Source organism: Miscanthus floridulus, chromosome 11 (assembly GCF_019320115.1).
Source record: "Miscanthus floridulus cultivar M001 chromosome 11, ASM1932011v1, whole genome shotgun sequence".
NCBI lineage: Eukaryota > Viridiplantae > Streptophyta > Magnoliopsida > Poales > Poaceae > Miscanthus > Miscanthus floridulus.
In genome coordinates, this window is record NC_089590.1 from 90,388,339 (window position 1) to 90,460,427 (window position 72,089).

The 72,089-nt window shown below is 43.5% G+C and overlaps 3 protein-coding genes across 3 annotated transcripts; all 3 read right to left on the reverse strand.

The window, feature by feature from the left end:
* Nucleotides 1-14,145: 14,145 nt before the first annotated feature.
* LOC136493853 (ubiquitin C-terminal hydrolase 22-like) lies at nt 14,146-17,589 on the reverse strand. Its single transcript, XM_066489984.1, has 3 exons — nt 16,691-17,589; nt 15,700-15,824; nt 14,146-15,199 (listed from the first exon to the last, which is right to left on the reverse strand). The coding sequence occupies exons 1-3, from the start codon at nt 17,488-17,490 to the stop codon at nt 14,436-14,438; spliced, it is 1,689 nt and encodes a 562-aa protein (XP_066346081.1). The 5' UTR covers nt 17,491-17,589; the 3' UTR covers nt 14,146-14,435.
* An 815-nt stretch (nt 17,590-18,404) lies between these two features.
* Nucleotides 18,405-19,007, reverse strand: LOC136492432 (UPF0481 protein At3g47200-like). The gene has a single exon (XM_066488448.1). It carries the CDS (start codon nt 19,005-19,007, stop codon nt 18,405-18,407), a length of 603 nt encoding a protein of 200 aa, XP_066344545.1.
* An 11,930-nt stretch (nt 19,008-30,937) lies between these two features.
* On the reverse strand, nt 30,938-35,255 carry LOC136493855 (glycerol kinase-like). Its single transcript, XM_066489986.1, has 4 exons — nt 34,826-35,255; nt 33,712-33,933; nt 32,664-33,630; nt 30,938-31,348 (listed from the first exon to the last, which is right to left on the reverse strand). Exons 1-4 carry the CDS (start codon nt 34,963-34,965, stop codon nt 31,106-31,108), a joined length of 1,572 nt encoding a protein of 523 aa, XP_066346083.1. The 5' UTR covers nt 34,966-35,255; the 3' UTR covers nt 30,938-31,105.
* Nucleotides 35,256-72,089: the final 36,834 nt, after the last annotated feature.

The window sequence follows — 72,089 nt, forward strand, 5'->3', positions numbered from 1 at the left end:
AAAATGGTCCTCATTTCACATGGTTTCACCCCAACCTATCGAAAATTTGAGCTCACCTTTTGTGCTAATTGTTGACAAAGGGGGAGAGAAACAAAGATATGAGTGATAGGGGAGAAATAGTGGGGAGAGAAAATATATGACAAAGGAAAGGGATTAATTAAAATTTTGAGTATACAAATAGGGGGAGCAAGCTCATAAACTTGTATGGTGCATTTGAATGAGCATTACATATGTTTGTTTGCATGGCATAAGTTTTTAATTTCAAATATCCATGCTTGTGTGGTGTATGCTAGTTGTAGGTTTGAATGTTGAAAGGAAAAACTAGCATGCATAGGCTAAGTAACTAGACTTATGTTCTTTCTATAGAAACTAGACCCTTGCATGTAATGTTGATCTCATGGGGTATTCTAGTTTTTGTATATGTCTAGTTACTAATGGTGCTAAGGATGGTATATTGGTGCACTCCGATTGGTATCACGCTTCAAAGGTCCATCTCTTATACCTTAGCATCATTTGGTAGAAATTGACTCCTATATTTCCTATCTAAGCATATGTGCAAACTACAATCCAAACTCTTAGCACATATGTAGGGGGAGCAATTGCTATCATATGGAGTTCATGAAACTTGTCCATATCCTTTACACATGGTAAATATGCTTGGACAAGCAACATGGATTCAAATAAACTTTAATTCATATCTTTGTATAAGGGTTGTCATCAATTACCAAAAAGGGGGAGATTGAAAGCTCTAGTTTGGTTTTGGTTAATTAATGAAACCCTAAGTGCTAACCTAGTTTATCAAGATGATTATGAGATAGGTAGCACTACTCCAAGTGATGAAGCAATGGCGAAGATCATGACAATGGTGATGGTCAAATGCTTAAACTTGGAAAAGAAGAAAGAGAAAAACAAAAGGCTCAAGGCAAAGGTATAAAATATAGGAGCCATTTTTTTAGTGATCAAGACACTTAGTGAGTGTGATCACATTTAGGATAGATAGCCATACTATTAAGAGGAGTGAAACTCGTATCGAAATGCGGTTATCAAAGTGCCACTAGATGCTCTAACTCATTGCATATGTATTTAGGATCTAGTGGAGTGCTAACACCCTTAAAAATATTTGTGAAAATATGCTAACACTTGTGCACAAGGTGATACACTTGGTGGTGTTGGCACATCTACAAAGGAGGTGATGTTTGCAGGGTTGAGATGGGTTCGGCGCTTTCGGAAAAATGAAATGCCTATTTTCTATTGCGCCGGATGCAAATTCTTGTGGTTGGCACATTGGATCAAGGGTGAAGAAGTTAGAAGTGAAAACGAGTTGATCGCGAAGATGCTGGCGTCGGTCAACTGACCGGACGTTGGGTCTAAAAGCACCGGAAGCTGGTTTCTGCGTACGGTCAAACTGACGGGTCTGCACAGCACTGAGGGTATTGCACCGGACGCTGGTCTATGTCCGGTCAAGGTGGACCGAACGCGTCCGGTCGAAAAAATATGCCTCGGGGAGCTTACTGGAAACGACCGGACACTGGGGCTTCAGCGTCCAGTCAGTTTTACCGGAGCGTCCGGTCAGCTTCGTAGCCGTTGAAATCTGACGAACAGCGTTTGAAGCTGGTGACGCGTGGCGTCCATCGGGCGACCGGACGCTGAGGGCCAGCGTCCGGTCAGTATGACCGGAGCGTCCGGTCAGAGCGCGTTTTACCCAGTGAAGAGGTATAACGGCTCTATTTGATTGGGCCTCTATTTATAGCCCCATGGCTGGCTCAAGGGTGAACTCTTGCACATTTTCATTGACATAGCAACCTTGTGAGCTTAGCCAAAGTCCTCTCACTCATCTTCATCATTGATCCACCATCTTTGTGAGATTGAGAGAGAATCCAAGTGCATTGCTTGAGTGATTGCATCTAGTGGCACTTGGTATTCGTGTTGTGCTGCGGATTTCGCTTGTTTCTCTTGGTGGTTGCCACCACCTAGATGGTTGGAGCAGCGGTGGAGGATCGGCACAAGTTGGTGATTGTTCGTGGCCGTCTCCGGTGACTGTGAGGGGAGTTGTACCTTCTCCGGTGGAGCGCCGAAAGGTAACTCCAGTAAATTGCTCGTGTCATTGAGTTACCTCACTTGTGGGTCGGTTCTTGCGGTGTCCAATCGTGTGGACGAGGTTTGTGAAACACCTCTTAGCCGTCGAACCACCAAGTGTTGGTCGACACAACGGGGACGTAGCGTGTTGGCAAGCACGTGAACCTCGGGAGAAAATCAATTGTCTCTTGTCTTTGGCATTCTCCCGGTGATTGGCTATATATTCATTTTGTGGTTGGTTCATCCCCTACAAGTCGGTATAATCACCCTTCTCACTTATTTACATTCTTGCAAACTAGTTGACACAAGCTCTTTAGTGTAATTAGAATTGAGAGCTTGCTTTATTATTTACATTCATCTAGTTGAGCTCTTTAGAGTAGCAAAGTTGAGAGCTCTTAGTGAGTAATTACATAGCAAGTTTGTGTGCCTAAGTAATCATTGCAACTAGAATTGTTGGATAGGTGGCTTGCAACCCTTATAGAGCTAGAGCAAGTTTGCATTAAGCTATTTGTCATACTAATCAAATTGCTCTAGTTGATTTGTAGATTTTTAAATAGGCTATTCACCCCCCTTTAGCCATATTAGGACCTTTCAGGGGGCTCCCTCATCCTATTTAACAGGGCTATTACACATTCCCAGTTTTGCCCCTGGATACAAATGAGTTGAACCGCTAAGCCTAAGGACGTTGTTGTCCAACCCGGTGTAATCTTGATCCGACGACCACCGCACCTTCTCACCGGTAGCTTTGCTTCGACGCGAACTCCCCGATGCCGCCACGTACCGTCCGTCCCTCCTCGGAACCTCCGCCCAGGTTTTGAGGCCCAAACCCGTAAACCGTCCATCCGATGGTTTTGAGACCCAAACCATCAAACCGTCCGCGGGTAGCGTACTCCATACGCGTCCCCCGCCATCCGACACGTGTCACCGCCGTCCTCGACCGGCCGGCCCGCCAAGTCCTCCTGAGCCTCACTCGACTCGCGTGTCCGCCGTCTTGACCCGGTCAACACCGTCACTCCATGTCTTCTTGCACTTGTCGATGTCCCAAGTGTCAGCCACCGCGGCTAGTCACCTGTCCTCTGGGTCCCTCGGTCCAAGCCTCACGTCCGTCCTTCACCGCTCCTGGTCTGTCGGCACGGCACGTCCTCCTTGACCTTCACCTCGCCGTCAACCACCGCATCCGAGCTCCACACCTGCACAACACAAGCCAAAAAACATATCGCACACATAGCTTTCGCCATGGTAGGGTTAGTCACCACTCAACCCACTTCATGGATCACATTGACAATCACTCATCACAAAACGAACACACAAGGGTACTTGTCAATCTTGTGTTCGCACATTCAACATGTTTGTTTGTTTGTTTTAGCCAGGATTTATTAGCCAGTCAACAATGTTTTTCTCTCGCAACAAATCAGTACCAATCGGGTTTATTAGCTCAGAAACCAACCAGCGAACAGGCCGACCGGTTGTTCTTTTTACAAATTTAGTACTAGCTCGAGAGACTTTAGAGTAACAGAGACAGAATTATATCTATCCACTCACGGATGATACTTTTCGTTCGCAGCTAGAAACAGAATTAGGAGGACAACGGTTGCCGAGGTTTCGTCGCCTGTCTTGTAATTGTACCCAAAGTTGGCTCATGTATAGCTGCTGCAAAACCAGCAGATGGCCATATGGCCCTACCATTGTTTTTCTGACAAACTGGCAAATAAACAAGGCACACACGTACAGGTACAAGTGGCGCATATTGCAGGCAGATAAAAAGTGTGCCGTCGTTAATCGTATGAACCATGACGCGTCCCCACAATAACTAGACTGTTTCCTAACTGCTTTTTACTGCACCAGGGCATGCTTATATCCATGATGCAGTTGACAGGAACAAGATCTCCAAACGGGAAACCCAACTCCCGCGCAACTCGTGCGTCCGGCCTAACTGAAGAAAGATTCAGGTACGACGGATGTAACAGAACCGACCAATTATATAAAATTAAGTAAGAAAATCATCTGTTAGGGCAGACGATTTAGCAAACTTAAGCCCGTATAACCCGGTAGTCCGTGAAATCACGAGGGATTTCAAACCAACTTCCATTCCAGCCAAGATCGTAATGAGTTTAGCGGTCACCATCACATATTACATAAAAATTCACAATCTCAGATACATCAGAGTTTCAACATAGTTATTACAAACCAGTTCGAATAAAAGTAGCGGAAGTCATTTGTTCAAACCACGCACACACTCACGTGGAGTTTAAATATAGTGTCAGCGAATGATCATCTCCAACAAAAGCATCAGATGAGACGTAAGGAATGACCATGCCCATGGTCCTAAGCATCACCCATCGCAGGATACAGGCAGTTGATACAGTAGCCGTAATACATCTGCCCATCTGCAACAAGTGGGAATAAAACCCTGAGTACGAGAAGGTACTCAGCTAGACTTACCCGACATAACCGAAAATAAATGACACCAAGGATTATGAAGGGCTTTATAGTAGGGTAGCTGACTCATTTGCAAAAAGAAGCATTTTTAGCATTTCAAGAACTTTTCGAAAAGCATTATTGCCAAGTTAATTATTATTAACCTGTCGACTAGATTTGCACCTATATTAGAGTAAACATGTGATTAAGCAGATAATGATAACTAATGATCATTAAACAACTTCCATACTGTCATATTCATTATAACTGTCCAAGTGTTCCATAACATTTACTACGATGAAGTAACTCAAGTCAAGTGCTCACTATCCAGGAGCGATGGCGATTCGAATCGATTCCTAACCAGCTGGTGATTTATTCCTTACACAAACCTCACTCACCCGCTAAAGTGAGATATTGATCACCGAGTCAATTTTCCAGGAATCTCGAGTTTGCCAGGAACCACATGTACCCGGGGGCCGACCGACTGCACTTTGGTCTTATCATCCCGCCCCCGTGTCCTACCACACCTGCTCCGGCACAGTGCGTTGCGGGCAATCTACTCGGCCCGAAAAATCTCCCAGCTTCGCGGTCGGAAGGTACTTTATCCGGCCAGCTAAATGTAAGGCATGCGTTCAACATGACTCGAGGCCCAACAACGGTCGGTCATTAATCGACACAGACGGAAAGCACTACAGTCCAAAACTCTACAAGTCTTCGTCCGGTCTCAACTTCATTTAACACTTAGTTATACCATGACTTCATAGTCATCCAAGCAGATCTAGGTAACCATCTATAGCTCGCAGGTGACAGGAAATCACCCGACTTCTACCGGTCTAAGCCAGCTAAGCATTGACTCGACTGCGGATACCCGGGTAACAAGGATATAGTATAACAAAGGTAAACAAGGTATAATGCAGCAACGGTTGCAAACAACTCCTGAACGTAATGCATCAATTAAAGTAAAGCATTTAATTAAATATTGTAAACCGGGAGATAATGCTCCGGGGCTTGCCTCTCTCGAAGGAGCTCGGACGGTGATCGGGGCACTCCGGAAGTTCCTCAACGTCCTCCTCGTCGGCTTCTGGTACTTCCTGCGGCTGCACCTCGAACTACTCCTCGGGTATGACGACTGGGTTCTCGGTTTGCGATCCTGTATGATGCAATGCGCGTAAGTGATTATGCAAACGGTGCATCGAAGGAGATGAATGCAATGGATATGTTTAAATGCAAGGTAGTCAACATCATCCAAGAAATTATACTACAAGCATATGTCATCTACTGCATTCTCTTCTACTACTAATATGTTTAAGTCAACACACCTTATCAAATGCTTCAAAGATACACCAAAGCTATTATTATTAACTAACCTTGTATTAAAGAGGATTATTTTATTTCCTTTTTAATTAGGGCTACAACAGCAATCTATATTTCTGGTGCTTATAAAAATCTAAGAAAATTACAGTAGCATGGTACTACTCTAAGTAGACTACCATCAAATTTTCATGTCATTTAGATAAGTACAATAGCTTACACAAAAATGACAAGCTATGGCACAAATATGAGCATGAAAATACTTTGCACTATGAAAAGTGTCAAACAACAGGTTTAGTATTTTTCCTATGATCTTCATGGCATACAATCACTGTACAAAAATTATCACATGCCTGTTTTATGCAACTTTGGCTCTTTAGCAAAAATAACAAAAGTCAGCCATTAAAGGCACTTGAACTACACCTCCTAATTTTTCTACAAGACATGCATGGAATATATTTTTCACATAAAGTAAATCACTCAAGGAAACTAACAAAACTGGAACCATATTTTTCTGAGGTATATTTTATTTACTAGACATTTTCTCAGAAATCAGCACTTATTTACTTTAAATAGAGCTACACAGAAAAGTATCACAAACTTGACATGCAGTATTTTTAACAGATAGATATAGTCACAAGAAGCATAACAAAATTTGTTTCATACATTTTGGAGCAACACAACTTGAGATATACATTTACTAAGCATTTGAATCAATTCTTGAAACTATTTCTAAAAACCCTTTTCCTTAAAACGAAAAACCAGCGAATGCAAACGTTGGGTGCACCCGGGGCTGTGCACCCGGGGTTTTCCCTCGGTCGCTGCAGCTGGGCCCCGCATGCCAGACGGGCCCGCGTGACAGCGACACAAAACAGGGGAGGCGGCTCTGCGCTACGCGGCTCGGCGCTATCTCGCCGGCGACGAGTATTCCGGCGAGGCCGAGGTCACCGGCGTGCCCTACTCAACAATGCACACCGATTGGGGTAGGTGATGGGAGGGTGGTGCCATCGGAGGTAGCTCGCCGACGCCCATGGCGGCACGGTGGAGGAGCCCGGTGGCGCGCCGGCCATCTCCGGTCATGGCGGTGCGAACTGAGGTTGGCGTGAGCATCTAGGGTACGCAGGGAAACTGATGGAAGGGAGAGAAAGGAGTGAGCAGGATCCGGTGGTGCTTGGCCATGGCGAGCACGCACTCCGGCGAGGCGTCAGCCATGGCGGAGCTCGCAGAATCAGCAAAAGGGATCCTCACCTGGGCTCGATTGACGCAGAAGCTGGCGCAGCAGGTGCGGCTAAGAAAAGCGGAGCTCGTGGCTCCCTGGAGGCGGCAACGACGCGGAGGCGAGCGAGCTGAGCAGCGGCGACTCACCCTACGGCAATGGCGGAGGCGTGAGCTCGGCTCTGAGCGAACTGGTGAAGCGAGGGGACGCGGGCGAAACAAATAAGCGATCCCTCGGGCGCGTGGCGTCTTCGTGTCGGCAATGGCCTGACCGATGGGGGCAGCGCCGGCGTACAGCTTCCACTTGGCGCGCTCAGCCAGACGGCGGTCGGCCACGACGGTCTAAACCCGAAACCCTGTAGCGCGATTCAGTCAAGTCCTCAACGTCTGACAGCAAGTTTTCAACGATCAAAAACTCTTAAACGGTGATGATCCAGCTCTAGGTTAAGTTAACAAAGTTGGAGATTGAAGTGAGAGCTACAACATTTCTAATTAGCACTCGAACTGATTTGGTCAGGTTAGGGAGATACAAGGCTCCAAACAATGGTAAAAGAACTGAAATGCAACATCCAAACTTAGAAAATTCTAAGTGTTGAGTCAGCACCACAAATCCGACTTGTGGGCCCAAATTGAACATGTTGTGCTCATTTTTATGAGTTGGTCACAAAACAACTTTTGTTCCTTATAAAATTTGCTACAACTTCGTTTTAGGTTGCTCAGACATGCAAACATTCTAAGTGGTACTTTTTGAACAGTCAAACCAAAAAGTCCTAGGGTCAAAACAAATCAAACCATTATTTGAAAACTTAATTAGGCAAAATGGTCAACATGAACATTGTTCATAATGACTTTCTAAGCATAGCTAAGATGTTTAACAATATATTTAGCCATCCCATATATTGGTCACACAAGAATCAAGCATAGAATGCACCGAAACGATGAAAAACAATTGAAATGTTACATTTGTTTCATGGTCATGTTTCACATGTTTCATGATCTTGTTGTATCGTACTAACTAGCTAGGTTCCACTAAAGTAAGTTGCACATGTTGCACTTGAGTGTTGCACACTAATCATTTCATAAACAAAAACAACACTCATGAAATATACAATATGTTGCAATGTTTCGATAACATGTTTCATATAAAATAAGCTCATGAATGGATGAATGATGTTCATGTTCATGGAATGCAAGTGCAATCATGCAAGCCTAACACCAGGGGTGTTACAACGGACTTGTCAGTATGTTACAAGCAACGTGCCCCGTGTGCTGTATCCAATCGGCCCTGTTTGCTTGAACTTACCTGTTGAACCATTTCAGCAAAATAATATTATTTTTTTTACAATAAATCAGCATCAGTCGTTTTTTCAGCCAACCGAACTGGGCCATGAGATATGGACACGAACAGATGCCAGAGGTCGTTTTCGGACTATTGATGCATACTCTCTCCGTCCTTAACTATCTGTCGTTTTCGCTTTCAGAAAAACAACTTTAACAAAATACATATTAAAAATATTAATATTTATGATACATAATTGATATTATTGGAAAGATCTTTGAATCTAGTTTTTAATAAATTTATGTGGAGATACAAATGTTGCACATATTTTCTATAAATCGAGTTAAATTTACGACACGAAAATCAAAAGCGACGAATAATTTGAGACAGTGGGAGTATATAACAACTCAACCGCTTAATCCACTGGAATTCCAGTATTCCACTGCTCTCAGAGAAATCATATCTTTGTGCGTGTGCTGTGACGAGCAGACGCCGTTGCTTTCACTGATGCTAGCTACTGACCTACCGTGCAAATAACAGAAAATTTGTTGCGCCGCTCAGCCGCTCCAGATTGATCGTGTGATAGGCCTTTCGTCTCTGTGTCGGCGTGCGCGCGCAGAAGCGTCTGTACGCCTACGCCAATACAGTAAAGAAACGCAAGACGACCCTATGCAGGGCACGCAACGATACGGTCGAAGCAACTGATTAGGCTTAGCCTTTAGCTCATTCAGCCGGGTCGGCGCGTCCGTTCGTTTTATTTACTTACTCCGGTTGAACCGGTTGGGTGAGAGGTGAGAGAGAGGCACTAGCCAGCGAAGCATAAGGGCAGTTACAATGCTTTTCTATATATATTAATTTCTATAGACATATATGGCTCCGTTCGCTGGTCTGAAACTTGGCTGAAACTGGCTAAAAAACACTGTTCCGGCTGAATTATTGTGAGAGAAAAATACTGTTCCGACTAAAAAAAAAAGCTGAACAAACTGAATATGGGGTAAGCCGAACAGGGCCTATATATAGAAATTATGGTCTTGGTTAGTTTCTACGAAATAATTTTTTTATCCCATCACATATATTTTCACTCTCTTCTCTACCAATCCCATTCCTTCATATCTTGGTTTTTGTGTAGACATGGTTTCTAACTTAGACCCAGTTTCTATAATTTTTGCTCTCTTCATTAACTACCTTGTCATATTAGCAAATCGCTTATGTGACAGTACAATTAATGTCCATAGAAACTACGATGATTTATGTAGGCACTCTCAATGAGCTATTGATGATAATTTCTATCTCTATTGATCATGTTCGTTGGTCTAAAACTTGGCTAAAACTAGCTGAAAATACTGTTCCGGCTGAATTATTGTGAGAGAAAAATATTGTTTTAGCTGAAAAAAGAAATTAAATAAGAATATGGGATAAGTTGAACGAGGCCATTAAGAACGTTGCCAGCTAAGTAAAAATCTGACGTGACCGCCTAATTAATGAAGAAAGAGAATAAAATTTGATGAAATCGTTTCTTCGGAGGGAAACGGCATCGACGCTCGCAACGAGGCATGAAGAAACCGTCGTTTTCGCGTTGGGAGGAAACGAGTAGTTTCTACGTGGTTTGGCCCAGGTCTCGCCGCCGCGCCGGTCGTGCTCGAGGTCCGCTCGTTCGCGCCGCACGCGCTCGCACGCCGGCCGCCGCTGCGTGCGCTCCCTCGCTCCGCCAGCTGCACGCGCTTGCCCGCCGCCGCGAACGCTCGCCTGCGCCGTTCGTATGCTGGCCGCCGCGCGTGCGCGTGCTTGCCCGCCCGTCGCCGCACGCGCTCTTTCTTTCTCGGTGTGCGGTTGGGAGAGCACGAGAGGACAGAGAGAGTTCCGGAGGGAGCAGCGGATAAAGGAGAGAGATCGAAAAAAGATTAATATTTATTTACACCTTTTATTGTGTAAGATAGTTTCTATATATAATTTTTATTAACATGGTTCTTTTAGAAATAGCATATGGTTTTAACCGTTGGGACGACTGCCCTAAGCGAGAAAGCAACGGGCCCGTGCGTCCCACGCACGGACTGCCATGGCATTTGCGATGGCCCTTGGGTTTGGCTGCTCACATGCCGGTTGCTGTGCGTGCCTGGGAGTACTAAGGCCTTGTTTAGATTGAGAAAAATTTCAACCCGATGAATAGTAGCACTTTCGTCTTATTTGGTAAATATTGTCTAATCGTGGACCAACTAAGTTCAAAAGATTCATCTCGTGATTTCCAACTAAACTGTGCAATTAGTTTTTTTTTTTACCTACATTTAATGCTCCATGCAAGTGGCTAAAAATTGATGTGATGGAGAGAGAGTGAAAAAACTTGGAATTTTAGGGTAATCTAAACAAGGCCTAAGGTGTGGGGGCACGGGCGCACGGCAGTCGGCAGCAGTGGCTCCGATCCACACGACGGCCAGCGAAGGTTGGGTGGAGTGGAAAGCGGCATGCGTGGCGTGCGCTGTGCGTTCCTTGTCCTTCCAGAAAAGGGGCGGGCGGCTACTACGCATGAATGCACGATGATTGTCTGTACTGTACTTTTCTGTAATAATAATGCGTGTCGTGGGTCAGCTGAGTGCGTAGCTGATTAAGGAAGGCAAACCATTACGTAACAATAACAAGATATCTCCGATCAAACTTGTGTGCCGTTTACTTCTTTTTTCTTTATTATAAGTTATTACTATTAAATGGCCATGGGTTGATACGGAAGAATATATAACATTTTATTGATGCCATTCCGTTACCAATGCCATTGCCCTTCAGCGCACGAGCTAGTAAGTTACAATGGTAATTAATGTGCATTTCATGTAGAATCAAATCAAATTGCAGTGTACAAAACTACGTGCAGTAAATGGAGATTACTTTTATACAATGCAAGTTTCCATTGCGAATGCAGTTATGAAAGTAATTGTTGGATGTACGACTGACGTTGTGGATATGTAAAGAATAATTAGCAGTCACAATCAGACATATATGTATTCAATATCTTAGTTATTATGCAAGGGCCCTTATACATGATGTTCCTAGTTAGGGATGTAGATTAAGCCGGCCCAATACTTAATTCAACAACAATAGTGTAAAGACACTATAGGGTCAAGGTCAACCACTACATTTTGGTGTCAAATTTGTTTTGACACCATGGGCCACTAACCAAGCCATGTTGTTATTTTGAGAGAAATACTTGGAAGAACACTTGAACATGGTAATCTTGGAGCTTGTTTTCAGTTGAGATGCTATCCCTCTAAATAAACTTCCTGTGGAGTTCAAGATCTTCAAAATCAGAGTTCATAGAGAAAAGTTATGTCATACTTTAATATTACATGAAAATATAGTTGTACAATGTATAAGAAATAATGCATGGCTACCATATAATGAGTTTCTAGGAATAACCTGACCGGTCAACACTTTATAAAATTAGGGTAATCGTAGCAAACTTTTGTTACCATTATAAGTCTAAAAAATTTGAACACACACTCTATGTTTTTGGAGCTTTCCCGTGTGAATCCACCGGGTTTTATCCCTTTTCCCGTGGGTGGGGTAACTGGGTAAGTGTGAGAGGAGCATGATGTGATGGCGGCGAGGGAGACGTCATGGAAGAGGCAAGACATATGATGGATAGAGAATGCCACCGTGTAGTAGTAACCTTTTTCACTTGAATATTCCATGTAGCAATTTATGGACATTCTGGCCTAATATAACTTCGAATACAATTTTTATTCCTATACTTGCCAAAAAATCTGGCATAAAAACATAAACATCGATCGACAGTTTTAAAGAACCGCAATCAGCCATAGTTACAATACAGAGCGATAACTCCAGCAGTTTAGCTATTCTTGTTGTGGAGGCTATTTTAGAATTTGTATAGCAAAAAGTAGGTTCCAACAGATGTGCTATTTAATTTTGTAAAATAGGAAGATGACTATCCCTTGATTTTTGGTGGCCATATATAGCCAACCACAAGCATTGGCTATATGACTTTGTAAAATAGCAAGGTTGTTGCAGATATCTTTTTTTTAGAAGTTTTTTATTTTACAAAATGGCTAAACAATGAAATTTAACAACTAATTTTAGCCAAACTGTGGAAGGTGCTCCTAACAATGTATATCTGGTCTTTTGATCCGTACCAATTAGCAGCGCTATAACAGCTCGTTTGCCACGAATGGTCGCCCGTAGTGACTGATGATGGCCTACCGGCTACCGTCACGATTGAAATTTATCCGGAAGACAAGTACCCTCCGACAAGTGAAATGAAACAGTGATATAAGCGCAGAGGCCAGGTTGTCAGTTATTTGCTGCCGCTGCAACTAGGAGCACACTGTACACGCATCACGACCTTGGATCAGAAAGTTTGGGTCCTTTGCAGTGTTTTCGAGTAGCTCAAAATAAAGCCGTACCAAACAACTCTGTGAAACGGTTTCACGGTCGAAGATCAAGAACATGAGAATGTGCAATTACAGGTGCCGGTCAAACTTTCTCAACTTTGATCAACTTTGTAGTAAATAGTATTAGCATTTATTTCTCTAAATAATTTTATTATAAAAATATATTCTATAACTAATCTAATGATATATATTTTATATTATAAATATTAATACTTTTTCATATACATATAACTTTCAAAATTCAAACTGTTTCGATAAGCGAGAATTGCATTCAGTAGAGACGAAGCCAGCCCAACACGACTTCTTCGGCTTCAGTGGTTTTTACGAGCCCGTCGATGAGCTTGTCCGTCCGCGGGAGGCGACTCCTTCGCCCCATCGAGTCCGACGACGGACCAGGGAGAAAAGCAACCATGGTCCGCGAAACGGTAAACGCCCTGTTCGCTGGGCTTATAGTATTTTTCTGTCAACTAATAGTATTTTTCTCTCACCATAAATCAGTCAACAGTACTTTTAACCATGCAGGGCAAAAGAAGATATAGGGAGACCGGATTCCTGTACAAGCAAGTACAAATCGGGTTTTGGATGGAAAAGGAGCAACAGCTCTAGTGACTAGAAGCTCACCAGATGCTCCAGTTCGCCTCTGACGCGAGTTGCCTAGGCACGGCATGACACGACGAAGAAACAGAGGGCGAAGGAAGCAGAGCGGCGTGAGCGGCGGAAGACCCCCGAGCACAGCTGCACATGCGTGGTGTGATGGACGTGCGCAAAAGCAACAATTAGAGAGAGCCGTCTCGCCAGCTCTTCGCCATAGCAGTCAAGAACTACTCATAATAATGTAGTATTAGCTTGATGCCGTCTGGCACAGGGCACTGACCCAGATTTAAGCTCGTTGAGCAATGAGCAGGGAGCTCCTACATTAGCAGTTGTCTATTCCTCACAAGTCACAATCACATATGGGTCAAAATCTTGGATTCACCTCAGATTCACACCAACTCATATCAGAACCCCAATCAGGTTTTCAAGCGAGAAGAGATGGCAAAATGCAACTCGCATGATATCTCCATGCTCCTGCTCATCTCAGCACTGTACTTGCCTTACATTTTTTAACTTCCACATAAGGCAAGATTGGTTGACGACACTACGACAACTCCTATAGATTTCAGCTCATCCATTAAGACCAAGACCAAGCAAAAAAAAAAAAAAAAAAAAAAAAAAAGAAGAAGAAGCAAGGGAGCAATACACAACGATCGGTATCAGCAGGAAAAACTCTACATTTAGTAGAGCAAGAATGCAATTGCTGAAAGGAACACATAAAAAATCGGTTCCCTTTTTGTTTTCTTTCCACATTTTATACTCCTCTCCTTGCTCAATCCAATATTAAACACCAGCGCAACTGGTTAGAGCATCCTCACCAGTCACCACCACTGGTTTCAAATAATGAAGCACTTGAGGTTTAAGGAAATCGCCACAAGAAATCTATTAGCCATGATAGTACAATAACTCAATGCATAAATTCGAGCATCTTCGCTTGGGCAGCTGTCTGTAAAGAAAAATTGCCGAAAAAGTTTCCCTCTTATTGGAACTATAGGTCAGTGGAGAATGAAAAACTTTGCCAGGCCATGGCTGTGCTGTGCATATGGCACACACTTTTCCTCTTGATTGATAAACTACATGTGTATCTGATTCGGTGGCCACCTTTTTTTCTGGTGGTCGGGAGTAGTGCCATCAATGTTTGCTTCAGATCAGACTGTGGCTGCTCTTTCACAAGCTTTGTAGTAAAGCGTCTTCTGCACATAGAAGAGCATGTATGCCTGAGAAGTCCTGACAGTATGCTCCTCAACTCTGGTTACCCAGGCATCATCACATTTGTACCAATGATTGTTTAACCTCAGATATGTCACATAATGGCCAGCTTCTAGCTTACCACTATGTGTGATCACTGCAAATATTTCGAATTCTGATGACAATTCTGAAACTGCATCTGCATCACTAGCTTCTGCAGGAAATATGCGGTTACCATATCTACTTCTGAGAATAGATGATGACAAGTAAGGTGCCATGTCAAGGGAAAAGGGAAACTGCAAACAGTGATCAACTTTCCTTGACACCTTTTTGACTGATGAATGCTCAAATCTCTTTATGTGAAAGCAGGAAACTAATGGAAGCCTGCGAATGGACATTTGCTTCAGGGACTCTTGCCTCTCGTTGCAGTGTTCACAGAAGAACTTTTGCTCAGCATCAAGTCTCTCTGACCTTGTAAACCGCTCCAAACACCTCATTAGTGTTGATACCTTGGAATTCACGCCAGCCAAGCCCCGTTCCCCATTGCGCACATGCGGCTTTGTGTTTGCAACACCAAAAGAACTGTTATCTCCAGTATCCATGTCCAAGGAAATGTCCATACAGGGCTCAAAAGTTGTGGATGTGAACCCACAGCTTGTGCATGTGACATCTGACCTCAGGATACCAGAAAACACTCTGTGGGCGATGCAACAGTCCCCATGGCCTATTATGAGAACAAATGACAGTGTTAGGATTTGACATTATCTGTGATTATTTTTACTCAAGACAAACCATGTTCCAACAAATCAAATGAAAAAGTTAACTCTACTTTATCCCCCCCAAAAAATGGGCTGATTTGATCACCTAATAATACTGGAAAACTATCCTTTCCTACTTGCCAATTTTGGTGAAAAAGCCAGGTTATCCTTCAAAGAGATGTGGAACCAACAGTAAAAAAAAGTAACTAGTACTCACAAGTTTAGAGATTTGCTATTCTAACACATGGATCTAGCTGTGCTCGTCTCACACAGAAGTTTGAAAGTGTGCTCTTGTTACTCCTATTATTAGATCCACCACTATATAAGATAAATGATCTGACCTTGATTTTGACAAACTAACTTGCAATATAGAAACAAAACATCATATGTAGCCACTTGATACAGATTTCAGTTGGCAACATATGCAAAGGTCTTTTATCCTGAAAGTAGCAAAAGAGAAGCGTACCTTGGGCATGTGACTTTTGTTGATCATCCTTTATATTTTCATGGATATGGTCAAGGATGGAAATAAAGAATTCATGAGCATCCTGTTGCTCGTAGCTTGCGAGGTTTGATGCATGCTGCCACCAACTAAGAAATCACAATGATACTCAATAATCAGAAGAAATTTAAATACTTCTATTCAGGAGGTAGAATAAATAGATGTCATAATGTTTCCTATGCTCAGTCTCATATAAAAGACTAAAGCATGGAATTCATATGATCCAGATATCCTGAAACATGGGAACTGTAATAAAACCCATGCAACATAGATCAAGCGCCCCAGAATACCTAAAAACTGACCTGGCCAACTGTTACCTGCATTGAATTTGCAGATTTTCATGCATTTTATCACTTAAAATATTTTTAGACAGTTTAATGACTGCTAAGCCTGCCAGATGACTTAAGCAGTTAGGCCCAGTAAGGTTAACTTGAGAGCTTAAGGTTATATATTTGATATAGGATAGGATGCCATGTCACCAACCAATTGTCATGTATTGAGACGTGTAACTGTTCCCCCTTTTCTACTAGCATTACAATAACATATAATGCTAAAAATGCCATGCCATGTCATCAATCAATTGCCATGAATTGAGATATAACATATATTAATGCTAAAAATGCCTCCCTCTTTAGTTGCACATTCTCTCCTCATTCCATTTTGTATTAAGTAGCTCCATTTGCAATCCTGCACGATCATTGTCTAGTTGAAATACAAGGCATATAATCCAAATAACACTGTAATTTATCTTCGCAAGCCAGAAATACAACCCAACATCTCAGGCAAGATTCCCTTCCCCACGTTACAACTCATCAAGAACCCATTTTAGCTACCAAAATATTAACTTCGCTTTCCCAATACGCAATGGATCCAACAGAAAGGAAGGCAGCATGCTGCTATAAACCCGAAATGGCATCAACCATTGCGATTAGCGCGCGAGATCCAGAGTCCAGACCTATATAGAAACTTGGCGGGGCTGTACGGCATGCGCTCCCCAGAGAAGGCCGCGGAGTAGATCTCGTCGAGGTCACACGCGAGGCAAGCGACCCTGGCGGCGTCGGCGTCCGTGGCGCGGTGCCTGACGGGCGTGCGGCGCGGGCAGAGGAACCGGTTGTGGCGATCGCCGAGGAAGTAGTTCCGGAGCGGGGGCGCGTGGAGGAGCGCCTGGAGCACGGAGTTCATGAAGCAGGTGTTGCCGAGGTTGTTGAGCCCCCGCAGCCCCGCCGGCGCGGCGGCGGAGGCGGATGTGGTGGGGTCCGCGGAGCTCATGAGCGCGAACTCGGCCGGATCTGGCGCCCACGCGCGGTAATCCACGCGCCGGCGCTTGCGGAGCGCCGCGGACGGGGACGGGGAGGCGGAGGTTGAGGGGAGGAGCGAGGAGGACTGGGCGAGGAAGACGGCGTGGTCGAAGTCGGGATCGTAGACCTGGTCCCCGCAGGCGGCGCAGAAGAGCTCGGCGCGGTCAACGTCGACGGCGATCTGGTGGCCGGGCCCCGCAGAGGCGGAGGCGTGCGAGGCGGCGTGGGAGGGGCAGAAGACGGCGGCGCAGGAGAGGCAGGCGTAGAGGCGGGAGGTCGGGGACGGGGCCGCGGCGGCGCAGGGCGAGCAGCGCGGCAGCTCGCGCGGGTCCCGCCGGATCTCGGGGCGGCCGAGCGGGCGCACGCGCAGGCAGCGGCGGAGGAAGCGCAGCGGGCGCGAGGACAGGCGGTGCGCGGCGAGGTGCGGGCAGGGCGGTGGTGCCGACGGGGTGGACATCGGGGATGGGAAAGGGGGCGGGTTGGTGGGGACAGCGGCGGCTGCCGCGGGGTGCGGGCCGGAGCGTGACAGCAGGTGATGCGGTGCGGGGACGTGGTGGAGGAGGGAGGTGGGGGGGCGAGGCGGTGGACGGGATGATGGTGGCGGTCGTGGAGAGGACGGTTTATGGGCCATGGAGTCTCACTCTGTGGGTTGGAACTCTGAAGATGCGGTTCAGGAACAGTGGTGCACTGCAGGATCACGATCTGAACGGGCGATCAGGCTCTCCTCAGCTTTGCAAACTTGCAAACCATAGCAAAAATTTAACTCGCATTCCACAATGAAGTTGACACTTGGGAGTTGGGGCAGCTAAAAATGTACTCGCTCCGTCCTAAAATAGATATTATTCTCATCTTCCAAAAAGTCAAACACTTCTATATATTACATAATTATTATTATTAGATAGATCGTTGAATATATTTTTACTTTAAGATATAAATGTTACACATATTTTCTACCAACCGAGTCAGATTTAAGAAAGTTTGACATATACGCATCCCAAAATGGCTCTTATTTTGGGACAAGAGGGAGTAAAGATTACGTGGACCATCTACGCATTTTGTCACAAACATTTGAACTTCCTATAATCGCACTCGAAATCTTCCAGGAATTCAGTCTAAAGGAACACCTTTATGAAGATGATTAACTCTACTGCATTACAGATGAATCATAGTTGCGTCATTCTCATTCAGTTCTTACAAACAACTTATTTACCCTTAACAAAAAGAACTTATTTACAGTAAGCAGCGTACTCATCGCATCAACTGCTACAAAACTTACAGTAACTGAACGAGTGCATTGCTCCTCCTATTTACTCCTGTCTAACTGTCTTCATCAGGGCCTGAAATTTGTACAGATTTCTGCTGCTGCTATATCTACTCTGGCGGATTAACATACGCCAGAATACCATAAACGGTTTGCACAATTGTGCAGACGAGGACGATGACTGTCGCAACTGCACCTGCAGCCAAGCATGGGTTGCTGAAGTGATTCAGCCACAGCCATGCCATCCACCTGTTGATGCGGCTCTGATAGTGATCTTCCATAGTCTGGCACAGAGATTTCAAATAATAGTTACCACTGAAATCGAAGACCACATCTCTACTGAGCAAAGTGAGGAGATCAGACAATTTATCGTCAGTATCAAGGTGGTGCACAATGATTTTTCTTTGAGCAAGCAGTGCAACATCTTCTGGCATACTTATAAGCTGAGACAAGAAAACAATATAAGCAGTGAAGTTATCCCCAAACTGAGGACAGGTTTGTTCAAATGCAATGAGGTTCCTGAAAATACTTCCTGCATGTTCATCAATAACAAGGCATGGGATCTCCATTTCACCATTGGAAAATCCAATGTCCAGCAGAGAATGAGGGTCGAATTTATCATATTCCCGTCTCTTAAATCTGATTCCAGCTTCTAGATATTGTGCAGCTCGTTTCCAGCGATTAAGTTGATTTCCATATTGAAGCAGATCCATTTCGTCCTGAGATGAATCGTGATTACTATTTTCTAGATTAGAGCTGATTCTGAAATACTTCCGTCCAAAACTGAGAAATCTGCTAATGTAGGGCCCGTTCGGATGGTGCAAAAACCAGCCGGAACTTCACTGTTCACGGCTGAAAGTTACTGTTTGTGGCTGATTTCCTCGCACAAATTCCTCTCTATTCATCCAGATTTCTCCAAATTCCTCCAAGCGAACGGGGCTGTAGTGGGTCCCAACTTAGAATTGTGGTATTCCTCCGGCCTCCTACTCGGTTGGAAGTAAATATGACACAAGTGAAGCAAATGGTGAAAATGTTTTGGTCGGTCCGAATCCATAATTGCTTTTGGATACCAGGGCAAAGCAGATTCAACATACCGAGCAAGTTCATCTGTCAAACATGGCGGTGAAGCACAGTTACCTGTGACAAGCTCAAATATTTTTTCCACGATGAAAAAGGGAATCTGATTTTCTAGCACTAATAGGTCGTGATTGACATATCTAATAAACCAACTCCCAGTTTGATAATGAGATTGTGAATCACCAGAGTTCTCTTCTCTATCGGCCCATTCTTCACAGGACACATCATTTGCTGTTGTGGTATCCTCAGTCTTCACATGTTCCGGATGTTCCCCTTCAGTAGCTACTGTTTCCTGAGGATTCGTAGATTCTTGACATTCTAGTCTATTATCCACAAGTCTTGCTACAGCTCCAAGAGAACACAAAATGAAGCACCCATCAAGCAAGAGCATCTGCAGAAAGGTCTCACAATCCATCTTGATGTCTTCGGGATAACAATTTCTTGCCTGTTTCGCGAGTGCCCCTACTGTAGTTAGGTAATCAAGCAAATTCCTCTGGCAGTTTAGCCTGATGATTACATCCAGATAACCCCATTTTACTTTTTGCATATCTTGCAAACTTGCAGATCCATAATGATATGGACCAACAGATACAATGCAAGGCTCATATGAGAATCTATCAGAATCGCGTATATGTTGCTGGATCTTGTAGATTACGCATGCTTCTGTTCCATGATCAATGTCAGCTGACCAATAATAATCGAGTTCTTGAGTCATGGAGCTGACCAGTTCACTAATGTTCACTTTCTTAACTTCTGTTTCCTGAACTCGAGACATTCTTACCTGTTGAGGCAAATATAAGGGATCCAAATTTGCCCTAAGTCAAACTGTGTTCAATCTTCAATTTGACCAAAATTATAGAAAAGAAGAATAATAGTTATGACATCAAATTAGCATCAGTGGATACCTTATGAAATATATTTATAATTTACATATTTGATGTAATTGATATTAATACTTTTCTTTATAAATTTGGTCAAACTTTTTATAGTTTGACTTAGAACTAACTTGGGTCCCTTATATTTTAGAACAGATGGAGTACTTTTGTTTGCTCATAACGGAAGGGCAAGGACAGTTGTGATTGTGATCCTGACTGTGATATGATATACTTAATTGCTTATTCAAGATAATGCAAAAAAAATAGTATACTTAATTGCTTATTAATTTCTTTTCTACATGATTCCCTCATTTTCTATGTTGATTGATTGTTGTTTCCTTGTATATTCCTTTCATCTTTTATTTCCTTTATTGACACCTAATTGAAGAATTTCTGACATAAGCATGAAATCAGAAATGAAATACTATGGATTATGATCCTAACCAAGATTATTCATATACTATATAGGAATATAATTTTAGAAAAAATATTGATATATTTCTTAATTATGAAGAAAACTATTTCAATAGACACGATGCATGCCACATGTGAGTGATTGAGTAGATGAGTGGCCGAGTGATTTATGTGGAGTGATCTTTCTCATTTTCTTCATATTGACATAGAAGCTTACCTCTCATGAGAATTCGAACACGGTTGTTGCCTGATGACTGAAACTTGATGATGAAGTGGATTATATATAAAAGAATAAATTGAATGGATTTATTTGAGCTTTGTGTTCTCTATTTCTCTTGGAATTAGGTGTTTATAATTTTGTTTGTTTAGACAAACAGATTCTTCTGTAGTGATTTACATGGTCATCATGGACGACCCAACTTTGAGTCTTATACTCTTATACATTTCTTAAATTATTTATTTTTTTAAAAAAATCTGGGTGTAGCATTTCAGTAAGACCGCCATATTGTCATCTAACAGCGTGTGCCGCATGTACAGACAACTGTATAACATAAAGTTGAGTTTAAGAGTGAGAAAGACAAGGAGAAATAGGGAGAGTAGCGAAGAGAGAAAGAGGTGATGAGATATTGAGTGAGAGGGAGAGATATATAGAGGGAAAGAGAGAGAGAGAGAGAAATTGATGCATATAAACTATATATCATACCATGTAAATGTATTAGATACAAGTTACAACATTTCTCAATATTAGTTTATTTAATTTACTTTCTTGTTGACTGCATACAAACTCTCTAAAATGAATAGATATTTTAAATTTTCCCAAAAAAAGAATAGATATTTTCAAAAAAAAAAACCCTATCATGTCGACGTCTCATTAATAAAAATAATTTTAAAACCATATCTTACTTTATGTATTCAACAATGTTAAAATTCTTCTTATACTATAATATAATAGGGCGTTGCCTGCCACAACCATAAACACGTGCGTGGCCACTAGTATCTACTAGGATGTACCTAAGGTGCATGATAGAACTGACAACGTTAAGCATTGAAGTAGCCCAAATATCTGTTCACTCATAAAGTTATAACTTTTTCGTTTTTATAAAAGAAGAGCCATCGGTGTTTCAGAGATGTTACGATGCCATATTGTAATTCACTAATACTAATAGCAATCACTCGTAATTGTAAAAATCCATGACAGATATGGTACAATGTCACAGTATATTGCAATTCAAGTTGCATAGATGGTCGGATTGGGTATTTTCTTTTCTCATTCAAATGAATGAATTTGTCAATTATCGCATATTAAATCCAAAAACTTCATTAGTCATATTCTTAATAACAGGTATATAATTGATCTTACAATCATTTTAATATAACACCAAATAACTTGTGTATTCAAAAAATTTCAAAATCATGAACATTCTGGTCTTCGAAGTGGAATAGATGTCTTTAATCTCACCAGGAATCTACAATTCTACATGGACATAGTGAATTGTATATTTAGCTCATAGTCGTAGACATTACAAAGACAATCAGACAGAGATTTTTTTTTTCAATGTACCGTTACATGTTTACATGCATACGAGGAATACATTCTATTTAAAAACATGAAAATGTACTATTCTCACCGAGCCATTCGACATCATAACAATTATGAATATCAGAGGGGGATAGAGAAAAACTCTGACGAGAAGATGGTGTTGAGGTGTTCACTCCAAAGATGATAAAATGATAACCATTAACGAGGTTGCCTGTAAGCTAGAACAGTGAATATTGTCTGGACAATTGTACACACTAGGACGACTATTGCAGCGAACACACCTAATGCTAACCAAGGATTGCTGAAGTGATTACGCCAGAGCCAAGCCATCCATCTATTCAGCCTGCTCTGGTAATACTCCTCCAATGTATGGCACAAAATTTTCAAGTAATGGTAGCTATCAGTTCCAAAGTCGAAGAATATATTTGTGCCAAGTCTGGTGAACATAGCTGACACTTCATCATCGCTATCCAGCATATGAACAATTATACCTCTCCGGGCAAGTAGTACTACATCTTCAGAAGTGCTTACAAACTGAGACATAAAAGCGATATAAGCTGTGATGTCATTTCCAAATCGGGGATCAGTTTGCTCTAATGCAATCAAATTCTTAAACAGAGATTCTGTATTTTCATCAATAACAAAACGTGGGACTTCTAGAACTCCTGCTGAATGTTATGTCCAAGAGTGAATGCCTGTCATTGAAACTGTACTCCCTTGTCTTCAGTTGAACTCCTGTTTCATGGTATTGTACAGCCTGACGGCAATAATTTGGTAACTGCTTGTCTTGGAAGCAATTTATTGAATGTGTAAGCAACTGCTGCTGCTCATTTTCCTCTTTTTTGGGACCAAGATTGAAGTACCTCTGTCCTAAATGAACAAGATGGTTAAAGAAGCTAATCTTCAACTGGGGTTGATTGATTTCAACAAACTTATGAGTGGGCTTCAGGTACATATGACATAAGTGAAGCAAATGATGAAAATCTTTTGGTCTGTTAGATTCTCCGGTGCCTTTTGGAAACTGCCGTAAAATATCTTCTACACAATCAACAATTTTTTTCTCTAAGTGGCGCCCTGACCCTGCATTTGCTCAAGGCTATATTGTATACTGTCTCAATAATGAAGAAGGGAATTTGATTTTCCAGCAAGAATAAATCATGCCAAACAAAATTAGCATACCATTCTCCAGAACTACTGCAATCATAACCATAAGCTCTATTACTTTGAGGTTCAGGTTCATTGTCACGTAAATTGGTTAATTCAATTTCATGCACTGACGTGTCAGTTGCATGGATTTGCACAGAGTTGCTCTCAACTGCTTGACCAGAATTGTGGCATTCTTCTCCATTTGTATCGGCCTCTTCTAATGGAATTGGTGCACCAACAGTACCGTCAACTTTTACTAAGATGAAACATGAATCAAGCAATAGCATCTGTACAAACTTCCTTTTGTTCATTGATATATCCTGGGAATAATAAAACCTTGCTTGTTTCTCTATTTTATATATTGCTCTTATATAATCCTGCAAGCTTAATTCACAATTCAATTTCAGAATGAAGTCTAAACACTTCCACTTTTCTCTCTCCATTGCTATCACGTTCTGAGCTCCATGGCGATAAGGACCAATTGACAGAATTATTGGCTCATAAGAATTCTGATCGACCTGAAGTAAATGTTGGGGCACTTTGTGGATCGAGCGTAAATTGTTTCCATCATTAGACTCAAATGCAGACCAGTAGAGATTTATTTCCCTGTTCATATAACTGATCATCTTATTCGTGTCTATTGAATCAGCTTGATTGCTTTTAATTGTAGCCATTTCTACCAATCCAATCTTCCAAAATAAAAATCAACCACAGTTTTCTACATCAAGATAGGCAAGATTGTGTAAATATTTACAGAAAGGAATATAAGGATATTTCTGCACTGACTTTAGAGGTTTGTAAAACACCAATTTGTAGTTCCCATGTAACATTTAAAGCTAGATAGCTATACTAATACAAATATATCCAAGAAAAAGCATAACAGAAGATGAAGTTCAAAGTTCAAACAAAAACCATGTTGCCAGGATCAAACTTTCCTCTTGAAAAATGAAGTAAAAAGAAGAAGCCTAGTAGCCACTGATGGCAATATACATTTAGAAACAAAATAAACTTCTGCTGATTTTTTGTCTTTTTTCTTTTTTTGGCATGAATCCATGATATTACTTGCCTGTGGCTTGTAGTGCTTTCATCTTGCTAAAATTCAAAAGGCCATTCATTTTGTTTCAAGAAGGGAAGAAATCTATGCTCATATCAAATACTCTATTCATTTTAGAATCATGCAAAAGGATGTTTGCAGTATTGCAGAGTTCCTAATTTGGTCATTCGTTGCTTCTTTTTTTGTGGGATGACCAATCCTGAATTCCTGATTACTTTTTTTTTTTAAAATAACAGGTACGAGAAAAGGCCAAAGATGGCCACAGCAACAGCACTGTAACAGGGGGAAAAACAAGCCTACTGTATGCCCTCCCATCTATGTACCAATATATGATTCATGAGGACACAGATTTTCCTAATCCTTGAAAATCCATATGCAGTTCTCCTAAATTTGTTCCTGTTCCAACTCCTATGGGTACTACATTTTCAATTCTCCTAAATTTGTTCCTGTTCCAACTCCTATGGGTACTACATTTTCAAGCTGCTGTAAGATGGCAGTTACAAAAAAAGACAAACAAGGCATGATTCCTCTTCCGCAGAAGCCCTGTTGTTTGAATTACATTTTACTCTCTCTGATCTGATTTGAAACGAAAGAGGGTCAGGGGTATTAGATCCCCGTACCACAGACACTGAATGACATGCGATCTTTCTAATGATCACACTGAACTATGGAAAACTGTCGAAAAGTTCGAAGATTTTAAAACAAAGGGTCGTGAACTTGCCAGGACTACTGCGATTCTGGCAACGGTGAATCGCTGCAGGGTTGAGTCGGAGACGGTGCAAATCAGCCTGACTAGAGACCACCTGTTCCTTCGTTTCCTCTTGCGGCGGAATTGCAGATCCGCGGTGCGATTTTCAGGTGGTTCAGGGATAAGAAGGACGGAGTCTTCGTCGCCGGAGCGGAGTATTGCTCAAGGTTTGGAGACACACCCATCCCTCTCCACTTAATATCCTATTAATCTTCTATACATAAAAAGTACCCCCTCCGTCCAACCTTCTGTATAAAAAATATTCCCTCCCATTCCAAATTATAAAACATGATGACTTTTCTAGATAGATAGATACTTTATTCTAAATTATAAGACGTTTTTTATTTTTCTAGATATGTAACAAAAATTATGTATTTAAATATATACTATGTCTAGATACGTAGTAAAAATAATATACCTAGAAAAAAACAAAATATCTTATAATTTGAAAAGATAGAATAGTTTTTATTATGCATTTATATGTACATTATGTCTAAATACATAGTTAAAACAATAAATCTTGAAAGAACGGAGTGAGAGCAGATCTCCTATTTCATCTTCTATACTTATAATTTTTATGAAATCTCTTAAAACAAGCATTAGTTCTCTTAAATAAAGGAGACAACCCCTCCTCTGTATCTCTAAAGGAATATAGGAGACAAATTTTAGGTAATCTGCTACATTAGTGCTCTCTTGTATTCTAAATTGATTTTAAGACCATACTAAAATAACATATAGGAGATGCATTATAAAATATTTGCTGTAATACGTGCTCGTCCATTGGCAACGACATTTGCCATCGGGGTCCACCAACCTTGATAAATTTTTGAAATTCTAATAGAACATTACTGTGTATACCGTGCTAATTAGTTCCTAATAGCTACACCGTTTTCAGAGAAGACCTTAATGGTTTTCTATCCTAGATTCGCTCTTGGTAGATGTTGCATAGCGTTGTTGCACATACTGACAGATCCTCTGAATATGTGTGGTACCTAAAATTGAGAGACGGTGTCATTCAGATCTCAGTTTTTTTTTTTGTCTCTAAACTTGTCATGGGCTCAAGAAGTACTAGCAGTGGCGTAGCCACAGGGTATGCCGGCTGCAAACTCGGTTAGCAGTAGTATATATACTATTATATTGTATACACGCTGTATTTGTTAAAAAGAAAACGTGGACACCATCACGTGACGACGGGAGGCCCAAATGATGCACTGACGTGGCCCATGTGACAAGGGAACTCCGTATACGACCCTTCAAATTTCCTAATCTAATATCGATCAGACGTGGAGCCAGACGTGGAGCCACGGAGAAACACGTGCGTCGCCGCCTGATAGGTGAGTCTGTGACGCCCCGGCTGGCCGCGGCCCCTGGTGCCCTGCCGCCCTCCGCCATGCTCTGAATGCTGGATCAGAGGATCGCCGTCTAATTCCCACGCCCTGTCTACAGAATATACGGTTGCGCCAGTCAGGACTTATCGTCTTCATTCGCTATTTTGGTTAGATAAATTTTAATCTTTGCTATTCGTCTTTTTTATAAAATTATTTTCTACATTCATAGCTATTTGGTAACATTCATGGCGAGTTGAACCTTCTAATCCTCCACCTGATCAGGTTGAACTAGTGGTGGAAGACCAGTGGTTGATCTGACTGATGAAGAAGATATAGTAAGACATTCATATTCCTTGGAAAACGTCGAATAAAACAGTCTAAAAATAGCATTGTAAGCCTCTGGTACTCTTTTATGCCTATATTTAAACTATTGGTATGACTTTTGAACTATTTATATTGTATTTAGTAGATGGTTTCAACTTAATCCTTGAATTTAAGCCTTATCATGTTACTTAGTGCATGTATACCAAATCACGTTGTAAAATTTACAATTGTTACTGAATTGTTAAAATGAATTTACCGAATTGTATATGAATTTTTTTCATGGCATACCTAAAGTTAAAATCCTAGATTCGCCAATGAGTACCAGTGCAAACAGGTTTCGAGCCGCTACATATGCCAACGTGGCATTGCTTACTCAGTGATACATGGGTTTGACATGCTAGATCCAGCACCTAAACTTGCATGACGGTGCAATTTAGGTACTAAACTTCCAGAATCACATATCTAGATCCCCAAATTTACTAGATGGACTAATAAACAATATAACTAAACTTACAGGGTGATGTTCTATAGATCCCTAACTTCCAAAATTGTAGATATATGTCGTCAAACTTGTTAATTGAGCCACGTTAGGTCCAAATTACCATTGTTCGCTAATAGTTGTCTGCGTGGCTGCTAACCGTGCACCTTACATGTGAGATTCACATGTCGGCCGCTTTCTCATCTCCTTCCCTACTCCCTCTCGTACTGCCATCTTCACTCTCTCTCTTGCACTGCTGCAGTCCGAGAACCAACATCAACAACAACCAAAGTGTCTCCGAGTAGTAGAAGCAGCACCGTCGCCAGGACCAAGTGACAGCATGCTCCCTCGTATCCTCCACACGCCTACCTAGCTTGGCCACGGGCAAGGGCCGATGGTGGCCAGCCATGGGCAAGACGGGCTCCACATTCTTGGTTCTATCGGCGTCCGGATCCACGCTCCATTAGGGTCTTGTCGTACAGTATTGTCCGGACGCCACCGGAGCAAAGGCAGAGAGCGCTGTTCGAGCAGGGACTGGAGGGAGAAGACGGACATGAGAGAGAACAGGGAAAAAATGGTGTAACGGACATTCCATAATACAGGAAATCAGGAATCCGTACCGTGTCCTAGAAAAACAGATCGGGAGAAGAGTATATCAGAGTATTGCACAATGTACAATCAGTTACTGCTGTATTTATATACTCAGTTTTGTACAGACAGATATACTCTGATTGAGCCATTTAACATAAAAGGAGAATGGATAATCTTCACGAAGGCCAGCAGCAAATGCAAAGTTATTCGTGGAAATACAACACCCAACCACATGCAATACTCCAATTAAAGAGAGAGGTGATCTTTCGGGGAAAAAAAAAATTAAAGAGAGAGGTCAGCTAAATCGAATGATCTAGAAACCGCCTTGTACCATGAACTGTGGGCCTCATCCAGTTTCGGGCGGAAGACGGTCGTGTTCTCCTAGTGCAAACCTGCAAACACCTGCTCCTTTGTCCACACAGCGGCTAACACAGCTGCATACTGTACGCAGCTTCAAGGGCTGTCGTCTCTATGTCAGCTGGCCTGAAAACAGGGCTACCCAACAAATCAGCCTGCAGGTGGGTGCATACAACACCTTGTTAGTGCTCAGATGAAAACTTGAAGATACTTATTGCATTTGTTAGAAAGATCAGCTCGGAAAAGAAATAGAGAGAGCCCATTCGGCTCACCCACGCGAGCAAGGAGATCCTTGCCGAGTCAAGTCAGATTGCTCATTGCTGGACAGAGTCAGTTTTTCTGTCGCTACTAAACGGTAGCCTTGCCAAGCAAGGCAAAACAGGAACCAGCAAGGGTACCAAACACGCTCTAGATTGCTGCACTTAATGGCAAATATAGATGGTTCGGCCATCTATAATGGCAAACGCACATTAAAATAAAAGAGAAAAAAAGGACCTCATGTCTAGTTTTCTCTATCTGCAAGCTGCTTTCAGAAAGACCATGCAAGTGATAACCCAAAGTTTCTTTCAGAAATGAGGAAGTACAGATCTGACGTTGAACAAGTGTTAGATGCAGTTCCTTCCACAGATACTAGTGCAGAATTTTGCACTGGCAGATTCTACAGCATAGTGCTCTGTGACTACAGTTCTGAATGTTAGGCACACCTTGGAGAATCAGGTGGTCATTTTTTCACGATTTGAATACTCAATCTAAATTTTAAATGGAGATAGTAACACTGTGAGTCAATATCCTGCATTTGTCCATTTTGAGCAAGCCAAAGGTCCAACAATAAAAACACCATTTAAAAAAACATAACACTGAAATTTTCGGGTGATATTAAATTTTCTGTGTGGATTTCTTTAGTTCGTAATGTTACTTGCTCTGATTCAGAATTTCAGACATCCATACTAAGCAAAACATGTATGTATAAATACTTGTGTGATAATAGAAGCTCATGTAAAATCAACTACTACTTTCTTTATTTTTCTTTTGTAAAACATGTTGGAAGGAGAAAATTTTCTTTACCTGAATCTGCATTAGAAGGTTATTAACAGTAGTGCCACCATCAACACGCAACAAAGAACTCCCCTTCTGCGCTCTTTACTTCTCCCGCCTCTCCAGCATCCTTGTGCATGGAGCTGTCGACGTGCACATGTAGCAGTGCGTTCAGGACTCCATCACCAGGAAAATGGACCTAGGATGGGACTTACTCCACCCGCTCAGCTTACAGAATACAATTCAAAGGCTCCATCGTCTTGTTCCGTATTGAACTCATTTGGAAAGCACAAGCGGAGAACAAATGCATGATCTTCGTCTGGATTTTGGTGCAAGATAAAATCTTACGGCGCACAACCTACAAAAGAGAGGGTGGCCACACCAAGAACACTGCGTGCTGTGCAACGGTCCCTTGGAAACAGGCCTCCACCCCTGTCTATGTTGCCCTTTTGCTAAGACGGTTTGGGATCAAATCCTCTCTTGGGAAAATTTCAGTCAGCCGCAACAACAGCCCCAGGCAGACCACATCCATATCAGAACGTAGACGACTAAACGGAGTAGTAATCTACATCTTTTGTAATATTTGGAAAGTGAGAAACAGGAGAATTTTCAACAACGAGATAGAAACGGTGCCGCAAGTGGCCGCAAGAATAAAGAAAGACATAGAGCAAAGGAAGAGAGCATTCACTTATGTTTAGCTGCTGTTTCTCTCGGGGTGTGTGTTTGTCTCTTATTCCTGCTTCTGAGGGCTTTAAACCCTCATTTGGAGTGTGTTTGCTTGTACATAAACTCTCTTTTCCTATTTTAATTGAAAGGCAGAGCTCCTGCCATTGCGTTCAAAAAGAAAAGAGGAAGATTGATGCATCAGTTAGTATATGTAGTGTCTAATATTGAATGGTCCTTCACAAAAAAGGGATTTGATGTCGTGACACAGCACATGCGCGTAAGACATCGATCCTTAAGTAGAGGAATCAATATCTAGTTGGATAAGGTGCAGCGTACCTAACATCGGAATAGAAGCAGCATGTGCGAACAACGACCCAACTTTTATGCCTTCTCAATATATGCTAAAAGCTTTTAATGGAAGAGCAACCTTGCTAGTACCTCACAAATGCCGCTTCTGCTGTTTTGTTCATCCAAGACTTTCTTGTTAATATTGACTCCAGTTTCTCATATAATCACAAAGTATAAGGCTTATGTATTCTTACTCTTTTTCTCGGAGGCAATTATTAATGCTTACTAAAAAATACATATTTGCACGACGATTAACTGTAACATTTGTACAATATAGTAGGGTACTACTCAGACACGATCAGCAGTTTAAATTCTCGAGCAAAGTTGCAGATTGGAAATTGAGCTTCTCCAGTTGTATATGTTGATGGGACAGTCTAATGTTTCATGCAAACCATTCGGCTATGGAAGCACACATAGGCCATTTTCGCTTTATCTTATAATCCGTCTTTTTCAGCTTGTTTTTTCAGTCAGAGCCATGTTTTTCTCTCCCAACAAATCAGCCGAAACAATGTTTCGGCTTGTTTTTTCAACGAAGCGAACGAGGCCATAAATATTCCAGGAAAAACACTTCCTGCTGAAAATTTGAGGATGTTCCTGTACTCATTTTTGTAAAGATCGTGATGTTACATATAAATAACAAGTAGTTAAGAATAGTCCCAGACTCCCAGCGAAGACCAATTTATTCATTTGCAGCTCCAAAAACAGATACAGCAACGATAAGAGGAGCGCGGACTGGCTGATAATTAAGCTTGAAACAGCCTTGCTCCAAAAACAGATACAGCAACGATAAGAGGAGCTGCTACAGTATTTTCCAGCTGCTGCAGTGCCATTTACAGAGAAAGATCAGCCAAATCGAATGATCTTGAAACCGCCTTGTACCACGAATCTGCTCTCTTCTTCCTGTGCGCCTCATCCAGTTTTGGGCGGAAGGCTGTCGTGTTCTCCTTATGCAAACCTGCAAATACCTGCTCCTTAGTCCAGACTCCTGCAGCTAACCCAGCAGCATATGCAGCTCCAAGGGCTGTGGTCTCTATGTCAGCGGGTCTGACAACAGGGCTGCCTAATAAATCAGCCTGCAGGTAGGAAGTAACCAAGCTATCGTCAGTCATCCAATGCAAACCGTTATCTAAAAAAAAAGTCATCCAATGCAAACTTCAACAGCTTTTAGTTTTTCTTACAATTGCAAAGAAAATAAATGAGAAAGATCTGTGCCAGGTAAGATCACACAAGAAGTTAAGAACGCATATCGCTAAGCAGACAAACATGGATATGGTGAATTGATGCATTGAAGTTCGCAACCTCCTTTTAGATTTTTTTTTCATGATAGTCCACACTTGTGTTCTGCTAATTGGGTGATATTACTGGTGTGTATCAATTTGCAGATGAGCCAGATTTTCAAGGATGAAAACATAGTTTGGACTTCATACAACGTAAAAAAGATTTTTGTACTACTTGAATCTGACAGTCTGCTGCTGTCAGCATGCAGAATTTGCCACACCAGATTGAACATTCCTTTTATTGAAGAAACTGTGTTCTGAGTTGATCTTAATAGGAGAGAGAAGCACGGGGAGTTATCATCTAGAATTCTAAGACTTCGTCCATGTCCCACAAGCTAAAAGCACTAACTGAAAGCATGGAAGCCTTGGGCGCTGGCACGTTGCAAGTTTTTCACTTGGTTACTTCTACAAAATCATATTTGGACAGCAGATCGGTTACAACAAAAAGGCTGGCCAAATAACTATTTCTGCCCCATGTGTGAAAGAAACTTAGAGACACCGTTGCACCTTTTTTTGTGGAATGCCCATTTGCAAGAAGGGTATGGGAAAGGGTAGGATCCTGGACTTCATGTGAGAACCTGACCAACTGGTCATATCTGAACACTTGAGTTAAAAAAAAAAGTCATATCTGAACATGATTCATAATTGGTTCCAGGAAATGGCTGCCAATGGAAGCAAAGCAACACAGCCATTGGCCATTCTCGTCGTTTGGATTATTTGGAAACAAAAGAATGATAGGGTCTTCCAACTGAAAGAAAAGTCAGTGGACAAGGTTATCAGTGAGATACAAGATGAAGCCCGCTTATGGACCAGGGCCGGTGCAAAACACCTATATCCTTTTGTTGTCGATGTAGATCGTGAGTAGTTTTTTTTTTTTTTTGGGCTCCACCTTAGCAGTCTGCTAAATTGGAATTTTAGTTATCTGTCTCTGGCGCATGTATCTCTTTCCTACTTATTAATTTATACAAGCCGGCAGGTTCCGGGTCTTTAAAAAAATGAAGCAAAAATAACATGTACTGAAAGCACGGTAGTAATTGATCACAAATTCAATTCTTAAAAGATATGGATAAGTGCTCGTATACGAGTAGAGAGAAGAGGTGATTTTCTTTACCTGGATCTGCATTAGAAGATTATTAACAGTAGCACCACCATCAACACGCAACAAAAACTCTCCTTCTGCACTCTTTACTTCTCCTGCCTCTCCAGCATCCTTGTGCATGGAGCTGAGAACATCATTCACCTGAAAGCACATACTCTCAAGCACTGATCGAGCAATGTGCCCCTTATTTGTGAACCTTGTGATCCCAATGCAGATCCCCCTTGCATCATCCCTCCACCATGGTGCAAACAACCCATTAAATGCTGGCACAAAGTACACACCACCTGAATCCGGCACTGTTTCAGCCAACTTTTCAATTTCAGCTGCTGACTGAATGATTCCAAGGCTGTCCCTCAGCCACTGAACTGCTGCGCCTGCAATTGCAATGGACCCTTCAAGAGCATAGTTAGTGGGTGCAGTTGGGCCAAGCTTGTAAGCAATGGTGCTAAGAAGACCATGGGAGGATTGGGTAGGCTCTTCCCCTGTGTTAAGAAGGATGAAGGCACCAGTTCCATAGGTGCTTTTCGCTTCACCCTTCTGGCACAGCTGCCCAAGCATAGCAGCATGCTGATCTCCAAGACACCCTGAGATGGGGACGCCTGCAAAGGGGAACTCTTTGGCGACCACACCAATTTTCTCTGAATTACTGATAATCGTTGGCAAAATCTCAAGAGGAACTCCTAACACATCAAGTGTTGGCTTATCCCAGTCAAGTGTCTTTAGATTCATAAGCATTGTACGAGATGCATTTGAGCAGTCCGTGACATGCTGCCCACCAGCAACACCTCCTGTAAGGTTCCAAATCAACCAGGTGTCAATTGTGCCAAATAAGGCGTCACCAGTCTTGACTGCATCCTTGACAGCATCCACATTTTCCATCAACCATAATAATTTCAGAGCACTGAAATAGGTACTGATTGGCAGCCCACATGTCTCCACGAAGTGGGTTCTACCGCCTGATAGCTCACTTTCCAGTCTCCTATATTGTTGAAGCATGATGAGAAGATTTAACAATGTCAAATGTTAATAGAAAATGAGTGAATGATAAAAAGAAGACGACCTGCAAACAGGGCTTGTGCGAGCATCCATCCACACAATGGCATTATACAGTGGGCGGCCAGTGGATTTATTCCACATAACAGTGGTTTCCCTCTGATTTGTGATCCCAATGGCCTTCAAACCAGCAACCACACTGTATTTACCATCTTTGGCTTTGCCAACTGCCTCTTTCATACACACCTTAACAGTCTCTATAATCTCCATAGGATCATGCTCAACCCACCTTTTAGTTCACACAAACATAGAAAGAACAAAATCAGAGACCATGACAACTGTCATTGCTTTAAACAGAAAGATGGGACTACAGATTACCCCTACATATTCATCTAAGAAAATGCCCGGCACAACAGATTACCCCTACAGTGACTCAAGCCAAATAGCATGAAACAGCATGACTAAGGTATAGTAGATTTCTAACCTCATATGCACATATAAATGGAAATAATGAAATAAAGAGAATATGTGAGATTCCTAACAAAGCTAGCAATTTACAGGTACAAACAATATATCAAAGGTCAGAGTCAGATGATCAGCGCTCCTGAAAGATCATCATGATAGCTAGTGAAATAACAGTACCATGCTTAAAGCAAGTTAATTAGGCAGACATGCCTTAATGAACATAGGGAAGGGAAATCAAAAGGCAAAGCAAAAGTTGCCAATTGATGAGGCACCGAATTGGTCTAGCAAAGAAAGAGTTCACGCCTCATAGTGACCCTTTCAGTACTTTGTGGTGCTATGTAACTATGTTTTCCCCTAGAATAATACTCTTTTAGATGATCATCTAAGTTTCTATTCGTAACAGAAAAACACATGACCCTAGTGGTAGAGAAATCCACTAATTTGCCAATTGAGCCACCAAAGTTAAGACAACTGGACAAAGCGGCAACTCATACAGATCTTACAGTTACTCCACTGAACCTTTTCACAATTAAGTCAAAGCGTCAGAACAAACAAAAAACTGACATCTTTAAATTAGCAACTCCCTAATTCCCTCCAAATCAATCAACGGTCCAGAATTCGCACTGACCGCAGCATAATCCTAGAGTTAGAGCAAACAAACCAGCTACCCAACCGATCTCAGGCCCGAGAAGAACACGAAACCTGCACACACTCACCCTGCCTCCGGGTAGTGCTGCTTGAACTCGAGCTGGTGCGAGGCGACGGGCTTAGCGTGGCGGTCGTAGACGATGAACCTGGTGCTTGTGGTGCCCTGGTCGATGGCCGCCACGTACACCTCCTCCCCTTCCCCCGCCATGATCCCTCTCGCCGGCACAGAGATCGGCCGTGGAGGAAGGGAGCGGAGCAGCGACCAATGAAGTGGGAAAGGGAGGACTGGAGATGCCGAGACGGTGTCAAACAAATCGGTGGCAGTTGAGTGGGAGCCGGGCCCCGGAGAGGCGGAGGGAGCGAGAGTTTATAGGCGACGACGGGTGGATCCGATTGGGACGGAGACGGACGGGACGGGGTAGGGTAGGCGGGGAAGTCAATGGCCGTCGCGCTGTCTACACCTCTCTGCTCTTGCCTATCCGCTCCGCCTCCGCTCTTCTCGCGCTCGGCTCGGCGCCAGGACCTTGCCTTCTGGGACGTGACGGGATTCCTGGCGTCCGCGCCAAAAAAGCTGGGATTTTTTTTTATCCCTCGCCGGCTGTGATTGGTTAGTCCACGGCGACAAATCGTGCTGCGGGCAATCACATGACGCGGGGATTATTATTATCCTCGAAAAGAATAGCGGCTAAGCTTCAGATTAGTTCGTGTGTTGCTGTTGGAGAGGGGAGAGAAAATGGGCTGCCGAGTCCTGACGAATCTTATCTGGATAGAGACGAACCGAGATCGCATCTTGAGTTCAGCGGCATCAGCATGTGCATTGACGCCCAACTATTCAAGCCCGTGCCGATTGCTATCGCAGGACAGCGAGACGGGTGGGTGCACGAGATAGTCCGTGTCTCCATGGACTTTACTTGCCGCAACCGGCAGCTGGAGTAGTGTTTGGATCGGAATTATGGCCTTGTTTAGATTACCCCAAAATTCCAAGTTTTTTCACTCTCTCTCCATCACATCAATTTTTAGCCACTTGCATGGAGCATTAAATGTAGGTAAAAAAAAAACTAATTGCACAGTTTAGTTGGAAATCACGAGATGAATCTTTTGAACTTAGTTGGTCCACGATTGGACAATATTTACCAAATAAGACGAAAGTGCTACTATTCATCGGGTTGAAATTTTTCTCAATCTAAACAAGGCCTATTGTGACGGTGATGGTACCGTCATTTTTCCAAAGGCTGTGCTTCTGCAGCGCTGCTGCTGGTGGTTGCTGCAGCCACACCACTCAGCAGCTACTGTAGAAATCAAGCAGCCACAGCTAAAATCAGCTGCTGCGGAAGTGCAGCCGAGCAATGCTGTCGCTTATACATCACACCTCATTGGTCCACAAGTTAACCTGCAGCCGTCGGCGTCGGCATCGGCGGTGATCCTCGGTTCTCACGCCAAAACTCCGTGACCTTCCGTTTCAAACTTTCTCGTATAGTTTTTGTACGTGCAGAAGAGGCATTGGTACTTTGCTCCGAGTAGTACAAGACAAGAAACACGACGAATCCTGCAAGAGTGCAGGGCTAGCTCAGCTCGTGATGGAGACAGGCTGACAGCACACTCGGCGACCTGTCCTGGTTTAAGTACAAGTGGCCAGTCCACACTCCGGTCAATTCGCTTAGCTGAAAATATCGCTGACTAATTTATTATGAAAGAAAAATATTATTTATTAATTGAAAAATTATTTATAAGCCAAATCATCAGAAGGAATGTCAGGGACAACAGTTGGGTACGTAGTAGGATAAGATGGAACCGGCAAAAAACCATATCTTCTTCAACCACTTCTTCTATAATCTCGACTAAAAATATGCAGACCCACAAAAATAAGGCTGCTACCGTCTAGCTCTGCTGTCTGCCGGACGTTGTTCGATGCAGCCAATCGCACCGGATTGGCAGCGGAAATTTACCGGCAAACTCCGGCGAGATTATGACGACGATTAGTACGTAGTCGCCCAAAAGGCCAAAATACATGGCTTTCACCCAGTAACCCGTCGCAGTCAAGGGATCGTCGGAATCTCCAATGAATGAAGAGAACTAATGAGCACAGCGCGTGGTTGGGGGACTTGGGGTGGTGAGAGCAGCTACACCAAACTCATCGGTGGACGACTATAGAAGCCTAGAATGCCTTGTTGTGCAGGCCGAGAGCCGAGAGACCGAGACTGGCGCCATAACGAGCCGGCGTTCAGATTTGCAGTCAGCTTATCGCCTCGGACTAAACAAACTGAGGCAATGGCACGTCATTTTCTTCGACGGTTGAAATGCACTTTGTTTTCTTTGGGTAAAGGCCAACAGCCCAATGTCTCAAGTATTTACAAATAGCTTTTTACAGTTGCAAGTTGCAACGCATCCCTGCGGCAGCAACACGCATGATAGGCGCAAATGATGAACGAGAAAGAAGAGTGACTCATCAAAATGCAGCAGTTTCTACCCATACAGTTCATAACTAATTCAGTGATGAATAATAAGCCTGTTTTCAGTTTTTCACGCACAATTCTTTTTTATATTTACCTGTATGGCCCTTAAAATAATACGTCTTCCTTGTATGGCTCTTTTTTTCGAACTTACCTGCAAGGTCCGAAAACAAAATTCTCTTACCTACATGACCTTCCGTCCGTTTTTAGCACATAATGATGTTAAGAAGGGTAAAATGACCATTTTACCCCTGACAGAAAAAAACAAAATAAAGATTTTAGTTTGTCTTTTTAGATTTGGAGTAATATTGCGCAAATAAGGTCACACATATAACAATACATAATAAGACACATGATCAGATACATTTATATGTGTGAACTTATTTACGCAATATTACTCCAAATCTAAAAAAGACAAACTAAACTCTGCATTTTATTTTTTAAGTGCTAGAAACGGACGGAAGGCCACACATGTAAGAGAATTTTGTTTTTGGGCCTTACAAGTAAGTTCGGAAAAAAAAACGGATGATGAAAGGAAGACGCATTATTTGAAGGGCCATACAGGTAAATATCTTTTTTTTTCCTTGTGTCGGCAGACAGGGCCCGTCCAACACGGTTGGTTTCCTTTTGTACAGCCATAGACACCCAATATATCAGCCCGTTTAGCCCACTCTCCCTCAAGGGCCCAGCCCAGCCCATGCAGCGTCTCTAGTCTCCGCCCATGCCCCATGGAATGGAGGCGCGTTTGTTCTGCTTCTGCACTGCCTCTTCTGATCCCGAGTCCAAGCGGTGGACGGCGCCGACCCAGGCCGCCAGGCGCTGAGCCCGGAGGACCTGATCCAACCACAGGACAGGGTTGCGGGGAACTCGGGCCTATATGGAATGCTCTGATTCAGTACCTCTCTAGCAGTGCAGTCCATTTTTTGCGTGGCTGGTTTTTGTCAATTCTACATAGTGGCATCCAATCTTTGTCTGGATCTCATTATGCTAGTAATAAATATTTTAGGAGCAGAGCTGAATAGAATTGGGAAAGCAAAGAACATTTGTGCTCGGATGCAGTTTGGTGAGTACGGGTTGTGTTCACCACACAACAATTTTGAGGAAAATTTTGAAAACACTGCATGTTATTGACCAGACAATCTGCATCTTTAAAAGATTTTATAAGAGCCACCCATAAATTACAGGTTTTATGTCAATCGGCGAGCATAACATAAACTCTCAATTTAACTACTTTGTGAGTTTCAGATTTTACATCAAGTTCTCTCTTCTTATTAGCAACTAGCGCTTTCTATTTGCTTGCTGATTGTACAATTTCTCTGCAAGGGTTTAGGGTAGAAAAGCCATTTTCTTTTCCTTGCGCGTAAGAGAGCTGCTGTGTTACCTTAGCCTCTGGATGGCCCAATAAAAGAGAGTTGTATTACCGAGGTGAAGTACATCATTATCATATTTTCATGGATGACCTAATAAAATAGAACATGTTTGCCTTGTTACCACATCATAATCTGCAAAATCAAAATATGTACCAATGAAAAATATGGGCACTTACTGTTGTGTTACCTCAGCCTTTGTGGATATACTGAGCCCTGAATATGGTATGAATGTGGTCGTGTGGTCAAGCTAAGCTTTTATTGTACAAAATATACGAATTTGCTAGCGCCCGGACAACCTTTCTAGAGCGCTAGCGTTGGACGGTGCTGCGCACATAAGAAGCAAAGCCCGCGTTGCCTGTTTTCGTGCGCCCCACCATGTGACGTGAACCCCATGCTGTTTCCCGCCCTACCATCACGCTCGCTCTGCTACGTGTAACATTCGGCCCAGTTTGAAATTTGTCCCATAGTGGCCCATGTGCATGTTAATGAGATATTATGTAGAGTTTAGTCCAACCTTGGATGTTAAATGTGGGATAGACCAACATATAAGGCTTCTAAAGTCCATCCCACTATCCCTGGGTTAATCCTTTTACGTGAAGTGAGGACAAAAGCGTAAGTAGAATGGTGGTAGGTGTGGTTCACTCATCGTGCAGAGTGGATCTGAGCTCTTTGGACTCTGGAGCATTACAAATGGTATCGGAGCTGAGCCCTTTGGACTCTGGAGCGTTACAAATGGTATCGGAGCCGACCTTCGCGGCCACGAACGCGTGCGGGTCAGGGGTGTGGACATGGGGTTCATTGCGTGTGTAGGCCCTGTGGGGTGCACGGCATGGCACATGTGCGGGCATTGAACGCACGGTCGCGTGTGCTAAGAGAGAACGTTTCTGGTCATCGTTTGCCTGATTGTGGGTGTGTTGGGCCGACGAGGACGTCGGTTCCTTTGAGGGGGTTGTATGTAACATCCGGCCCAGTTTGAAATTTGGCCCATAGTGGCACATGTGCATGTTAATAGGATATTATGTAGAGTTTAGTCCCACCTTGAATGTTAGAGGTGGGATAGACCAACATATAAGGCTTCTAGAGTCCATTCCACCATCCCCGGGTTAATCCTTTTATGTGAAGCGAGGACGAAAGCGTAAGTAGGATGCTGGTAGGTGTGGTAACTCATCGTTACGTGAAGGGAGGACGAAAGCGTAAGTAGGATGGTGGTAGGTTTGGTTCACTCATCGTGCAGAGTGGATCTGAGCCCTTTGGACTCTGGAGCGTTACACTACGCCTGATCGCTGTGCGGCTGTGCTTGCACGCGGGAACGCCATATGGGTCCCAGTCACCTGCCCCACCTTAGGATGCACGATGTGCGTCGCGGATGCGTCTGTCGGCCTCAAGCGCCCGCACGGTGACCCACGGCGACGCTCGAGTAGCAGAGGCTAGCGACTGCGATAGGTGGGTCCCATTGAAACATGTGCAACACTAGATAGAGTCCATCCCACCATTCCTGGGTTAATCCTTTTACCTAAAGCGAGGACAAAAGCGTAAGTAGGATGGTGGTAGATGTAGTTCACTCATCGTTACGTGAAGCGAGGACAAAAACGTAAGTAGGATGGTGATAGGTTTGGTTCACTCATCGTGCAAAGTGGATCTGAGCCCTTTGGACTCTGGAGCGTTACACTACGCCTGATCGCCGTGCGGCTGCGCTTGCACGCGGGAACACCACGTGGGTCCCAGTCACATGCCCCACCTTAGGATGTGCGATGTGCGTTGTGGATGCGTTTGCCGGCCTCAAGCGCTCGCACGATGACCCACGACGGCGCCCGAGTAGTAGAGGCGAGCGGCTACGGCAGGTGGGTCTCATTGAAACATGTGCAACACCAGATAGAGTCCATCACACCATCCCCTAGTTAATCCTTTTACGTGAAGCGAGGACAAAAGCGTAAATAGAATGGTGGTAGGTGTGGTTCACTCATCGTGTAGAGTGGATCTGAGCCCTTTGGACTCTGGAGCGTTACACTATGCCTGACCGCTGTGCGGCTGCGCTTGCACACGGGAACGCCATGTGGGTCCCAATCACTTGCCCCGCCTTGGGATGCGCGATGCACGTCGCGGGTGCGTCTACCGGCCTTAAGCGCCCGCACAGTGACCCACGACGACGCCCGAGTAGCAGAGGTGAGCGGATGCGGCAGGTGGGTCCCATTAAAACATGTGCAACACCAGATCTACTTTGCAACATCCAGATGAAGCACTTGCAACATAACACTTGTAAAACACCAGAAAAAACTTGAAAACACGTGTACCCGTTCCAACATATGCAACATCCAGATGAAACACTTGTAACATACGTATGAAGCACCTAAAACACTTGAAACATACGCTTGCAAGATGCATGTATATACAACATCAAGATAAAACACTTGCAACATACTTCTGAAACAGATGAAACATTTTAAACCAACTCTTGCAACATACATGCATAGCCATTGCAATATGTGCAACATCCCGATCTAATATTGCAACTTCCATATGAAACACTTGCAACATACCTCTGAAGCATCTGAAACACTTGAAACATAAGTTTGCAACATGCGCTTTCAGCACAACATCTCCTTGCTACTTGGGAGAATGGAGGCTTATCGGGTGTGGAGCTGTTCGGTGTTGAGCTCGCCGCTCCAGTGGAGAAGGTCGCGGCATGTAGAAGGCCGTGGTGGATCTGCGTGAGCTGTCACCGCTCCGGTGAAGAAGGCGGTTTGCATGGAAGAAGGTTGCGGCGTGCAGGAGGTATGATGGAGATGGAGGAAGGCGGGCGGTCGCGCTCGGGCGCGGTGGAGATGCCGACCGGCGGGCCCAAGGGCACCATGGAGAACATCGAGGCGGCACGACGAAGCGCAGTCGCGGTGAAGCACGATTGCGGCGCTGTGGTGGAGGGCCTTTTGGAGAATGAAGACAACAGGCTATGGTTAGAGGCGAGTGGATGAGAGAATATGACTGTTAGGCCGTTGGGCTGGTGTTGTGGCCCGTGAACAGGAACGTCCTGACGATCGGACGTCGTGACCACAACATTTTCGCAAAAAATACGCTTTTATTGTACAAAGTTGCGCCAATGTATTTCTACAATACCTTATGTTTGATTGCTAGTGAACTGCCGACAGATTTCCTTACCCAGATATGCCTTGTGTTAATGGACGAATTGAAAGGAGATATCAACAATGAGTCAATGACAGCAGCTTAGAAAAAAATGACCAGATAGCCACCTCATCTCTAGATGATTCTACCGACCAAGCTCGTCAGGAATGGGTCACCCTCTTATTTAATTGCAAGCTATGGGCGACCAGATCGTGACCTCTCATATTTGATTCAGTCGAGACGAAGGCATTAAGCATTATCAAGGGGTCATCCTCTTGTTTTAAATGCAAGCTATTGGCTACACAGTAAGCTAATCCCTATTTTTCCAAAAAAAAAAAAACAAATGTAAGCTAATCCCTGGTCTCTAGTGCGTGGGGACAAATGGTACGGTGTTCGTTAAATGCTGCAAGAGTAGTAGCGAAGCTTTCAATGGACGAACACAACTTTGATTAGTCGCCAGAGGGGACAAAGGTATACGTCAAGTGCTGCAAGAGTCGTTGCCAAGCTTTCAATGGACGACTATATATAACATAGACACCACAGGACAGTACTTTCTGGTGCAGAGTGTTTCAAGATATATGAACGCGCTCCATTATTAGACTTTGGTGATCGATGAACACAAGGATATGTGGCTAATTTTGATTTTCAAATTAAAAATAACTAGCTAGTCATTTTTAGGCCACTTGGTTGTCTCGGCCCCTGTAGATTCAAATGAGTACGGTTCCAAGGATACTCACAAAGATACCCCATCATCTAATATACTGCCTAGATCCAGGCTCATCTTGCCTCTGAAAAATGGGCCAACATCCTAGGTGGGATGAGTGCAAGGAAGAAGGCGCGGGGAAGAAGTGGCGTGCGGGTGGCGGGTGCATCGGCGAGGCTCGGCCGCTGGTGGTTGCCAGGGTGGCGTGCGCAGGCGAGGTGGTGCTCCGTCGCGAGCGAGCGGAGGTGCGTGCAGGCGAGGCGACGCTCCGTCGTAGGGTGGCGACACGCGCAGGCAAGGCAAGCGCCACTCCATCCTCGGTCTCGCCGCGTTGGCTCCGAGTAGGCAAATCGATTGTTCCGCATGGTGAAAGGGAGGAGGACAAAAAGGAAAAAGTCCTATCGGTTTCTGGGACGCCGACAGGTGCCTCGGCCGTGCACCCGGCCCCGTACGGTAAAGTAGGCGGTATAGGCATATCGGCCTCTCGGGGGCCGACAATAATACGTCGGCTCTCCGCGGACCGATAGATCCCACGGGCAAAGGCGACCAGCTACCTCCGCTGTCGCTGCCGCTGCTTGGAGACGGCTGGCGTCCTACTGCTGCGCGTTCTGATGTCGTCTGGTCCGAGCACCCACCGAGCAGAGCAACTCTGCTCCGTGGATTCAGTTGTCACTGCTGCTGGTGGCGGCCTGGCAGGTCCTGTCAGAGTTGTACATACAGGTGCTATTGCTTTGCTGTGGTGGTATTATTACTAGCATTTGCAAGGAAATTTTGTTACTCGCGTCAATTTTCCTTGCTGTGGTTCTACAGGACCCGTTCGGCTTAACTAGAAACCGGTTTGTTCTGTTTCTTTTTTTAGTCGGAACAGTGTTTTTCTCTCATAATAATTCAGTCAGACCAGTATTTTTCAGCCAGTTTCAACCAAGTTTTCAGCAAACCGAACAGTGCTTATGTTGTTTCTGTGTGCCGTTATGAAAAGGTTAACAGTGTAGCGTAATACTTACTAGTAATAAAAGACGAATCGGAAACATTAACTCACTGACTGATAAAGGCACAAGCTCGATTAACGAGTCTTCTCTTCTCCACCGTTGTTGCAATCCTTGGTACTCCCACGCAGTTTCGAATTTTGATTCAGGCCCCGTTTAGATGCGAAAATTTTTGGCTTTTGGCTACTGTAGCACTTTTGTTTGTATTTGGCAAAAATTGTTCAATTATGGACTATTTAGGCTTAAAAGATTCGTCTCGCCAATTACGGGCAAACTGTGCAATTAATTATTCTTTTTACCTACATTTAATGCTCTATGCATATGCCACAAGATTTGATGTAACGGGAAATCTTGAAAAATTTTGGATTTTAGGTGGGATCTAAACAGGGCCTCACTTGTTGTGTGGACTGAAGCAGCTGATACTGACAGGGAGAGAGGCTGTCTGACAGTCTGAGAGGAAAAATCTGACATTATTCCCCATGTTCATGAACAACTCAAGCCATACTTTTCTAGTAAGCCGTTGACAAACATGGCTTGGGACATGGGAACGCGATATCTGAATTGTGAAATGTGACGATGGAGTGACGCTGAACTAAGTCTGAAAAAAAATATCCGACTCCGGCCTTCCAAGGTGCTGTACGCCTACTCTGAACATGCACGCAACATCTTCAGAATTTCTAGTACCAGCCGCCGCCGCCGGGTTGCCGACCCGTGCAAAAAAATCAACGCGGATGGATGATCTAGTACAGCGTATAGTTTTTTTTTTCTCTTTGGGTTTTGGTCTTGTATTCATGTGTTTTTTTTTTTCAATCACACAAAAGATTTACACGTTTTTATATTAAGAACGGAAGAATTGTTTACAGCACGCCCTTTAGACGCTCTAGGGGGCAAGAATGAATTACAGATAAGCACCGACCCTCCCTAGATTACATTGAATACAAGACCAAACTGACTGCGTTGCGATTGCGATGGATGATCTTTCCGACCGAATTCGGCATTTGTATAGTGTTTGATGTGACGGTAAACACGGTAACAATCTTGTTTGTATTTGTGAATTATTGTCCAAACATTGACTAATTAGGCTCAAAATATTCGTCTCGCAAAGTTCAACCAAACTGTACAATTAGTTTTTTATTTCATCTACATTTAGTACTCCATACATATACCGCAAGTTTGATATGACGGAGAATCTTCTTTTTGCATAGTATCAAAGTTGGGAGTTTAGAGAACTAAACCAGGGCTAAGATTGACCAAACTGACTAACGTGACCCAGCCGCTAACCTGCATCAACAATATAATTGTTTTCTCTGACGACCAACCAAAAGCTTGCACAAGCCAAACCAAATAAACGATTCGAGTCACTCCAGCTGACATGTTTAACTTGTCGGCAGTTTTGTTTGCTCATGAGGCTGATGTGTTAGTTTTACTCTAGTCACGGGTGATTACCAAGCCAGCACATCGAGGCCTTATTTAGTTCCTCCCAAAAATTTACATTCTATCCATCGAATATTTAGACACATGCATGGAGTATGAAATATAGACTAAAAAATAACTAATTGCACAGTTTACGATAAATTTGCGAAACAAATCTTTTAAGCCTAATTAGTCCACGATTTGGCAATGTGGTGCTACAGTAACACGTGCGCTAATGATGTGTTAATTAGGCTTAATAAATTCGTCTCGCGGTTTACTGACGGATTCTGTAATTTGTTTCTTTATTAATATCCGAACACCCCATGCGACGCTCTCAAGTGACACCCAATGTGACACCACAAAACTTTAAACCCTGGATTTAAATGTGTGACAAAAACGTCCGAAATAACACACTTTTGGAGGCGCTGGTCTTCCACCAGACTTCTGCTGCTGCCGCAGGCGGCGCAGAAAATGAAGTTTCGATCTGGTACCCAAAGACAACTGGACAAGCACAAGCTCTTCCACAGACTCTGATCAAATTGTTTCTTTTTTTTTAGAACACCCATGGACTGAACTGAAGCAAATGTGACAGACTGCTTATGTGTTTGTTTTTGGCTCAGCCTAGTTGACATTGCAATGCGAGATCATTCATTTGCATTGCACAAGCTCATTAGCATGCCCACCGCAAGCATTAGGAAAGGACATCAGTAGAAGCTTCGACAAGTAGAACAAAAGTAGTATAATGCTGCCGACAGCGTAACTGTTGTTTAAATAAAACAAGTTTATATTTGATTAGAGATCTAAACACGTGGTTTCTTCCGGTTCTAATGAGAAATGAAACTGATCGTAACATTTGTCAAAACCAAGATTCATCAAACCAATTAATCACCCACGCAACGGACTCTAACAAATACGTCGCACATCGTGGATCTTGTTGCCTTGCAAGTAAGGCCCAAAGATAAGATGGGTTGCGTGTGAGACTAGGATGGTCTGGCCCTTTTCTGCTGCGTGGTAGTGTGACGAATGGTCCGCCTCCCCGTCACGCTGCTAGCTCTATTCGGATGGACTGGATCGCGTACGTACAAGCGATTTACAATGCAGCCCAAATAAATGATGATGATTATCACGGTCAATTACTATAAATAAATTAAAAAAACTCGATCTGTGGGTTAAGAATCTGCCCCTGGCACTGTGCTTATGGAAAAAAAAGATATACCCACGCAGGTCGAGAAAACCTGCTGAACTTCTGCCCCACTCATACACAGCGGCACCATAGCTCCCGTGAGACTGGGCTGACATTAGACCTGTGCTTTAGCGTGGGCAGACGAGAGGATTTTTTTCAACACGCAAATAAACTGTGCCTCCTCCGGCCAACAAATCCGCCCACGAGAGGGTTCGAACTCTAGCCGACATGGTGCAAAGCGCATAGCCAGACCAACTGGTGACTATAAATAAATAAATAGGCCCCTGTTACAGCACTGTGATTCTACTGCTTGAGTTAGTTCAGGACCGTCACTGTGCTAACACGCGTCGCGTTACTACGGGTTACGGCGGAACCTAATTATTACGTGAGTGATTTTATTTCAAAATTTGCTTTGGATTATATTATTTTAACGTACGCACTGTAACACCCTAGGTGTTTGGCTTGCACTAATTGCATTTCATTTCATAAACATATGCATCAACTATGTCATCATGCCATTGTCCCTGAAACATACATATGAAACATTCGCATATTCTGTTTGTTTCGTACTTGATTGCTTGTGAATGGTAGTAGTGCAACATATGAATGCAACATAAATTTCTCATATCTTGAAGCATGGCAACATGGTAGTAATGTGACAAGTATAGGATAACAACAAGGTCATGCAACATGTGAAACATTGTATTGAAACATATGAATGAATTGCTTGTTTTAATTGCGGTATCACATGTGATCATTAGAAGTGGTATAACAATTTTGTAAAGTGGTTGATCATGGTCTATTACACCTTAACTACACTTAGGTTACTTGTTGGGACATTGTTCATGTAGATCAAAATGACCAAAATGCCCTCAAGTGAAGGTTTAACTAGAATTGGCCCTTGGTGTGTCACTGTTTGACTGATTCAAAAGACTAGCTTAGAGACTTTGCATGGCTGTGCACTCTTTACCAAAGTTGTAGCTAATTTATCAAGGAACAAAAGTTGTTTTATGGCCAACTCATGAAAATGTGTGGAACATGGTCAAACATGGCCCACAAGTCAGAATTTCATGCTGATTTCATACTTAGAAATTTTCCTAAGTCTTTAAGTGTTTTGCAGTTTCGTGTACCCAACTGTTTCACCTTGTATCTCCCTAACAGAGCCAAACCAGCTCGAGCTCCAATAACAAGAGTTGTAGTTCACATATAGATGATCAACTTTGTTAACTATGGCATAGTCTAGATCGTCATGGATTAGGAGCTAATCACCGTCAAACCTGCTCTATCAGTCATCGTCGATGAACCCTGAATCGCTGTTTTCAGAAAACGGTCAGTGACCGTCATGGCCGACCGGCTCAGGCGACGCTCGCGCATGGCATGCAGGCTCTGCCGAGGGCTCCACGTCGCGCGTCCGCGCTCCAGAAGAGGGCCAGCTCCTGCCCGAACGCGCTCACCGCTCCATTTCCCCCTCTCGCCTTCTCTACGCGCAACGCCAAGCCACCGCAGCCGTCCGCCATTGCCGACCGCGCATCGCCGCCGTCGTGCGCGCTCGCCACCATGAAAACGGGTTGCCCAGTCCATCAGTAGCCTCGCCGTGGTCTCCTCTACCTTCTCCACCCCACCGTCGGTCCGATTGCGCCGTGGTAAGGGCAAAATCGCAGCTTCGTCCCACCGCCGCCATGGTTGTTCTCGCCGGTGTTGTTGCTCCACGTGGACAACCACCACTGTGACCCTCCCATCCCCTCCTCTGGCTCGCACTAGGTCATAGGAGCACCACCGAAGCTCGTAGAGTCAACCGTTAGGGCAATAGCGCCGTAGCCTCGCCGGTGCCAGACATGCCGCGGCCGTGCTCCGCCGTACTCGTCGCCAACCCCTATAGCCGTGCCAATAGCTTCCATTTAGGGTACCACTAGATGCGCATGAGTGAGACGAACACAGTAGCGCCGTTGGTCTCGCCGGAGAAGCCATCGACAGCGAGTCCCACCGTCGTCCTCCTCCGTTCCCCTGTTTCTCTCGCTGACGCGCGGGTCCACCTTGTCAGCAGCCGAGGCTGAGGCGGGAGCCCAGCGTGGGCCGCGCCATTGTCTGGGCCGTGCCAGCGCGTGTTTGTGGGCCGCCGTTTCATCAGGCCGGCCCAACAGCAGTGAATCGATTTTCTTGTTTTTTGTTTGTTTTATTATTTCACAGAATTGTGTACAATTTCAAAAATGTGTAACTCCAGTTTGGTAGATCCAAATGTTATGGTTCCAATTTTGTTGAGTTCCTAGTAATGTCTAGTATTTAATAAAAATATTATATGAACACATGTTTTAGAAATTTTGGATGAATAAAATAGGACTTTGAAATATGTTTTTAGATGCATGCAAACTTGTTTGAATTTTATCTTGAGTTTCTGTGGTCCAAAAATTATGAAATTTTGTGGGTAATCTATTATTGCTTAGTAGAATCTCTGGTTAAAATTTCAGAGCTAGTGCATATATAGTTTGTGAGTTATAGAATTTCTTTTTATCAATGGATGGATCTTGTCTGAATTTTCATAATTTTTCTATAGATCCAGTATAGGTAAAATTTGGTGAGTAAGGTTCTTATGCTAGAATGATGCTAGGAAAAATGTGAAATCTGTTGCTTGACACTTTTCATTAGGATTTCCTAATTATGCTAAAAATAGGCATGCCACCTGTTATTTTGGGTACAGCAAGTTCTGCTTGCCCAATGGCTTTGAAATTTTTATGGTAGTCTATGTGAAGTATGATATAGCTACTGTAATTTTTGTAGATTTTTATGAACAGTTTTGCTATATATTGCTTTAATCACTTAATTAACTAAATAAATTTGAAAAGGATATTAAATAATTTATTTAGAAGTTGGCACTATACTTTCTGATGTTTCTTAGGTATGAAAAACAAGTTGGTAAACTTGGTTTGATCAAATTAGGCTTTTACGTCATCATTAAATAATTAAGTTAGTAACCCTGTCATTCCTGGACAGATTCTAGGTATACTGGAATTCGATTTGATTAACGTAAGAATCATGCCTTAATGTTTACAAATGATTTGTAGAAAATTTCACAAGCTTTCCAGAATGTCCTCATACAAGTCATTTGGAATTGTAGAACTTTGGTTGTGATTGAATTAAGAGACTACATGTATGCATATGAAACTTTAAATATTAAATTATGTATACCTTTACTATTTCTAAGTTGTGGTAATGTTCCTAGGTGTTAGGCCTTTAACCGAAGATGAGCATCTTTATCTTAGGTTATGCAAGTTAGGTAAGTTGATCTTGTTCTTTAAGTTAAGTTAGATACATGCTTAAAGTGATTTGAATAGGGCTAGTCTTACTCGGTAAACGAGTGTCCAGTGATGTTTTCGGTAAACACTTACTGTGATTCATTCATCATTGAGCATCATGTCATTCCATATGCATCCATGATATTTATCTTGTGCATCGGCATGCAATAGGTGTACCGGAAGGAGTGACCCTGCTGGAATTCGAGGAACCGAGCGAGCAGCAGCAGCCGACACCGGAGATTCAGGAGGAGCAGCCTTCAGGAGAAGTGCCAGACGAGGTCGCCGTTGAGTGCCCGGACCACCGTCCTTGCAACTTTGTGAAAGGCAAGCCCCGGAGCATGTTAAGCCTCCTAATTTCCAAAATACAGTTACAGTATTATTGTTACATATATATTGTTGCATTAAGTTTAGATGTTGGATGCAAACACTTGATGCATTGGTTATCCAATCCTTGTCCAGATATTGATACCCTGAATCCTATGTAGCTCAGGCTCATGTAGTGCTTAGCCCTGCTTTAACACGGTAGAAGTCAGGTGATTTCCTATCACCTACGAGATATAGGAAGATACATATGGCACGGTTGGCTATATTTGCTATCGTGGAAAAGAACCAGTCTTAAATTGAAATAAAGACCAGATAGAGGCTTGCCGGTTTGCAGTGACTCCGTCTGTGTCGATTAAGGACTGAATCTTGGAGCCTTTCCTGTTCATATTGAACGCATGCCTCTCTCTTAGTTGGCCGGGTCTGGAGACCGACCACGAAGCCGAGTAGCTCACCTCAGGCCGGGAGTCGATAAGTATAAAGTGCGCCTCAGAAGGGAGCCGTAGGCGTGAGTCCAAGGGCAGGTGATTTAAAAGTCCTGATCGTCCTGGCAGAAGGGTAATCCCTGAGAGTGCTGGCGCTGATTGAACCCACGAATTTGGTTCCTGAGATGTTCCAAAGGTGACCCACGGCTACCCTTGCTAAGTATGCCAGGGTGAGAGTTAGGAATACCCCCTCAGCTGAGTTGTAATTCGATTCGAGTCGCCGTCTCTCCCGGTTAGTGAGAACTTGATAGGCTTATCTCCAAAGTAGATACACTTAATAACATAATGGTTTGGAAATGATGATACGATGATGACAGCCTTATTATACCTGCTATGGTTAATATTGTTTGCTTCTAATAAGTGAGTGCTCTAGTACATGTGCTAATCTAGTGGACAGGTAAATGATGATAAGCTTGATGCTAAATTTAAATTGGTTACTATAATCATAAGCTCTTTTATGCAACTATGTCAAGCTAGCCCACCTGAAAAGCCTTGCATGACCCTTGATGTCTTTTATTTCTAGTTTTGACGGGTAAGTCTAGCTGAGTACCTTCTCGTACTCAGGGTTTATCTCCCACGTATTGCAGATGACCAGTTCTACTTTGGTTGCTGCAAGTACTGCCTTCTCCCTACTGGGGATGAAGACTAGACCGTTGGGCACGGTCTCTACTAGTTCTCGCACCTGATAATACTTTTGTGGGACATGACCCAAACTTGGCAATGTATTTGAAAACCATGATGTTTTGTACTAAACTATGTTGCTTCCGCACACTCAAACTTGGTTTGTAATATTCTATTTAAACTCTGATGGATGTAATCCGAATGCTTATTATGAAATGTTGTAACAGATGATGTGTTGTGTTGAATCACTACGATCTTGGTTTGTATGTCGAGAGTTGGTTGAAATCCTTCATGATTTCCGGACTATCGAGATTATGGGAGCTTAAGTACAGGAATTTGATCGCTTCGGTGATTATTTTTGTACTTACGTTCTTATGATTTGGTTGGTTCTGTTACAGCTGGCATCAGAGCAAGATTTGACACTAAACATGTCATTTGTGTATTTTAAACAAAAGTATTTGTGAGAATCCTAAATTAAATACTAAGTATTGTCAGTGGTCATATCCCTTATGCCCAAATAAGGACTCTTAGGTGGCTTATTAAAGTACTAACTTGGGGGTTCCTGTTTGTTTCTGTTTCGTCGTCCATACGGCGTGCTATTGTATGGATGCCATCCGCTTGGGTGGTAATGTATGGATCAAAACACCTCTACGCTCTGGTAAGTGGGAGTTGTGAGAGCATGACCGTCCAACCGTCGGTCTAGGGGAGAGTAGTTGTGGTTGCTCGCATACTTACATGTTCGATCATGTATCTATGAGAGTACTTAAATGTGGGTATCTCTGATGAGTAGCTGTGATACTAGAGTATATGCATCAGGGGATGCATGTATGAAAGTATTTAGTTTACTGCTTGTTTTCCATGCTTTTTGGGAAATTATTGGGCTGAAATAAAATTTTCTGCAGGTACACTAACAACGTCTCGTTGTAGATCAACTAGCTATCGTATACGAGAGAACGTATGTATGCCACCATATATTTCGCTAGCCTTTAAATTGTTCTAGGTTTGTGAGGACGTACGGATCGTGCATGCATCATGTTCAAGCATACATGGCATTTCTTGCATTATTCCCTCCCTTAAAATTTGATTGTCCCGACTAATTAAATTTCGTATCCCTTAAATGATTCTCCCCTTACGTTGCAACTTTTTGCTACAGATGGCGTGCACGAAACGCACTGCTCACAAGTCCACTGGAGGTAGGGCGCCTCATCACCGTTTAGCTCCTCGCGAGCCCCATCCTGAGCCTACTGAGGCAGAAAGGCTAAGGGCAGAGCTGGCCCGGGTGACTGTTGAGAGGAATGCGGCTCAGCACCGTTTGGAGCAAGTAACACAGGAAAGGGACCAAGAGACCCTTGAGGTTCAGAGGTTGACAGTTGCTCACCGCAACTGTGAACGCATGTTGATTCACATGATGAACCAATGGAATGAAGCCTGGCACGAAGAGAATGTGTTGAGAGCACGACAGATGGAGCTAGAGCAGCAGTTGGCAGTTGCCGAGGAGTACAATGACAATCTCCATGAGGAGGTTCACCTGTTACACAATCAGCTTCACCCTCTTCCTGCCCCCTGATGTTGAGAATGACAATGAGGATGAGATGGGCTCTGGTGTCATCATGGCTGAAGGTGATGATGACATAGAGGTCAATGGACCTGAGGACGTTCCACCTAATGAGGAGGAAGATGAGGAGTTAGAGCCTGCTAGTGATGAAGATGGAGGAGAGATCTTCGACACTGACTCCGAGGACGATGCGTAGTTTAGCTTACTACTTAGCTAATGCGCTAGAGCTAGTCTTTTGTTGATCCTCATGCATGAACGAGTAGCTTTATATCAAGCTAATCGTTGGGATGTAATATCGAACCCTATGTTACCCTTGATGTAAGTTTGGAACCTCTATGGCTTGGATGTAACCTATCGAACGTATTATGCTCCACGTATGTGAGCTTTTGATGAAATTCATCTTTGCGGTCTATGGATCTCGATTGTTGGGTAAATTCATCGCATTTATGTGTCAATTGACACGCTTGATGAGTTGTGTGATTGTGATGAATGATTGTGCCTCTGTTGATTATATAATGTATTCTCTCTAACAGACTCAGTTTGGCATAATTATACAATTCATCTACAAAAGTTTCCACATCGTCAGTGCTCATTGGCTATACATTTTGCAGATGGCTTATAACCTTCGTCGCGGTCGTAGCATGGGAGATGAGGAACAACCACCTCCTCCACCGCCCACATCAGCTGAGCTAATGCAGACAGTCGTGGAAAGTCAGCGCATGCTAGCTGAGGCTATGCGCCATATGGCTAACAGTGAGGATCGGCATGTCCGCCAGGGACCCAAGCCGAACCAGTACAGCAGCTTTAAGGACTTCATGAACACAAAGCCTCCTATCTTTTGTGAGGCAGAAGAACCATTACAAGCTGATGAATGGTTGAGCACGATAGAGCAAAGGTTTAGATTGCTCCGTTTGACTGAAGGAATGAAGGCTTCATATGCAAGACACCAGCTCCAAGGCCCCGCAGGCTTCTAGTGGACCCATCATAGGACCACCTTCCCTGCTAACATTGAGATAGTTTGGGACCAGTTCCAGGCAGCTTTCAGGGGACACTTTATCCCTCCTAGTCTCATGGCCATTAAGCATACAGAGTTTATGAAGCTGACTCAAGGCAACAAGAGTCTTAATGAATACCTCCAGGCATTCAACAACCTGGTGAGGTATGCTCCCGAGTTCGTCGATACTAACGCCAAGAGAATAGCTAGTTTCAAGAGGGGACTTTCCCCAAAACTGATGAAGTCTATGGACAACTGCAAGTGTGTCACCTTCAATGAGTTTATCAGTGACACCCTGACTTAGGAGAATAATGACAAGATATATGCTGCTTCCAAGAACCGTAAAAGAAACTTTGAGGCTGGTGCTTCTCAGTCTAAGGCTCCAATGGTATCCAAGACCCCGTACCGTCCACCCAATGCTAATGTCCGGTACCGCCCACCTCAGAAGAAGAATCAAGCTAAAACTAGTTTCCGCAAGGGGTACACAATTTCCTTGCCAAAGAATACCTCTGGACAGGGCAGCTCCAATGCACCACCAGCAAACAGATCGTGCTGGAACTGTAACCAGCCTGGTCATTGGGCTAATAAGTGTCCCTATCCTCTCAAGAATGCTCAGGGAAACGTCCGTTAGGGGCGTGTTCACTACACTACAGTGGAGGAAATTCCTGCTGGTGAAGTGGTCACCGCTGGTAAGTTCCTTGTTAATGATTACCCTACAGTAGTGCTCTTTGATTCGAGTGCTTCGCATTCCTTTGTGAGTTCTACTTTTGCATCTAAGCATAAGATGAATGTGATTACAATTGTCAAGGGTGATTATTGTATTAGTGCTGCTGGAAATAATATCCTGACTAACCAAGTAGTTAAAGATGTAAAGATTGAGATTGGGGATCGAGAATTCCTTACGGATCTTGTAGTTCTACTAGGGGTAGGAATTGATATAATCCTAGGAATGAAGTGGATGAGCGGGAATGGAGTGTTGATCGATACCTCAACCCGTGTGGTAATGTTGAGGGATCCTGTGGATAAGAAGGGTTTTCTAGTGCAGTTACCTCATGATATCTCTATCCATAATACAGCTAATGCTACCCTAGCCAAAGCCATTGAGGATCTATTGGTTGTCTGTGAGTTTCTAGATGTCTTCCCTGATGACTTGCCTGGATTACCTCCGGACCGTGATGTAGAATTCAAGATAGAACTCATTCCGGGTACGGCTCCTATTTCTCGAAGGCCCTATAGAATGCCGCCCAATGAGTTGGCTGAGCTGAAGAGTCAGTTGAATGAGCTATTGAAGAAAGGTTTGATTCGGCCTAGTTCTTCTCCTTGGGGTTGTCTGGCTATATTCATGAAGAAGAAGGACGAGTCTCTGCGCATGTGCGTGGATTATCGCCCCCTTAATGCTGTGACTATCAAGAACAAATACCCTCTTCCTCGCATTGATATTCTGTTTGATCAGCTCTCCAAAGCTAAGGTATTCTCCAAGATCGATTTGAGGTCTGGCTACCATCAGATCAAAATTCGTCCTGAAGATATACTAAAGACAGCTTTCTCTACTCGTTATGGCTTGTTCGAATACCTCATCATGTCCTTTGGGTTGACCAATGCTCCGGCACACTTTATGTACCTGATGAATTCTGTATTCATGCCAGAATTGGACAAGTTTGTCATCGTGTTCATTGATGATATCCTTGTATATTCTCAGAATGAAGAAGAGCATGCTGAACATCTGAGACTTGTTCTAACTCGGTTGCGTGACAACCAGCTTTATGCTAAGTTCAGCAAGTGTGAATTCTGGTTGAACAAGATACCTTTTCTAGGTCATGTGTTATCTGGTGATAGAATTTTGGTTGACCCTACTAAGGTGCAAGAAGTCCTTGAGTGGAAGGCACCTACTACAGTCACAGAAGTCCGAAGTTTCCTGGGTTTGGCTGGCTATTATCGTCGCTTTATCCCGGATTTCTCAAAAATCGCCAAGCCCATGACTCGACTGCTTCAAAAAGATGAGAAGTTTGTGTGGACTCTGAAGTGTGAAGAGGCTTTCCACACTTTGCGGACCTTACTAACCTCTGCTCCTGTATTAGCACAACCTGACATCGAGAAGCCTTTTGATGTCTACTATGACGCATGTGGCACCGGTTTGGGGTGTGTTCTTATGCAGGAAGGCCGAGTAATTGCTTATGCTTCACGCCAGCTTCGAAAGCATGAAGTCAACTATCCTACCCATGACTTAGAGCCAGCCGCAGTTGTTCATGCCCTGAAGATTTGGAGACATTACTTGCTGGGTAATGTGTGCAACATCTATACTGACCATAAAAGCCTCAAGTACATCTTTACTCAACCCGAGTTGAACATGCATCAACGCCGATGGTTAGAATTAATCAAAGACTACAACCTTCAAGTGCACTACCATCCTGGTAAGGCAAATGTGGTTGCTGATGCCTTAAGCAGAAAGGCCCATTGCAATTCCTTAGTTAGTGAAGACTTTCATCTGGCACACCTCCTTCATCCTGTGGTACTCCACAATATCACTATGGATTGCTCTCTTAGAAGTCGAATTATCGAACTCCAGAAGACTGATGTGGGTGTGTTTCACATCAAGCGGAAGATGAAAGAGAAAGAGACCAAGCACTTTAGGGTCGATGACAAAGGAATTCTCTGGTTTAATGATAGGCTTGTGGTACCCAAAGACAAAGAACTTAGAAATCAAATTATGGCTGAAGCCCATTCTTCTAAATTGTCCATCCATCCTGGTAGCAGTAAAATGTATCAAGATCTCAAGCTGTATTATTGGTGGACTAAGATGAAGAAAGAAATCGCAGCTTACGTGGCAAGGTGTGATAACTGCTGCAGAGTCAAGGCTATTCACATAAGGTCCGGATTATTGCAGCCACTCTCTATTCCTGGCTGGAAGTGGGAAGAAATTAGCATGGATTTTATTGTTGGATTACCCACTACCAAAAAGGGTTGTGATTCCATCTGGGTTATCGTAGATCATCTAACTAAATCCGCTCACTTTATTCCGGTCAAGTCTACCTATCACCCTCACAATTATGCTGAGATTTATTTTCAACAAGTGGTACGTCTCCGTGGTGTACCTAAATCCATTGTTTCTGATCGAGGACCGCAATTCACGGCTTGCTTTTGGGAGTGCTTACATCAGAATCTTGGCACTCATTTAATCCGCAGTTCTGCCTACCATCCGCAAACATCAGGACAGACAGAGCGTGTTAATCAAATTCTTGAGGACATGCTTAGAGCTTGTCTTATCTCTTGCAAAGGCTTTTGGGAGGACTGGTTACTTCTCGCTGAATTCTCTTATAACAACAGTTATCAAGAGAGTATCAAAATGGCTCCTTTTGAAGCTCTTTATGGCCGCAAGTATAGAACTCCTTTGAACTGGGTGGAACCCGGGGAAAAAAGATTCTATGGTATTGATTTTGTAAAAGAAGCCGAAGAGCAAGTCCGAACTATACAGAAGAATATGACTGCCGCTCAGGCTAGACAAAAGAGCTACACTGATAAGAGAAGAAAACCTATTGAGTTTGAAGTAGGTGATCACGTTTATCTGAAGGTATCCCCTATGAAAGGAGTCAAGCGTTTTGGAATTAAAAGGAAGCTTGAGCCTCGATATGTTGGACCTTACCGCATTATCGAGAAAAGTGGAAGAGTAGCCTATAAACTCGATCTACCCCGTGAGATGGGAGCTATATTCTCGGTATTCCATGTGTCCCAGCTGAAGAAGTGTCTCCGTATTCCCGAGGAAAGAATAGCAACAAGAAAAGTCAACTTGAAATCTAATCTTTCTTATGAGGAGAAGCCCGTGCAAGTTCTGGATACTCAAGAAAGAGTGACTCGTACACGAGTGGTTAAGTTATACAAGGTAGTTTGGAGTAATCATAGCGAACGGGATGCAACATGGGAGCGGGAAGATTATTTAAAAGAAAATCATCCAACTTTCTATACTAAATGGTACGCTTTCCAAATCTCGGGACAAGATTTTTCTAAGGGGGAAGGCTGTAACACCCTAGGTGTTTGGCTTGCACTAATTGCATTTCGTTTCATAAACATATGCATCAACTATGTCATCATGCCATTGTCCCTGAAACATACATATGAAACATTCGCATATTCTGTTTGTTTCGTACTTGATTGCTTGTGAATGGTAGTAGTGCAACATATGAATGCAACATGAATTTCTCATATCTTGAAGCATGGCAACATGGTAGTAATGTGACAAGTATAGGATAACAACAAGGTCATGCAACATGTGAAACATTGTATTGAAACATATGAATGAATTGCTTGTTTTAATTGCGGTATCACATGTGATCATTAGAAGTGGTATAACAATTTTGTAAAGTGGTTGATCATGGTCTATTACACCTTAACTACACTTAGGTTACTTGTTGGGACATTGTTCATGTAGATCAAAATGACCAAAATGCCCTCAAGTGAAGGTTTGACTAGAATTGGCCCTTGGTGTGTCACTGTTTGACTGATTCAAAAGACTAGCTTAGATACTTTGCATGGCTGTGTACTCTTTACCAAAGTTGTAGCTAATTTATCAAGGAACAAAAGTTGTTTTATGGCCAACTCATGAAAATGTGTGGAACATGGTCAAACATGGCCCACAAGTCAGAATTTTATGCTGATTTCATACTTAGAAATTTTCCTAAGTCTTTAAGTGTTTTGCAGTTTCGTGTACCCAACTGTTTCACCTTGTATCTCCCTAACAGAGCCAAACCAGCTCGAGCTCCAATAACAAGAGTTGTAGTTCACATATAGATGATCAACTTTGTTAACTATGGCATAGTCTAGATCGTCACGGATTAGGAGCTAATCACCGTCAAACCTGCTCTGTCAGTCATCGTCGATGAACCCTGAATCGCTGTTTTCAGAAAATGGTCAGTGACCTTCATGGCCGACCGGCTCAGGCGACGCTCGTTGCGTGGCGCGCAGGCTCTGCCGAGGGCTCCACGTCGCGCGTTCGCACTCCAGACGAGGGCCAGCTCCTGCCCGAACGCGCTCATCGCTCCATTTCCCCCTCTCGCCTTCTCTACGCGCAGCGCCAAGCCACCGCAGCCGTCCGCCATTGCCGACCACGCATCGCCGCCGTCGTGCGCGCTCGCCACCATGAAAATAGGTTGCCCAGTCCGTCAGTAGCCTCGCCGTGGTCTCCTCTACCTTCTCCACCCCACCGTCATTCCGATTGCGCCGTGGTAAGGGCAAAATCACAGCTTCGTCCCACCGTCGCCATGGCTGTTCTCGCTGGCGTTGTTGCTCCACATGGACAACCGCCACTGTGACCCTCCCATCCCCTCCTCTGGCTCGTGCTAGGTCATAGGAGGACCACCGAAGCTCGTAGAGTCAACCGTTAGGGCAGTAGCGCCGTAGCCTCGTCGGAGCCAGACATGCCGCGGCCGTGCTCCGCCGTACTCGTCGCCAACCCCTGTAGCCATGCCAATAGCTTCCATTTAGGGTACCACTAGATGCGCATGAGTGAGACGAACACAGTAGCGCCGTTGGTCTCGCCGGAGAAGCCACCGACGGCGAGTCCCGCCGTCGTCCTCCTCCGTTCCCCTATTTCTCTCGCTGACACGCGGGTCCACCTTGTCAGCAGCCGAGGCCGAGGCGGGAGCCCAGCGTGGGTCACGCCGTTGTCTGGGCCGCGCCAGCGCGTGTTCGTGGGCCTCCGTTTCATCGGGCCGGCCCAACAGCAGTGAATCGATTTTCTTGTTTTTGTTTGTTTTATTATTTCACAGAATTGTGTACAATTTCAAAAATGTGTAACTCCAGTTTGGTAGATCCAAATGTTATGGTTCCAATTTTGTTGAGTTCCTAGTAATGTCTAGTATTTAATAAAAATATTATATGAACACATGTTTTAGAAATTTTGGATGAATAAAATAGGACTTTGAAATGTGTTTTTAGATGCATGCAAACTTGTTTGAATTTTATCTTGAGTTTCTGTGGTCCAAAAATTATGAAATTTTGTGGGTAATCTGTTATTGCTTAGTAGAATCTCTGGTTAAAATTTCAGAGCTAGTGCATGTATAGTTTGTGAGTTATAGAATTTCTTTTTATCAATGGATGGATCTTGTGTGAATTTTCATAATTTTTCTATAAATCCAGTATAGGTAAAATTTGGTGAGTAAGGTTCTTATGCTAGAATGATGCTAGGAAAAATGTGAAATCTGTTGCTTGACACTTTTTATTAGGGTTTCCTAATTATGCTAAAAATAGGCATGCCACCTGTTATTTTGGGTACAGCAAATTCTGCTTGCCCAATGGCTTTGAAATTTTTATGGTAGTCTATGTGAAGCATGATATAGCTACTGTAATTTTTGTAGATTTTTATGAACAGTTTTGCTATATATTGCTTTAATCACTTAATTAACTAAATAAATTTGAAAAGGATATTAAATAATTTATTTAGAAGTTGGCACTATACTTTCTGATGTTTCTTAGGTATGAAAAACAAGTTGGTAAACTTGGTTTGATCAAATTAGGCTTTTGCATCATCATTAAATAATTAAGTTAGTAACCCTGTCATTCCTGGACAGATTCTAGGTATACTGGAATTCGATTTGATTAACGTAAGAATCATGTCTTAATGTTTACAAATGATTTATAGAAAATTTCACAAGCTTTCCAGAATATCCTCATACAAGTCATTTGGAATTGTAGAACTTTGGTTGTGATTGAATTAAGGGACTACTTGTATGCATATGAAACTTTAAATATTAAATTATGTATACCTTTACTATTTCTAAGTTGTGGTAATGTTCCTAGGTGTTAGGCCTTTAACCGAAGATGAGCATCTTTATCTTAGGTTATGCAAGTTAGGTAAGTTGATCTTGTTCTTTAAGTTAAGTTAGATACATGCTTAAAGTGATTTGAATAGGGCTAGTCTTACTCGGTAAACGAGTGTCCAGTGATGTTTTCGGTAAACACTTACTGTGATTCATTCATCATTGAGTATCATGTCATTTCTTATGCATCCATGATATTTATCTTATGCATCGGCATGCAATAGGTGTACCGGAAGGAGTGACCCTGCTGGAATTCGAGTAACCGAGCGAGCAGCAGCAGCCGACACCGGAGATTCAGGAGGAGCAGCCTTCAGGAGAAGTGCCAGACGAGGTCGCCGTTGAGTGCCCGGACCACCGTCCTTGCAACTTTGTGAAAGGCAAGCCCCGGAGCATGTTAAGCCTCCTAATTTCCAAAATACAGTTATAGTATTATTGTTACATATACATTGTTGCATTAAGTTTAGGTGTTGGATGCAAACACTTGCTGCATTGGTTATCCAATCCTTATCTAGATATTGATACCCTGAATCCTATGTAGCTCAGGCTCGTGTAGTGCTTAGCCCTGCTTTAACACGGTAGAAGTCAGGTGATTTCCTGTCACCTGCGAGATATAGGAAGATACATATGGCACGGTTGGCTATATTTGCTATCGTGGAAAAGAACCAGTCTTAAATTGAAATAAAGACCGGACGGAGGCTTGCCGGTTTGCAGTGACTCCGTCTGTGTCGATTAAGGACTAAATCTTGGAGCCTTTCCTGTTCATGTTGAACGCATGCCTCTCTCTTAGTTGGCCGGGTCTGGAGACCGACCACGAAGCCGAGTAGCTCACCTCAGGCCGGGAGTCAATAAGTATAAAGTGCGCCTCGGAAGGGAGCCGTAGGCGTGAGTCCAAGGGTAGGTGATTTAAAAGTCCTGATCGTCCTGGCAGAAGGGCAATCCCTGAGAGTGCTGGCGCTGATCGAACCCGCGAATTTGGTTCCTGAGATGTTCCAAAGGTGACCCACGGCTACCCTTGCTAAGTATGCCAGGGTGAGAGTTAGGAATACCCCCTTAGCTGAGTTGTAATTCGATTCAAGTCGCCGTCTCTCCCGATTAGTGAGAACTTGACGGGCTTATCTCCAAAGTAGATACACTTAATAACATAATGGTTCGGAAATGATGATATGATGATGACAGCCTTATTATACCTGCTATGGTTAATATTGTTTGCTCCTAATAAGTGAGTGCTCTAGTACAGGTGCTAATCTAGTGGACAGGTAAATGATGATAAGCTTGATGCTAAGTTTAAATTGGTTACTATAATCATAAGCTCTTTTATGCAACTGTGTCAAGCTAGCCCACGTGAAAAGCCTTGCATGACCCTTGATGTCTTTTATTTTTGGTTTTGACGGGTAAGTCTAGCTGAGTACCTTCTCGTACTCAGGGTTTATCTCCCACCTGTTGCAGATGACCAGTTCTACTTTGGTTGCTGCAAGTACTGCCTTCTCCCTGCTGGGGATGAAGACTAGACCGTTGGGCGCGGTCTCTACTAGTTCTCGCACCTGATAATGCTTTTGTGGGACATGCCCCAGACTTGGCAATGTATTTGAAAACCATGATGTTTTATACTAAACTATGTTGCTTCCGCACACTCAAACTTGGTTTGTAATATTCTATTTAAACTCTGATGGATGTAATCCGAATGCTTGTTATGAAATGTTGTAACGGATGATGTGTTGTGTTGAATCACTACGATCTTGGTTTGTATGTCGAGAGTTGGTTGAAATCCTTCGTGATTTCCGGACTACCGGGATTATGAGAACTTAAGTACAGGAATTTGATCGCTTCGGTGATTGTTTTTGTACTTACGTTCTTATGATTTGGTCGGTTCTGTTACACGCACGACGCATTACCACATGCGGGCCACACTGCCACCATATGTATATGAGTATGTCACAAATCAGCAATACTCGTGCATATATATATATATATATATATATATATATAAACAATTAATTAATGTTACGTTGAGACATCAACTAGAATGTTTTGGGATCTCTCTAGATTTTTTAGGATATATTTTTTTCTATGTTTTTGAGCCATATCTAATTATTGGAACCTTGTAAAAATATCTTCACGAGTTATAAATGTTTTTTATTCATCCTATCTCAATCTATCTCTAGGATTTTCTAAAAATATTTAAAAGTTTAGAAACATTTTCTATTGTTTAATAGCCTTATCTAGTCGCAAAGGCGAAGCAAATTAGAGGGGATGCATAAATGATGAAAATTTAGATACAATCTTTGTTTTTATCTAAATTAATGAAAAATATTAGACTTAGCTTTGACCCTACTCTTATCAGGTATATATTAAATTCTTTTATCTAAATATATATAAATGAAATATCACTTAAAACCATTTTAAAATAGAAAATGGAGGTAGGTTGAACGGTTCGAAGAGTTGATTTTTAATTTTTTTAGAGTTGGACGAGGATGGATGGAGACGAGACAGCTGGGGGTTGAGGCAAAATGAACTTGGATTTTTTAAATAATAATTTTTAATGAATAATTACAAATCTAGCATTTGATTAAAAGAACTGCAAAGTCCTATCGGCTGTTGGGACGCCGACAGGTCCCATGGCCGCCCACCAGCCGCCGAAGCTCGGCTTGTACGGTAAAGTAGGTGTTATAGTCATATCAGCCTCTCGGGGGGCGACAAGGACATGTCGCCTCTCCGCTGGCCGATAGTCCCCATGGGCAAAGGGCAAGCAGCCATTGGCGGAGCCACGTTGGGGCCATAGAGGGCTCTGGCCCCCCCTTGCCTCCGTGAATTTCTGAAGAAGCCCATATAATATCCAGCCTAAATCGTCCAGCACAGCAAATCAGCAGACAGCAGCACCCAACGCTCGGAACCCGCAAGCCCCAATTCTCTGCGAGACCGTCATATCCGGCTGCCTTCTGCGTCTGCGAGCGGCGAGTCACCGAGTCTGTGCCTCAGCCAGTGACCGGCGAGGCCTGGACGGCCGGCCGTCAACCAGCAGCTAGCGTCAGCTCCGTCTCCCACGCAACAGTCTTCTACTCCTCTGCATCTGCCCTTTGCTGCTCTACGTGCTACAGGCTTACAGCCATACATACATGTATGCAGTATGTTTGATTTCTTATTGATTGTCCTTTTTTTTTTGCTTCTAGACTAAAATCGATAGGATATATAAACTATAAGTGGCTGATTGAGTGATAGACCACACAGTCAACTGTATTTTGTTTACTGTAGCATGATTATAAGTAGTAACTACTAAGACAAATTTCTCTACTACCTATGTACTTATGGATTTAATTGGCAAATTGGCCCCCCTATGTTTTGGTTCTGGCTCCGCCACTGCAAGCAGCTACCTCCGATCGGGCGTATTCGTGCTTTGCAGCTAGTCTCTGGCCCACGTGAGTACAGCGAGGGATGCTGATGACTACACCCCAACCAGGTAACCAGTTCTCATGTTCCTTTTAAACATTCATCCATATATATACTTTACTTATTTGACTCATACACTCTGTATATATTGTCCTCGTTCGATCTGTTTCCCAGGTTTCTCGAGGCCGTGCTGGGCTTTCAGCTAATCTGAAGCGCAACAAGCTAGGCTGGTGTACGATGCCGCGGTGACCCTCTTCCACGCTCCACTCCCCGGGCGCGGCGCCTCCGCGGCGATCGTCGTCGGCGAATTTGTGAGCACCCATGTCCAATATTCTAGCTCGATTATTTCCAGTGTAGTAATATGTATGACTTATTGGTGACTGACCATGCATGCATGCATCGGCCTGCTGCATGCTCATGCTCAAGTGCTGTCGTGCCTAACGTACGCGGCCGGCATGTGCACTCTCGCGTGTGTCGTCCGTGAAATGTACTGGCTTCGTTCAATGCTTTCGTTCGGCTGCTGATTTGTATGGCTGATTTGTTGGAAGAGAAAAAAATTATACCATGACTCATAAGCCGGCTCGGCTTATATGAGCAGCGGAACATGACCCTACTGTACCTAGAAAATGCTACTTACTAGTGTACTAGTACCAGTCCGATGTAGAGATGCCGCTGAACGTGTCGTTGATTCTAAAACAAATTATATAAAAAAACAACTGTGACCCTCCGCCGTTGTTGTCCTATTCGAGTCTTCCTCCACGGAATCATCGCCGGTCCGGGGAATCGCTGCATGTATGCTCCAGCTCGGTCTACCTCGTGCGAGCAGGTAGTCCAGTGGCGCAGTTGTGAGTCTTCGTTCGTGGAATCGCCGCCCGTCTGGTCCAGCTCGGTCCTGATCGTGCGAGCGGGTGGGGCCACACCGCAAGCAGGCGGGCAAGCAGGCGGCTATGCACCGTGGCTTGGCGACTCTGGGCGAGTGAGCAGGGGCGGCGCGGCGCGGCGGACCCGAGAAGCATTGACAAGATTTTAATTGCAAAACTATTTACGGTCCCAAAAATCTTGCCAATTAACTAGAAAGTTATAAATCGTGTTGAGCTCTTCAATTTTTAGTATGGAATTCCTATTCTTCGGAATTAATAGTTCATCAATATACTTACTTATACAACATGTGTAGATACATAGTAGTAAAAAGTAACGTACCTATAAAAGTCAAAAGATCTTATGATTTGGGATGAATAGATTACTTTTCTACTATATATTGGATTAAAATATTTTAAATAGTGACTAAAATGAAACCCTTGCGTGTTTGTATGTACTAGTTTTTCTAAAAGAAGAATACTGCAGTTGGGGGACGAGGCAAAATGAACTTGGATTTTTTAAATAATATTTTTAATGATTAATTATAAATCTAGCATTTGATTAAAAGAACTGTAAAGTCCTATCGGCTTCGGGGACGCCGACAGGGCCCACTTGGCCGCCCACCAGCCACCGAAGCTCGGCTCCTACGGTAAAGTAGGCGTTATAGGCATATTGGTCTGGGCAACAAGGACATGTAGGCTGTCCGCTGGCTGATAGGTCCCATGGGCAAAGGCGAGCAGCTACCTCCGATCCGGTGTATTCGTGCTTTGCAGCTTGTCTCTTGCCCACGTGAGTACAGCGAGGGATGCTGATGACTACACCCCAATCAGGTAACCAATTCTCATGTTCCTTTTAAACATTCATCCATATATATACTTTACTTATTTGACTCATCGACTCTGTATATATTGTCCTCGTTCGATCTGTTTCCCAGGTTTCTCGAGGCCGTGCTGGGCTTTCAGCTAATCTGAAGCGCAACAAGCTAGGCTGGTGTACGATGCCACGGTGACCCTCTTCCACGCTCCACTCCCCGGGCGCGGCGCCTCCGCGGCGATCGTCGTCGGCGAATTTGTGAGCACCCATGTCCAATATTCTAGCTCGATTATTTCCAGTGTGGTAATATGTATGACTTAGGGCTCGTTTGTTTCGGCTCCGACGGCTCCGGCTTCCATCGACATCGGGACTTTTCATGAAGTCGTTTTTCTCTCTCCTATACTGTAGCAACACTGTTCATTGAAGCTGTTTTTCTCTCTCCTGCCTTTTCGTCTCACTGTTCACTGGCACTGTTCACGAAGCCGGCGGAGCTCGGTTTTGCAGCTCCTGCGGCTCCGGCTACAGTGCGTGAACAGTGCCGGAGCCGGAGCACGCAAGAGCTGTGCCAAACTGGTTCTTATTGGTGACTGACCATGCATGCATGCATCGCCCTGCTGCATGCCCATGCTCAGGTGCTGTCGTGCCTAACGTACGCGGCCGGCATGTGCACTCTCGCGGTGCAGGTGTACTTGGAGAGAGACGTGCGCGCGTGCGACATCCTGCCACCCGGGGACTGCAGCAGGGTACAGGGCGTCCGCCTTGCTAGCCCTGTCGGCGTCCGTCCTCACCTCCACCGTTGCCGCGCTGCTGTTCTGTCTCTGGGCTCGGCACGGCCATCTCTAGGCCTAAGCTGTGTCACTCGTGTAGGCCAACGTGACGTCTAAGAGGAGGAGTAAATTAGACCACTTAACACTCTAACTCTAAACTATAACATCTTTTTCTAACCTTAGCAAAACCCCTATCTAAATGTGCAACTACGGTTTTGATAGTGTGTTACTATCTCTACCGCAAAAGGAGTAATACAATCAATGTAAATGCGGAAGCTAAAGAGTAAAGTAGAGATATGCAAACTCCCGTCGACGACTCCGGTATTTTTACTGAGATATCGAGAAGCGCGCAAGCTTCTCCCTAGTCCTTATTGGAGCCCCTCGCAAGGAATCCCTCATAAGGGCCAAGCTCCCGGTCGGGTAACTCCGTGGATAGCCTCGGGCATTTCCCACGCGCAAGTAGGTCTCCGACGTGCCTTCCGACAAGCCTCTCCTGGATGCTCCTCGCCGTCTTCACTATCAAGCTTCCGGCCGAAATACCGCGGACCTTGTTCCCTCCGGTACACGGTGGCGGCCACACTACAAACACAGTTGGTGTGATCTCGTAAGACTACAAGCCCTCTGATGTACAACAATAGTGCTCGCAAGCACTGAGTGGTAAGAGGTATGCAAACCTCACTAAACGCTAGTCCTAAACATAGAGCAAGCGCATAAGCGGTGGTCTAATAAACCTAAGCACTTCGCAAAGCAACTACGCTAATCACCTAATGAATCACTAAGCACTATACAAGTGAAGATCACTAAAATGGTGTATCAACACCTTTGATATGTTTTCTTAGCTCCACACACCAAATGGCCGGTTAGGGGTCTATTTATAAGGTCCACTGAGAAAGTAGCCGTTGGGGACGAAATCCTGTTTTTCAGCTACTGACTGGATGCTCAGTTCGTCCTGATCAGACGCGTCCGGTCGTCCCGACCGTTGGAGCCGCGATCCACTGATCGAACGCTGCCAGCGTCTGGTCACAATTTCACGGCTTTGGAACCTCTCTGTACTCGACCGGACTTTGCTGTCATGCGTCCGGTCGATTTGCTTGTTCAGCGTCCGGTCGCTGCTGCTGCCGAGCCTCTTGATCGGGGTATCCAGTCACTGTGCTACCAGCATCCGGTCACTTCTGTGAGCTCATTTCTTCATGATTTTGTGCCCGGCTTGGTTTCTATCTTTGTGCTTGGACTTTGCTTGATATCTTGGGTCTTCTCTTGTGATTCTAAGGTCTTTCTTCTGGTGTTGATCATCAGATCATCACGTCGTTTTTGTCCAAGTCACGTCTTGCATCCTATTGAACTACAAAACAATCACTTGCAAATTTATTAGTCCAATTTAGTTGTGTTGGTCATCAAACACCAAAATCCAAAGTAAATGGACCAAGGGTCCATTTTCCTTACAATCTCTCCCTTTTTGGTGATTGATGACAACACGACCAAAGCAAGCAAATAATAAAAATTTAGAATTTAAAAACCTATCTACTTGCTAGGATGCAATGCAAGGGGCAATGTTATATGATGCTAAAAGATACTACTTATAGGACTAAAAGATACTACATAAAAACTTATCTTGCCCTTGCAAATATTCCCATGTGGCATTATGGATTTAAGCCTTGCTTCCTATAAATTCTCCCCATTACATAGGCAATCCATAATCCACTATCCTCCCTTTCTTGGACTATTACCACTTGTAGACCATTACCACTTGTAAATTATTATGGTCTAGCTTTTGGTTATTCAAAATAATGCTTGCTTTTGGTCCTCTAAATTCTCCCCCTTTAGAATCAAACACCGAAAAGGAAGACATTAGTAGCACAAGGGAGGGTCAAACTTTGTGATCCTTTGTGAATAGAGTGGAATAGGTCACAAAATTTGACTCTCACATTATATAGACTAAGCTCCTCCTAAATATATGTATACATATGGTAGAAGACAAAGCATATGCATAATTGATAAATTATTGCTTAAGGGAATTTAATCTATATAATGCATGGAGAAAGCATATAAATATTAAAATGAAATCAACATGATGATATCGGTTTATAAATACCACATATGGAAACCAATTTGATTTCTATAACTTGCAATAGGTGGTGGATATTTGAAGTATGATGCTTAACTCCGAGGACTCCATTTTTCTTACAATGAGACTACTACACACATAATAAGCTTGAAAAGATGTTAGTCTCAAAGCATCCAACTTATAGAGTAATATCCCCCTAAATTTGTGCACACAAGTATGGAATACTTGTAGGAAACATGCACATTAATTTTAGAATAAAAAATACCACTTGAAAGATGACATCACATGAATATGAGAGTCATTTTCGAAGGCGATATTCGGGAGAAATTATCTACAATTTGGACTTTGGCACATATTAGATGAACAAACAAAAGACAAGCTATGTGCCGTGCTCCTAAACAATTTTAAACCATATAGGTTTGCTCCAAGGGTTAGAAATGAAACCGAGCAAGCCTACCATAAGATATACCTAGTGTATGTATTACAAAAGATATAAGCATGCAAATACAAACATATGCATAAAAAGTAACTAGATGCTTAAGGATATCAATTTGTAAGAAATACCACTTGTAGGAAATGCAAATTAATACTACTTGAAGGAAATTTAATCTAGTTACCTAACATGGGAAGGGGAATTTGGGTTCATAATATTCACTAACACACTTGGCAATGACTTTGTCCTTCATGATGCACCCCATTAAATGCACCAATACTTTGCCAAGTCTTCAAATTCTCCGAAGTCCATTTGACTTCTCACTTCCCTTTAGGGATCCAAACCTTCTTGGTGCTCTTCATGTTGAAAATGATCTTCTTTGGCACCCAAAAGCATTTGACCCCATTGTTGGCTTGCTTGTTCACCTTGATGGCTACCATCTTATCATTTTTCTTCTTCTTCAAGAGATAAGGTGTGGAGGCATTTTTGTCCACCTTGTTGGTGCAGGTGTTGGAGAGCTTGCTTGTTTGCCTTTTCTCTTTCTTCTTTGCTCCTCACCCATTCTTCACCTCGCACTCATAGGACTTGTGACCTTTCTTGTGGCATACGTAGCAAACCACGGTTTGTCCTTCATCAAGCTTCTTGTGGCAGAACCTCCTAAGTTATAGGGCCCACATGCACCTGTCACTGTCCGACGACCTTTGACATTTATGCATATGTTTCCATTAACTTAAAAAGACTGTCGGGTGTCCTCGGGGAACCCCGAATCATCCACAATTTCCGAGCAGGATCACGTTACAGAGTCATTGCAGTATTACAACATTTATTCAAATATCGACACCAGAGTAAAAACAGCGGAAGTCTTACAATAACATAATTTACAAAACAGTAGTTTCAAACCTCGCAACTAGGTTCGATGTTTATTACAAAATGAAATAGTGGAGTGGCATTATAATATAATACAAAACACACAAGGAGATTGCCCTGCCCAAGGGCCACACAATTACTTCTCATCATCATCACAAGGTACAACTATCATGCAGCACGATCCAAAACAGATCTGCTCATGAGGCTCACCTGCAACAAGGGTCAACGAACCCTGAGTACAAAAGTACTCAACAAGACTTAACCGAAATAAAACTGATAGAACTCAGGAATGCAGGCTCAGGGATTCAAGGTAAGGTTTTAGCAATAATCAAAGTTCTTTTGCGTAAAAGCTCTTTAACAAAAGTCTTTATATAGAAAGCTTCATAAAATCATATACAAAGCTGACACGATCCATGATGAGATCATGAAACTTCATATCCAACACATTCACAAGCCTTATTTGAGTTCCAGTTATTAGTACTACGATGATGAACAGTGAGTTGAGTCTCCATAACCGAGGAGCAACGACGATTCAAACCGATTATAAACCCAGCTGGGAATTCCAGACCACACGACATATGCAGGTCCCTGACCTACATATACCAACCTACCCTTGGATCCTCTAAAACAAGAACGGGTCCGCGCCACCTGAGAATACAGTACTCCACCAATCCAGCCCATAGCCACGTGGGTACACGCTATTCCTGCCATCTCTCCACTCCTAGTGCGCGAGTAGCCATTCTCGTAACAGAATCGCCAACTTCAGGCTTACCGAAGTATGTGGTTAGTACTACAAATTCTCACCTCATGCAATTCAACAACGGACGTGCCTTAATCGACACAGGCGGAAAGAACCCGCTCACAAGACCTCCATGTCTTGTGGCTCACACACACCGAGTCCGCCCGGTCTAGATTTATTACTCCACATTCCCATATCACATGCTAACATAATTAACCAATGTTCCATTTAAAACTTGCAGGTGACAGGTAATCGCCCGACTTTCATCGTTCTATGCATAGCTAAGCAAAACTAGGCATATACGAGTGTAAAACTGGTAATATGGTAAATATGGAATAACAAGGAGGGTAATGCACCAATTAGGCTCTTACTTAACTCCTAATCACTTAATGCAGTAACGAAAAGCAAAAGCGAAATTAATTTGTAAACACAAGGTAGGGTTGTATGCATCCGGGGCTTGCCTTCGTTGACGGAAAAGTCTGGTTCCTGCGACGTCACACAAGTATTCGATCCGACCTCAACAGACAGATCAACCTCCTCCGCAACTTGATTAACTACCACGTGTTCACCTTCGTTTACTACACGTAGTAACATTGCCATGTTTAACATGATGCGGAATATGAAACATGATGCTCGATGATGGATGCAAAAATTAATAAATTGGATACAATTTTCCTTCGCAGTACAGTTACAAACCAAACTAACCAACCCATATTCGTAACTGATGTGACCACGCCAGCACCGATCACTTTGGTGAACTATCCGACCACTACGGTGAACTATCCGATCACTACGGTGAACTATCCGACCACTACGGTGAACTATCCGACCACTACGGTGAACTATCCGACCACTACAGTGAACTATCCGATCACTACGGTGAACTATCCGACCACTACGGTGAACTATCCGACCACTATGGTAAACTATCCGACCACTACGGTGAACTGTCCGACCACTACAGTGAACTATCCGACCACTACGGTGAACTATCCGACCACTACACTGGTGACACAAGCACGATAGAGGTTAAACACTAAGCACAGAAGGGTTCAGCACCTCACCCCGAACATGACTGAGCAACGAGCAGGGTCGGAGGAGCAACGGAGAGGCGTGACAACGACTACGGTGATCACGGCGGAGCAAAGATCGTCGGTGAGGGAGAACCGGCGACTGTAGTGATCAAAATGATTAAACAACAACTGATTAAGTACTACAGCATCGAGACAAAGCCGTAAGTACACTGATTACGAACAACGGCTCACCGGAGGGCTCTGGCCACGATGACACGCCCACGGCGGTGAAGTTGCCGACCGCGAGGAAGAAAGACGTGGACAGCGGATTCTTGGCAATTTCCGGCGACTAATGTTAGCTGGCTAGATTCGCAAGGAAAAGACGGAACTAGGATGGCCTTTACCGAAATGGCAACGGCGGTGGTGAAAACAAAGGAAGAAGAAAAACGACGACGACGGCGTCTTGGTACTTATAGCGCGGCGTAGAAGCTCAAGGAAGCCACGACGGAGCCGTTTCAGCACCAGCACGACACCAAGGACAGCCACGACGCGCCTGGAACACCGAAGAAGGTCCGACGGCAATGTAGCTTAGGCGGTGAACACTGTTCACAGAAATTACAAAATTGCCATTCGCCAAAATTCACAAATTACTCTCAAATTTTTCTAAACAACTTGAAAAACTCCAAAAACAAACTTTGAATTTAAGTCAAACAATACAATTCAACACATACCACATGAATATAAACTCGTTTTAGTGTATGCATCTCAAAGTTTTCACCAAATGCCAAATGCTTTGCAATGCATATGATGACATGTCAGATTTTAATATTTAAACACCCGAGGTGTTACAATCCTTCCCCCTAAAAGAAATCTCGCCCCGAGATTCAAAGCCATAGAGTAAGTAATGGAAAAGGAAATGTGTCAATCCAAAAACATCCAGAACTTTTCCATAAAACAACTGAGGTTCTTTTACAAAACACAACTTGTAGTAACCGAGCTCAACTAACATTATTCTATTCTATAATGACGCTAGAAACTCTGGAAACTTTTCTAACAAGTAACCTTCTGATTCCTAGGTAGCTTCCTCTTCTGAATG

Excerpts from the sequence above, each read along its gene's own strand:
- LOC136493853 (XM_066489984.1), bottom strand. The coding sequence starts at position 17,490 with ATGTCCACCCCGTCGGCACCACCGCCCTGCCCGCACCTCGCCGCGCAC. Across the intron at positions 15,825-16,690 it reads CCCGCCAAGTTTCTATATAG|TTGGTGGCAGCATGCATCAA; the intron begins GTCTGGACTCTG and ends GTGATTTCTTAG. Across the intron at positions 15,200-15,699 it reads ACAAAAGTCACATGCCCAAG|GCCATGGGGACTGTTGCATC; the intron begins GTACGCTTCTCT and ends TTCTCATAATAG.
- LOC136492432 (XM_066488448.1), bottom strand. The coding sequence starts at position 19,007 with ATGGATCTGCTTCAATATGGAAATCAACTTAATCGCTGGAAACGAGCT.
- LOC136493855 (XM_066489986.1), bottom strand. The coding sequence starts at position 34,965 with ATGGCGGGGGAAGGGGAGGAGGTGTACGTGGCGGCCATCGACCAGGGC. Across the intron at positions 33,934-34,825 it reads CAGCACTACCCGGAGGCAGG|GTGGGTTGAGCATGATCCTA; the intron begins GTGAGTGTGTGC and ends GTGAACTAAAAG. Across the intron at positions 31,349-32,663 it reads ATCTTCTAATGCAGATCCAG|GCTGATTTATTAGGCAGCCC; the intron begins GTAAAGAAAATC and ends TCCTACCTGCAG.